Genomic DNA, 72,089 nt, shown 5'->3' with positions numbered 1-72,089 from the left:
AGCATGGATATATTTTTGTCTATTTTTCTATAAAATTTGAATATTGTTATTTTTAATATGAGATACATATGATTTGTTAAATACTGCTGATAGTAATAAATTTTATAAATGTGGAAGACCTTATGTTTTGAGGCTCACTTGGATAAAATATAATATCCATTGTTTTGTATAAACATTAAAAAGCAAAAATTGTTGACATAATCTGGAATTCAAAATGTGCATAGAAACTGTTTGACAGAAAAAAAATGTGCATAGAAACTTACAATTTGACGAAATTATTATAAATATATAGTTGTTATAAATCATTAAGTGGATGACCCATAACCAAGACCAGGACAAGGCCCAGCCGTAGCCAATGGAGGAGAGAGAGTCGGCGGCCAAGATCCTAGTCGGCCAAGACTTCAAGTTTCCTTTTCTATGTTTTAGTTGTTTTCCTATTTCCTATTAGATTAGGTTTTGGATAATTTCCTTTTTACTTATACTTTGTAATCCTTATAAAAGGAACCTCTATTGTTCATTAATAAGAGAGATCGAATTCCCCATTCTTTACAACACGTTATCAGCACGATACCCTCCAGAACCCTGAGACAAAATCGAAACCTAAAAGCCTAAACCGGCGACCACACTAAAACCCTAGACACGTTCTTCGTTCATCCTTGAACCCAGACGACTCCATCTCGAATCCTTGACGTCCTCAGCTCACGTCCCAGCTCAGACGAAACCCGTCCAGCTTAGGATCGCATCCGAGACACATCGCACCCGAGACAGACCCGCGTCCGTCCTCAGCTCGCGCCTGCCCCCGTCTGCGACCCGATAGGAGACAGCAAGCATCCGTTCGTCTCAGCTCGAAGTTTCATCCGTTCTCTCTCTCTCTAAAGGTGGTCCGGTTCTAAACCTCTACGAAACAAAGGTATACCGTGATCTGAGAACCTAGAAAGATCAAAACCCTAATCCATTATTATGAAAACTTTGTCCTTGATCAAAACCCTAAAATCTATAACCTAAAATCGACAAATCTCATAACTATTAATAGAAATCGATTCCTTAGAACATATTGATTGCTGTTATTGATTGTTCCTGATCTGAATTTAAGAAACCCTAATTCTAGAATCAAAACCCTAAACCTAAAAGAATGAATCCGATTTTAATTGTTCTTGATTGAGTGTTTGATGATCTTAGGTTTTAGGATTAATATATTGCTTGAATAATCTAAATCAATTTTAAACTCTAAAGGCGTTGAAACCTTGAAATCATATTGATTAAACCAGCAGCCTGTATTGTTTAAATTGAAACCCTAAATTCATAAATTGAATCCAATAGAAATCGGATTGCTTAGTTTGTTTACATTACATCTAAATCTGAAATTGAATTGCATTCGTATTGTTTAAAAACCGACCAGCATATAGAACATACGAATTTGAATCTGATTACATTTATAAAGCATATGGCCGTGTGGCTTTAAATCTCTCTGTCACATGTAGAATCATAATTAGGATTGTTCGCACCATGGTCAAATAGATTTACATAGCCGATCCTATTGTTTAAAAACATGGCCGAATAAGGCATGCTTGTAGCCGATTTGTTTTGAATGTCTAAAGGTCGAATGATCACATTGTGAATCTGAATTTTAAATGACAATGTGATCCAGATGTCGAAAATCTCAAATCTAGACTTCGCAGCCCTTAATCTCTCTGGAGATAACTATCTACAGTGGGCGCTAGATACAAAGATCAACCTGAGGTCAAAGGGACTCGGTGATACTATCATCGAGGGAAACAATGAGAATGATAAAAACAGATACAGGGCGATTAGTATTATACGCCATCACCTCATTGAAGGTTTAAAGGATCAGTACTTAACAATGGAAAATCCACTAGACCTTTGGACCGCTTAACAGCGTAGATATGATCACCAGAAAACAGTACTACTTCCAAAGGCTAGATATGAATGGAAGAATCTCAGATTCATGGACTATAAGTCTGTGGATGAATACAATTCTGTATTGTTCAAAATAGTTTCAATGATGAGACTGTGTGGTGAAGAAGTAACCGAGAAGGAGTTACTTGATAAGACCTTCTCTACATTCCATTCAACGAATGTGTTGCTGCAGCAGCAGTATAGAGAGAGATGATTCACCACATATACTGATCTGATCTCGTGCCTACTTCTGGCTGAGGCTAATAATGAACTCCTGATGAAGAACAGTGAGATGAGACCTCCAGGATCAGCACCATTACCAGAAGCTCACAAAGCTGAAAAGAAAGATCCCAAAGAAAGCAACCACGTTTATAATAAGAGAAGAACACATGGCAGAGGCCGTGGTGGGTACAAGGGACGTGGTGGCTGTGACAATTATGCTTATGGCCGTGGATATGGAAACCACAATAACTGTGGTCGTGGTTCCAACTATGGCCGTGGAAGAGCCAATTTTGGCCGCGGTTGAGGCGGTATATCTAAGCCGTCTTACTCGACCAAATATGTTTGTCACAAGTGCGGGATGAGTAACCATTGGGCCAAGAATTGTAGAACCCCTAAACATCTATGTGAACTATATCAAGAGAGTCTTAAGAACAAGAACCCAGAAGCTCATATGGTTCACGACAATGGGTATGATGCTGATGATGATTTCGACCGTGAAAAGGATGATCCAATGGATCATGAGACATCAGATTATCTTAAAGACTAAATTCGATTTTTATTTTTGATTGTTCTATGATTGCTTTGGTGTTTTTATTTTTGTTGTTTGAATTTATAAAATGAAAGCTTTAAAGTTTTATAAAGTCTCTGAGATTAGAAATCTTCTTATATAGAGTGAATGAGATGAGTATACTCGTGGTGGATAGTGGCTCAAGTCACACAATTCTTAGAGACAAAAGATACTTCGTCAATCTCATAATGCAAAGTGCAAACATACACACTATTGCGGGCGTGGCCGGCCTGATTGAGGGTCACAGCCAAGCTTATATATTGATGCCTAAAGGCACTCGTCTAGAGATTAAAAATGCCTTGTATTCCCCTAGCTCTAAAAGGAGCTTATTGAGTTTCAAAGATATAAGATTGAACGGTTTCCATCTTGAAACATGGGAAGAAGGAAATAACGAATTCCTTAACATATTTTCGATCACCCAAGGCAATAGGACGGTCCTAGAGACCGTACCCGCAATAGCTACTGGTCTATACTATGCAAAGATCAGTATGATCGAGGCTAATGCCTGCGACAATTTCACTCTATGGCATAACCGGCTTGGCCATCCCGGTACTAATATGATGCGAAAACTAATAATGAATTCACAAGGGCACACGATCAAAGGAGTTGTCCCAAACAATCTCACATGTGCAGCATGTGCACAAGGGAAACTCATAACTAGGCCATCACCAGCCAAAGTGGATAAAGAGATCCTAAATTTTCTGGAAAGGATTCAGGGAGACATATGTGGACCAATACACCCACCTAGTGGGACGTTTCGGTATTTCATGGTCCTGATTGATGCATCGACCAGATGGTCGCATGTTTGCCTTCTATCCACACGGAACTTGGCATTCGCACGCCTACTTGCTCAGATAATAAGACTTAGAGCACACTTTCCAGATTTCCCTTTAAAGACTATACGTCTAGACTATGCTGGTGAGTTTACGTCCCAGACGTTTAATGAATATTGTATGTCCATGGGGGTAAGTGTAGAACACTTCGTGGCACATGTACATACACAGAACGGCTTGGCCGAATCCTTCATTAAACGTATCTAGCTGATAGCTAGACCATTACTCATGAGGTCTAAACTACCGGTATCAGCGTGGGGACATGCCGTATTACATGCAGCAGAACTGATTCGTATCAGGCCATCTAGTGAGCATAGATATTTGCCATCCCAGTTACTCACGGGTCATGAGCCAGACGTGTCCCACATCAAAACATTTGGATGTGCCGTCTACGTTCCAATTGCTCCACCACAGAGAACTAAAATGGGACCACAAAGGAGGGTGAGAATATATGTTGGATATGACTCCACAACCATTATAAAGTATCTTGAGCCAACAACCGATGATTTGTTTAAGGCCAGATACGCAGACTCACAGTTTGATGAGTCCACATATCCGACCTTAGGGGGAGATAACGGCCGGTTGAGAAATGAAATCGAATGGTCTCGACCATCAATATCTTGGCAAGATCCTGACTAAAGAATGTGATATGGAAGTCCAAAAGATTATACATCTTCAAAAGCTAGCTAATCAGTTGCCAGATTCATTTGCTGACCCAAATAGAGTGACAAAGTCATACATACCGGCTTGTAATGCACCAATAAGAATATACGTCCAGAAGGGACAAGGTCAAGTGGCTACAGAGTCTAAACAACGTCTCAAACGTGGTAGACCTATTGGTTCCAAAGATAAACAGCCTCGGAAGTCCAAGAGAGGTGCTGGATCCGAGAGCATCAAGGAAACCGTCCAGAACATTAATGGACCGGCTGAGCCGACCCAGACGGTCGAGCTAAGTGAGCCGGCCATGCCAAATGATCCTACCATTCCGAATGATGGGGTTCGGGACGCTGAACTTCATGGGACACAAGGGCCGGACAATCAAGAGATCTTTATAAACTATATAATGTTTGGAACGAAATGGAACAGAAATGATATCGACGTCGATGATATTTTTGCTTATAAAGTAGCACTTGAGATCATGGAAAAAGATGAGGATCTAGAACCCACGTCCATATATGAATGCATTCAAAGATCAGATTGGATCAAATGGAAAGAAGCTATAAACGTGGAGTTAGAATCATTAAAGAAAAGAGACATTTTTGGCCCTATAACCGTGACACCTAGAGATGTCAAACCAATGGGATACAAATGGGTCTTTGTGAAAAAGAGAAATGAGAAAGGAGAAGTAGTGAGATACAAAGCACGGCTTGTAGCACAAGGATTCTCACAGAGACCAGGAATAGATTATGAGGAAACTTATTCCCCTGTGGTGGACGCAAAACCCTGAGACAAAACCTAACCCAAAATCCGTCACACATAAACCCTAAATTAGGCGCAACTTAAAATCAATCTATCTCTCAAACCCTAAGGAACCAGATGACGAGCCACATATCAAATTTAAGCTCTTGATGAGACAAATCCATCAGCGAAAACAGTTTGTCGATCCGATCTCAGACGCGCCCACACTCGCAGAAACAATACACGACGCCATCTTGGTCTTTTGGAAACCCTAATTCCGGAAAAACCCCAAATTGTTCTTGCTTGCGTTCCGCCTTACAAACACCCGATCAGCTCCAGCCCTAAGGTGTTCCTGATCCTAGACGACCTCAGTTTCCAGTTAACATCACAACCAGCTTGAGTTCCCAATCAACCCACTCGCGAACTCAAAAAGAAGACGCATCCGACGTCATCGGCGCACATCCGCGACTAGACGCCAAACCATCCGATCCCGATCAGACGCGTCTCGCCTCAGCACGCGACCGTTCCAGCTCTTCCCATCTCGTGTCCGTTCGAGGTTCTCTTGGTGGTCCGGGTTCTACAATCTGCAAAACAAAGGTAATCCTAATTCTGAGAACATGAATTGAACATGGTTGTTTTGTAAAGATTGAAACCCTAAAATAAGAACTCTAAAGATGAAAGCCATAGGAAAAATAGATCAAACCCTAAAGAGTAAATCGGAGCTCGAATAAGTCCGATCTCCTAAACCATAATTCGAGATTGATCCATTTATCAATTAAAATCAAAGTCTTTATGATTTTGAATCTCAAATCAAATCCCTTTGATCAAAGATCAAAGTTTTTCGAAATCCCCTAAAAACCCTAATTTTGGAAAATCAGTTTTAAATTGTTTGATTTGAACTTTGATTGTTTGATCACCTAGAGCTATTGATAGGAGTGTTTAAATTCGAATCTAAATCACTCAAACTGAAACCCTAAAAAGTTTAAATTCGGTTTTTAAAATGTCTTTGTTTGATGATTGATGATCTGAGATGTTAGGATTGATAGATTGATTAATAGAGCTAATCTCAAGATTCGAAATCCTTAAGGCCTTGAAACCCTTAACCTTGATTGATATTCCTAAAGGCCTTGAAACCTTAAATCTCTCATTACTTAAAGATTGAAAGATTGATTTAAAGAGTTTACATATTGACTGAGAGTTAGGTTGCTAGATCGTTTAATTCTAAAACTTAATAGATATACAACTAAGAAATAGAATTGAATCTAGATCCTGTTTAGTATATGGCCGTGTGGCCTAATGCATTGCTCACACTTGCGGCCTTGTGCCCTTGATTGATTAAAAGCCGTGAGGCTTAGTGAATATCAAAGTGACCGTGTGGCCTAGTATCTGGATGGTTATATAAACCGGATTGCATCATGATCTGATCCTTAAGATCGTTGTATCACATAATAGCCGTGTGGTCTAGAGAGACATCATATCTGAATGGTCATGCGACCTTGGTTACATATCTCATCAACCAATCTCTAGGATTGTTGTATCACATAATAATCGTGAAGTCTAAGCATCACATTGCAAAGCCGTGTGGCCTAAAGTATTTTAGATAGAATTATGAAATCATATGCACTGATTATTTGAATTGGTTGCAAGAGTTCTAAATCATAAATTGATTAAATGATTTCAGATGCCGAGATTTAAACCCATGGATTAAGCCATTCTAAATCTCTCTGGAGATAATTATCTAGAATTGGAAATGAACACTTCAAATTGCCCTGAAGTCTAAAGGACTCGGGAAATGTATCATTGAAAGAAATGATGAAATTGTAAGTGAAAAGTTAAGAGCCATAACTATTATGAGCCATCATCTCACTAAGGAACTGAGAAATCAGTATTTACATATTTAGAATCCTCGTGACTTTTGGACAGAATTAAAGTCCAGATACACTATGGTATTACTACCAAAGGTCAGACACAATTAAATGAGTCTCAGATACCAAGACTTTGAGTCTGTGGGCGAGTTTTTCACTTTGCTTTAAGCAGAGTTGTTTACCAACTGAGACTATGTGTGGTGAAGTGGTAACAGATGAGGATGTATTGTTCAAGACATACTCCACATTCCATCCAGGAAATCTGTTGTCAAAACATATCTACATAGAAAGAGGTTTCACCATCTACAATGACCTAATCTCTTGCCTAACGGTGATTGAGAATGACAAGGTACTAAAGAGGAGCAGTGAGATGAGATATCTTGATACAAATAAGACTGATATGGATCAGAATGAATCCAAGGGAGCCGTGTCCAATATAACTCAAGGAGTGGCCGGCATGTCTATTGACTAAGAGGGATCTCGACATTTTATTTTAAAGTCCTTGATTTGTGATTTGCTTTAACCTAATTGTCATTACCGATTTTGTATATACAATAGAATTGATTTTGAATTCATTGTCTTGCCTGATCTTACTTGAACATATGAATGATTCTATTTTTACCTTAAGGGCATAATACCAAGTAAGAAATCATGAAAGTAGTATAGTGAGCATAGTAAATAAACTATGGCTAAGGCATTGTCTAAAGGACATTAGATACACCCAATAATATGTGACCCATTGAGTTATGATAATATGGTTTCTAAATAGAAACAATGGGCAAACAAAAGGAAACAAGTTCCTTCAGATTCTGAAAGAAAAATCGCCTAAGAACTTATAAGAAAGTGGTCGAGACTATACCTAATGATCTCTACTGATTTAAACTATGCTATAAGATCAGTATGATGAGAGGCAAGAACCGTGGTGACCATATTGAGATACACCACGAAATTTTACACTATATGGCATGATAGGATTAGCCATCCTAAAGTCTTAACTCGATGCAAAGATTGAAAAGGCACAGAGTTATCCCGTAAAAGATCTCACGTTGTGAAACATGTACACAAAGGGAAACTCATTAGGCCTAATTGTCCCAAGCACCACGACCTTATAGTATGGTCATGAGGGGGAGAGAGGATAAACCCATGATCAATACTACAAGTTCGTGTACCACTATGGTCTAAAGACCATGTTATAAATGGCTCGGCCATAAAAGACCATTCCTCGGCCGTAGAGGCCATGTTTTAAAATGGCCAAACCATAAGGCCATTACTCGGCCAAAGAGACCATGTTATGAACAGGTTGGCCGCAAGGGCCATAACCGGCCAGAGAGGCCATTACCATAAAATGTTCGGCCAAGTAAGCCATTATCTATAAGACTAAGATTCTAAAGTCTATAAGCTTGGAACATTATGATTTTACATGTATAGAATGGTAATAAGATCATATGCATCAGGCCATATAAGTGAGCATAGATATTCCCATCTCAGATTAAATACGGGTCATAAAACCAGACATACACCATCTTAAGAGATTTTGAATAAACCACCACATACATACATGTGCCGTCTAAGATGGAACCTCAGAAGAAGATTGGAAATATATGTTGGATAGGAGTATTACTTTCTCCCACGATTTATAAAGAAAACTTGAGCCAAACATGGGTGATCAGATTGTGGCCAAGTACACGGATTGCATCCGCCTATCCAAACATTAAAGGAGAAAGATTATAAGCTGGATAAAGAATGATAAGAATGGTTTTAAACCATCATTGTCTTGGCAAGATCCTCGGACTAGAGATTATGATTTAAGACGTCCAAAGAAAGATTATACAAAGCTAGCCAATAGAGAAGCTAATTGAAAGGCCAAACACTGACCCAAAGAGAAAAGAAAAATGACTAACCAGCTTAGCACCAAATGAATGTCCTAAAAGAGACATAATCAAGTTGCTATAGAGTCTATACAAGATAGACCAAGTGTTCCATAAGATAAAGGAATCCCGGATAGAAAAGAATGGTGCATAGAATACAGATCCGAGATTATAAGAGAAACCATACCAGACATTGAGAAAAGGCTGCGCAACTACACATCTAAGGTACCAAACCATGTAGCTTGGGAGGTCAAGCTACTAGGTAATAAAGGTCCTGGATAATAAGATCTCAAATCTATAGATCATGTCTGGAACATAATGGAACCACATGAAAGTGTCGACACACATACACATTTGTATAAAGATACATAAAGTTATAGCACTTGAACATAAAGAGATAAGCGAGGATCATGAACCCACGAAAGAGTACTCATACAATCATAAAAGATCATAGAGATTAGAAAAGATAAAACGTGGAGGTTCAAAGTATCTAAAAGAGAGATGGACGTATTGGCCATATACATATACAGAAACGCCATCTGATAAACCAGTGAAATAGATGGATCTTGTGAGGTAAAGAAACCGTGAGAGAAGGCACATGATCACGAGGTCTAAGAGTGTTCATGTCTTCCTACTTAACAGCATTAGATCATAGCTTGTTACACAAGGTACTCACAGAAATCAAAGGAACAGATTATAAGGAGATAAACTCCTATGTGGTGGATGCTGCTACAGTTTTTCGAAATTGAAAATGGTCTGGTCATAAGAAAGAAATTAGATACAAAATGATGTAGTAAACAGCATATGGATCACTGGATAAATTAAAAGAACAGCTTTGTTCCAAAGCTGATTCATGGACTGAAACCTAAAGCAGTTGCATATAGTATGTAAAATAAAGTGATCACGCATGATCTTGGAGTTGTATAAAAGACAATCCAATACAGTCCATATATTTGAAATTCCTTGTGATTATACTAAACCTAAAAAAGGCATAAAATAAGTCTATATGGGTGCCCGGCTAAAAAAAACGTCCAGCCCATCGGCTAAAAGGCATCCGGTCCTTATCCCTTGATCACGGACTAGTAGAAACAAAAGATCAACCATCAGGTTGCAATCCGACATCAGATCCCCTAAGTAAGGATCCGGCATAGCAGAACGGTCTGCTGCCGTATAAACTCCACAATGCTTTGTAGTGAGATTAAGAGGAGATATCTAATCTGTCGGATACCAAAGTATTGTAGTCCATAAAGCCCGTTGAAGTCCATGACCTAATATATATTTCAGTGTGTGATATAATCCACAGAAACAGAGGCCATGAGACACCATCAAGAGATGGATAAAGGACTACAATGTCCGAGAAAGATATGGTACTGCCTAAAGCAAAGAAATCGATGTCCACATCCATGAGAGTGTTTCGGCCGCAGAGCCATAATAAGAGATTATAAACTCACAGCAATGATCATTGATCTTGAACACTCATGAGGCAAGTAGTGGACACTTATAGACAAAGTCTATGACCCGGTTATGATTCGGCCAGATTGATACATGGTCGATGGTAACCATAAATCGCCAAAGTAAAGAGCAGTTGATAGTAGACGATCACGTCTAGACTATGGACATATGCAAACACGATTTGTAAAGACCCAATAGTGATCTCCGAGGACAATGTGATTCACATTGCTTAGCACATATGCTTTACCGGGACACTCGATGTCAAAGGACATGAGAAACGACCTAAGAAGTCGAAATGGTCTAATTACGGTTCAGTAATGAAACTGGCCGATTACTCCCATCCTATACATACAGGAAATATCACGCACCAAGATGCGTAGAATGTAGAACCTACAGTGAGGTTCACATCAGGGGGAGTAGTGCGTGGTGTACTCTTTTTCCTTCATCATGGTTTTGTCCCACTGGGTTTTCCTGATAAGGTTTTAATGAGGCAACATGAAGCGTACTACGAATCATGTATGGTTATGGCATCCAAAAGGGAGTGTTATAAATCATGGAGTGGATTGCCATTAACCAGGCCCGGTCCAAGACCGGCCCAATACCTAGAAGATGGAGGAACGGCGAAGCCTAGAGAGAGACGGCTCAAACCCTAGAGAGAGGCGGCCACGACTTGGAGAGAGAGAGAGAGATTGGCGGCCAAGGAGTTTCCATTATTCTAGATTTCCTATTCCTTGTTGGGTTATGATTTGTAATCTTTCCATTTATGTATTTCCATTTATCTCTCATGTAATCCTTATATAAGTAACCCCCATTGTTCATTAATAATAACACAGAAATATTCAGTCTCCAAACTCTCAAATTACAACATGAAGGTCTCTAAAAGCCCTTATTTCGGTAGGTGAAGGTATGTAAATTAAATTGCGTAATCGTTGTAATTAGAGAGTTTAGAGACTCAATATTTATGTGTTATTATTAATGATCAAGGGGGTTCCTTTATATAAGGATTAGAAGATGAAAATAAATGGAATGTATCCAAAACCTAAACTCACTAGGATTAAGAAAACTACTATTACATAATAATGGAAAGATTACATCTACTAGGAAAAGGAAAGGGTTTCCTTTTCTCCAAGCTTTGTGGCCGCCTCTCTCTCCTGAAGTCGGCTCTCTCTCTCCTCTCTCTAGGGCTTCGGCTATCTCTCTATCTTCTAGGTATTGGGCCGGTCTTGGGCCGGACCTGGTTAATGGCAATCCACTCCATGATTTATAACAGTAATCCAATTTTTTGAAGTTGTTAGGTTAGTAAAAGTTGTTAGGTTTCGTAACGACATCAAATTATCAAAGCCTATATCAAAGTTTTTGTAATCCAATTTGGTCTAATCAATTTACGGTTTAGTTATGATACATGGTGTATAGAATGGGGATAAGAATAAACCTTATAATTAATAGGTTTTTTTTTCAGATATGACCTAAAATTTCAAGTCAAACAAAAAAATAACTCATATTTTTTTTTGAAATTTTTTTTTCTATTCACCCTAGAAGTTTGACTTATTCACAAAAAAAACATTACATATTTTTTATGAAAATGATTATTTTACCTTATCATCTTCATCTTCACCAATTATTTACAATATTGTCATTGCGATCAATACACTAACTACCATGAACAACCAATTTGAAGCTCTTAATGCACCAAAGTTTCAATTTTTGCCCTTCATATCTCATTACTTATGCACACAAATAACCTCTCTTTCACTCTCTCTTCAAATTCATCCAAAAAAACAAGATTTTGATTCCAAGCTTTGTAAGGTTCATAGAAACATTGAAGCTCATGATTCGTGGTCATCAACGACTTGGTACCTTTTGTAGTGAAGTTTTGGGTGCTTGGAGAATCTAAGCAAGTAATCTTACAGGCTCAAGGTATGAAATTATTTTTTTCTCAGATCTGTTTTGCGAAGACTTTCAGAAGACTTGGGAAGACTTTCACAAGACTTCGCTAGATATGTTTTCCAAAAAGAAGACTTCCCTAGAAGTCTTCTTACATTTCTTTATTAAGAAAAAAAAAACCGAAAATTCCAGAGAAGACTTCTCGAGAAGTCTTTTCGGATAAATATGTTAGTTTTGCAATTGAACGAAGTTTGTCAGAAATTTGACTTTTTATAGAAGACTTCGTGAGAAGTTTTCTCGGGAAAAACTTTTATAGAAGTCTTCTGGAAGTTTTCCCAAAGTCTTCTTACTGTCACAAGAAGTCTGCGTAGGTTACTTTTGCAATTGAAAAATAATAGTGAAACATTTAACATTTAATATTAATATTAATGAAAAAACTTGAGAAGTCTTCTCAAATTTTATTCCGGGTTTTGGTCAAACCTTTGGTTACGAAAGAAGACTTATAAAGAAGTCTTTTCTGGAAAAGACAAATATAGTCAATTGCAAAAGTATCTCAAGTAAACTTCTCGCGACATTGAGAAGACTTTCAGAAGAATTCTATAGAAGTCTTCCCGAGAAGTCTTCTAGAAAAAATCAAGTTTTTGACAAAATTCGGTCAATTGTAAATTACCCTAAGGAGTGATTTATACTTTCTCAAATAAGAGGAAAAAAATTCTTGGTATGTTGTACCAATAACTTCAATAATTGATATCACTCAAATTACCCTAAGGAGTGATTTATACTTTCTCAAATAAGAGGTCGAGTTGTAGTACTTAGGGATCGAATCCATAGAGAGTGCACATAAAAAATCTAATAGTTATATGATTAAGCTAGGCTAATAGGTATTAAAGTAGTAAATATAATAAATTGCAGGGCGAACAAGGTAGTTGTCTTTATGGGACTGAGAGTTGTTTGGTGGAAGGATGGTTGCTAGATCTAGGGTTTCTATTCAGGTAATCAGGATTATAATCCTACAGTTGCCTAATAAGTTGTATGCATGATATTATAGAGCTCAACACTTATAAACAAACTGATCGGCTCTCGCTTTCTAGGTTTGTCTACTGACCAGATATAAGTGTCGATCGATGATTCTATAGGAATATCGATCGATACACGTGTTGAATCGTCGATCGATCATTCAATTGGAATATCGATCGACGTGTTTAGTCAAGCTTTACGCGCAGGTTAAATGGTGCTCACTAGGCTTCCTAGATCAGCTCTCGCCTTACTCTAGCAATTCTAGCTCAATTAGGATGGATTCAGGGTGAGATGCAAGTGATGACTTGAGTCTACAACTCCTAGATCAAGTTATAGCTAGCTAAACTAGAAACATGCATTAATGACAATCCTAATGATGAATATCACAACTAGCAATCTATAGTTGGGGCTAATCCCTCACAACCTATCTGAACCCTAAACCTAACAGGTGGATCTATTCAAGCATGAAATTTGTCACAGAAACCATAGAAAGAATAAATATAAAATTGCAATAGATATAAAAACCAAAACCAATGGAGTTCGAGGAGGACTCTGAAGGAGTTCCCCCCTTCTCTCCTAACTAAGAGAAACAACGAATAGAAAGGTTAAGATAGCATAGATAGCGTAGCCGTCAACAATGACTTATAAATAATGTCAAGTAGTTTTGGAAAAACATCAACATATATACCAAATTCTTTTGATTAACATCTCTTCAAGTTTACAAAAAATCATAACTAAAATAGTACACATACAAATCATAAAACATACCATAAACAAAACTATTACACATAGACGTAGATATCATTCCTCAACATAGATAAGCTTGGACTCCATTTGACATCATTCAATAGTACCACTTTGGGCAGAAGACTTTAGAAGACTTCCCGAATACTTCAGAAAACTTCCAGAAGACTTCGTGGGAAGTCTTCTAGCATAAAAAATACTAGATCCCAAGAAGTCTTCCAAGAGTCTTCCGAGAATCTTTCAAGAGTTTTCTGAGAAGTCTTCCAAAGTCTGACTCAGATCTAAAAAAATCTGCATATTCAAAAACATTCAAATGGCTTCAAAATAGAGAAAACTTCAAAAATAAATTCTTTATGCTTAAATAGTAAACAAAACAATCAAATTAGGTTGAATATTTCAATCTACATTCACTTATCTATGTTAAAAAATAATTCAATTTTTGTAAAACTAAATTTTCATCATTTAGAAATATTTATTAATAAATGATTTTGATTTTTTCTCTTTCAAAATATTTTTTATAAAATTTATTAATTACTTTTAGGATCTAATACATGAGAAGACTTCCCCTAGAAGACTTATGGAAGACTTGATTTAGGCGGTAAACCTAAATTCTTCTAAAATTTATGCGGAAACCATAAATTCTACTAAAATTTAGGCGGGATATGTCAAAAGACTTCTTAGGAAGTCTTCTGTGAGCAGAGATGTCAAACAGGTTTACCCATCTTGTTCCGTCTCGTACCGTGGCGGGTTAGTCGTCGAGCGGGTCACAGCGGGCCTGTCCCGCACGGGCTGTGGTCTTCAAAATGTCGGCCCAAACCCGTACTGCAGAATATATAGGCCTTTGCGGGCCGTCCTGCGGGACGCCCCCTTATCAACCCGCCTGCTACAGCTTCTTTCATGAATATTCAAGTAGAAGAGTTGTGTAAGTGAGTTGAAAAGAGCTCATTAAGCTTCACTAAAGCCTTATCAAAATCAATGCCACAAAGCTCCGTTTGTGCTTGCGTTCTTGAGTTAAAAGCCTTCTTTTGTTATCAGCATAAGATTTTGTTAAGTTTGAATCTGATTGAGTTGTTGTCTTTGTAATAATTTGGCTCAATGTTGTATGTATTCATCAAACCATCTATCTTTTTAATTATTTGGACTGCAAAAAATTCGTGAATCACGTTGCCAAATTATACAAGTGACGTGATATACAACTAACTTTTCTCCTAAACAACACCATTGTAATCAAATTTAATTTAGGAAAAAAACACTTCACAGTACTGAAAAAAAAATAGTCAACTTAAACAAGAAATATCACATTGTAATAAAGCAATTATAGTTGTGTGTAATAAAAAAGATAAAACCAAATCAAATTACCACCAAAGCTCGAATCGTCATCGCTGGAGCTGGAGTCTTCATCGCTGGAGCTTGAATCATCATCACCGGAGCTCGAATCATCATCACCGGAACTCCTTATGTTTTATGGGGGAAAAGTCACAAGATTCGCTTTCTTCTCACTCTCTTTGTCATTTTTTTCCAGGTAAAATAAGAAATGATGAAAAAAATGCGGGTCCATGTAATCCCGCATGACCCGTTTCGGCCCATTCCTCAAAAGGCCAAGTCCCGAAAAGACCCATCCCGCGAGGCCCGTAAATTTACGGGCTTAGAAAACCTTGTCCCAATACCGTCCCGCGACAATCCTTTACGGGTCAGACCCGCGGTCCAGATCCATGATTGCTATCTTTGTCTGTGAGTTTTCCAGACCCTATAATCAAATAACGAAACAAAAAAACAATTCCTTATACTTTTAAGATACTTAGAAAGTATTTAAATCAAGTTATTCGATAGTCACTAAACATATATAGGTCAAAAAAAAAATTTAGAAAGATAAGATTTCAAAATCTAACCATAAATATACCAATAATATTATAACATATGTTACCAAACTCTATACCAAGAACTATCATGAGTTAATTGACTTTCACTCATCTATGTTGAAAATAATTTAATTTTAGTAAAACAAAATTTACATCATTTATAAATGTTTATTATTAAATGATTTCAACTTTTTCCCATCAAAATATTTTTTTTATAAGAAAATTAAATTATTTTAAAGATCTATTGAACGAGAAAACTTACAAAGAAGTATTTTCTACGAAGACTTCAAAAGAAGTCTTCTCATGCGAAGGGTTATAATGGTAAAACTTAATACATATTTTTTGTTTGGTTATAAGGAGATTGTTGTAATTCCACTAGTCTTTTGGGTTACTTTTGCATTTGATTGAATTTGGGGTATACTTTTGTATTTAAAATCAAGTTTTGAGTCATTTTTGACAATTTCCCCTAATTATGATGTAATCATAGCATTAAGTATTAATCTATCAGTGACGGAGCCAAAACTTTCTTTTACCAAAAAAAAAAAGAAAATATAAAAATGTATAAAGTACCAAAAAAACTTACAAATGTATTTTGCATACTAAAACTTAGTATTCTCTATAAGTTCACATTCAAAATTACAAAGGTAAAAAAATTTAATAAGAAATTCAGTTTTATCTCATCTTTAATATTATAATTATATTATAATATTTATTTATAGATAAGAAATTTCGAAAATGAATCTATTATTTATTTGATAAATTAAAATGATTCATTTTAGGAAATTTTAAAAATTGTAGTTAAAAATATTCAACTTTTATAATTAAAACAAATCATAAAATTTAGGAATTTAATTATAATTTTCAATTTCATCAAATATAAGTATAAAATATATAAGATTTAAAAGAATAAAAAAAACTAACTCAAAATATAAGAGACAAAGACAGATTTTTAAAGTCGTATTCTGAACTTTATGTTTTCTAAAATAAAAATAAACTAATTAATTTTTAATTAACCAACAATTGTTAGTGATTATTATTATATTTAAATTGGTCTTAAACTTATTATGAACTCAAATTTAGTTAGTTGGAATTTGTTTTCGTGATCCCATTGATCATTTAGTTATGTAATTAAGTTTTTATCATTTTGTTTTAAGTGTGTTTGAATTTTTGTGGGGTCAGAGATGATATTTTCATGGGGTCAGAAATAAAGTTTTGTATACAGGATGCAATTTCTCTATATTTTTCAAAATGAGGTGGGGTCAGTTGACCTCCCTAATCCCTTCTTACATTCCCTCCTGTAATCTATCATATGCTATATATATTCTTGCATTAAAAATTAGTAATGTGATTTATATATATAAAGATTGTATTGTTCTGAGGTGAAATTTATAAAAATATAATGGTAATCTGTATAAAGGATACCAAGCAAAATCATTTCAGAACAGAGCTTAATCTTATCAAAAACATGTAAGTTTATTTGTAGTAATTATTAAATGTTGAGATCTTAGGAATGGAACTGAGGTTTGATTGTTAACTAAAGATACCTCCTGTTTTTAGTGCTACTTATTATATTGTTGCGTAAAACATGAACAATAGGATGATATATCATTAGTTGTTATAAAAGGGTGTGGACTTTAGAAAAGTATAACTTATATGAATACTATTGATATTGTTTTTTTTTTTTGTAAATAATAATATTGATATTGTTGTCGTTGTTATTTTATTGATTAGGGACCTCATCGACTGAAATGCCGAACTGACTGAAGAGTTTATTTAACAACCCATTCAACAATTTATAATTTCCTTTCAAGGTTATTCACTTTTTATTCCAAACCCATTGGTTTTACAGCAACTGACAGAACGAAACAAGAAAACTTCGATTTTTTTATTCATAAATATTATATTGTCGTTGATCTCCCTCCCTGCTTCTCCTGTTACCAGAAAAATACAATTGAGAGCTTAGTACAAGGTGGTTAGATACATTACTACTCATGTATTAAGCAATTAACGTTATTTTATGCTCTTACATATATATAACAACGCCATATCATCAGTTGCATGAAAGTGTAGGGATGTTGCAGCGAGTGGGAAGCCTAGAGGCAATGCGAAATGTGTTGCAAATGCAGTCGCTCGGCACTGCTTCAAGAGCATTGCAACACTCGGCACTCGGGTTCGTCGTGTCTGCTCCTGGAACTACAAACTCACCACACACGTTCAGTCCACTCAAGTGCGTATTGCAGCTCTGTCCATCCACCTCCGTCGCCACCAAGACCACAGCCACCATCACAACCACCTTCATGATTATAGAAGATTTGGAAGAGCTGGAAATTGATACCATCTTCTTCTTCTTTATCTTTTATGTATTCTAAAAATATATGATTTTGGAAGTGAGACTTTTGTTTGTTGGATATAGTTAGGATTCTAGGGGTTTACATATGTTTATATAGAGTCGAGGACGGTTCGAACGGTATATGGCGAAGAGGTTTAGGATCATTATTCGTGAGTTACCAAACTAGAGGGATTACGTTAAGCTGAACTTTTTGCGTGAGCGTGTGTGCGCGCGCGCGGGGGAGTCTAGAAAATATGCATGCTTGTGATTCCTCAATGTATGATATATAAAATGATGCACGTACATAGAATAAATATATAGAGAAATTCCATAACCACAAATTTTGTTTTAATTACGAATGACTAAAATGTTTTGTTAAGGAAGTAAATAAACAATTATATCCATAGGACTAACTAATCTAAACTTATGGTTTAGATTGAAGGGGTGAGGTTTTGGGGAAGGGTGAGATTTAACATTATTAATAAATAAATAAATAAATACTAAAAAATTTTAAAAATAGTTTTACCAAAAAAAAATTGGATTTTAAAATAAAAAATTTGAAAAACCTATTTGAATGTTTTTAAAAAAAGTTCAAATTCAAAAACATAGTATTCAAAAATAATTTTTTAATTTTTATTATTATTTAAATATCTATAAAATAAGGTTAGAAAAATCTTTTCTCTTTAATGGAACTTCATTTGGTCTCTTTTCTCATTGTGGGCTCTTTTAGTGATCAAACCTATGTTATTGTCATTTGACAGAATTACCCAAATATATATATATGCTAATATGGTGACATATGTTCTCCCGGTCTAGGTTTTCCAAAGGTGTAACACCACATCAGTAATTATACTTCTACAACTTCTCGAACAAACCTGCAAAAAAGAGAAGGGAGTAACTATATTACTCAGAGAGGACGGATTTAAAAACTTACAAACTCATCTCAAACCAAGAAACATAGTAAGAACAAGTCATAGTCTAATATCACCCAGCATGCATCAGTCAGCCTAGACCTTTAGGACCTAATCACATGTGGCTCATTTGGCTAATTCCCCACTTTTTACCGCACGATTCCCTATGTGATTATCTGCTCCTGGTCCTTTGGCTCATCCGACATTCTCCCTGGTGCAGCCTGGGTATGGCTTCTGCTCCTGGATCACTTGAAGGGGAACGGATAGGGGTGTTCTAAGAGGCTACTAGCTCTCCTTTGAACTGTGGTCGTCTCCCTGAGCCTGTGGATTGGCGACAGAGATGGTTTGCTACTCAAAGACACAAGATCACCTTGTATTGTCTAAGATGGGATTCACAGGAATTCCTTCCTTTAAGTGAGATCAATGTTCTTGAGCTGAACAGAGAAAGCTAGAGACAAGACAACGAAGTTGACTGAATAATTCTTAGATTCAAAAGTTGAGAAAGCAAAGCTGCCTCCCTCATGTCTTAAAGAAATCGACAGAAAACCCTAGAAGTAAACCAAGATGGTTTAATTCTAATTCTAATTCTAATTCTAATCCTAAACCCACGAAATTGGTTTATTTAAAATCCTAATTGTCTTTGGTTTAAATTAAATGAAAGCCCAATAACCAAAGCCCTTACAAAGTAATTAAATTAAACCAACAGGCTGGTTTATCTTGATCTCCTTGTCTTGATCCAAGACCCACGATTTTGGCTATCTCCTGGAGCCTCTCCTCTTGTTCTCTCAGCCTTGATCTAGTAGTTGGTCCACTCCACACACTGGTTGGCTCACATGATGTCTCACTCTGGTTCTGGTTCTCTTCAGTATCCTCAGCTTCACATCTCTCTCTTACGGCAGTCTCATCACTTGGCTCATCCTCATCAGTCTCACTCAGCTCCTCTTCTATGTCTCTGGTCATGGCTACACCATCCCCTCCTCCTTTAAAAGGATTTGACCTCAAATCCGAATCATCTGCAATAAAAGGATCCAAGTCAGAAACATTGAAAGTAGAACTGACTGTGTATTTCCCTTCAAGATCGATCTGGTAGGCATTGTTGTTGATTCTCTTTAGCACTTTGAAGGGTCCATCTTTCCTTGGTAGCAACTTTGATTTCCTCTCCACCGGAAACCTCTCTTTTCTCATGTGAATCCACACAAGATCACCCGGTTCAAGTACTAGCTCCTTGCGCCCCTTGTTCTTCTGTCTCTCATACATCTTGGTCCTCTCCTCAATGTTATTCCTGACCTGTTCATGCAAAGACAAAACAAACTCGGCCTTTTGCTTGCCATCAAGGTTAGTTTGTTCTTTTAAAGGTAGAGCAAATAAATCAAGAGGAGACAATGGGTTAAAACTGTAAACAACTTGAAAAGGTGAGAGTTTAGTAGCTGAATGCACTGCTCTGTTATATGCAAACTCTACATGTGGTAAACAATCCTCCCATGTCCTAATGTTACTCTTAATGATGGCACGCAAAAGAGTAGACAATGTCCTATTGACTGATTTAGTTTGACCATCAGTTTGGGGATGACAAGTAGTTGAAAACAATAGCTTAGTTCCCAACTTTCCCCACAGAGTTTTCCAGAAGTAGCTAAGGAACTTAGTATCTCTATCAGAAACTATAGTCCTAGGCATACCATGCAATCTAACAACTTCTCTAAAGAATAGATCAGCTACCAAAGATGCATCATCAGTTTTATGACAAGGTATGAAGTGAGCCATCTTAGAAAATCTATCAACAACCACAAAGATACTATCTCTTCCTTTCCTAGTTCTAGGCAATCCTAAGACAAAGTCCATAGAGATATCAATCCATGGTGCAATAGGAATAGGGAGAGGTGTATACAAACCTGTTGGTTGGACCTTAGACTTGGCTTGTTTGCACACGACACACCTTGAGCACACACGCTCCACTTCTTTCTTCATACTCGGCCAGTAGAAGTGCTCTTGCAAGGTGGAGAGTGTTTTGGCGACTCCAAAGTGTCCCATCAGCCCTCCTGCGTGAGCTTCCCTAACATACAATTCTCTCAAAGAACCACTAGGAACACACAGGCGGTTATCATAGAAAAGAAATCCCTTTACTTGGTAGAATTTTCCACTAGCATGTTTCTCAGATTCTCTAAACACATCTTTAAACTCAGGATCATTAGCATAGCAAGATTTGATATGTTCAAATCCTAAGAGTTTAGTTTCCATTGAAGATAAAAGAGTATACCTTCTGGAGAGTGCATCAGCCACTACATTCTCCTTACCTTTCTTGTAGTGGATGACATAAGGAAAGGTCTCAATGAACTCCACCCACCTGGCATGTCTCTTGTTCAGCTTCTGTTGCCCTTTGAGATGTTTAAGGGATTCATGATCTGTATGGATCACAAACTCCTTAGGCCACAAGTAATGTTGCCACACTTGTAAAGCTCTCACCAAGGCATACAGCTCCTTGTCATAGGTAGGATAGTTCAAGGTGGCGCCTCCTAGTTTCTCACTGAAGTAAGCTATGGGTTTCTTATCCTGCATCAACACAGCTCCAATCCCAATACCAGATGCATCACATTCAATTTCAAAAGTTTTAGAAAAGTCAGGAAGTGCAAGTAAAGGAGCACTTGTTAACTTCTCTTTTAGCATTTGAAAGGCCTCTTCTTGGGTTGGTCCCCAAGTGAAACCTACACTCTTTTTGATCACTTCAGTCAGTGGTGCTGCAACCGTACTGAAATCTCTCACAAACCTCCTGTAGAAGCCAGCAAGTCCATGAAAACTGACCTCTCCAATAGATTTAGGAGTCGGCCACTCCCTGATAGCTTTCACTTTTTCCTCATCAACCTGTATGCCCTGTGAGGTCACAACAAAACCTAAAAAGACAAGGTTATCTGTGCCAAAAGAACACTTCTTATAGTTAGCATACAGATTTTATTTTCTAAGCACATCTAGAACTTGTTTCAAGTGGTTAACATGTTCTTTCATAGTCTTGCTGTAAATCAGGATATCATCAAAGTAAACAACTAAAAATCGTCCTATCAAAGCTCTCAAGACATGATTCATTAATCTCATGAAAGTACTAGGTGCATTAGTAAGCCCAAAAGGCATCACAAGCCATTCATACAATCCTAGCTTAGTTTTAAAAGCAGTTTTCCACTCATCTCCTTCTTTCATTCTAATCTGGTGGTAACCACTCTTTAAATCAATTTTAGAAAAGACACATGAACCATGTAACTCATCTAACATATCATCTAAGCGAGGAATAGGATGCCTGTACTTAACTGTTATGTTGTTGATGGCTCTGCAGTCCACACACATCCTCCAGCTCCCATCTTTTTTTGGTACCAAGAGGACAGGTACAGCACAAGGACTCATACCCTCCCTGATATGTCCCTTCTCCATTAGCTCATTGACTTGTTTCTGAAGCTCCTTGGTCTCCATAGGGTTGGTCCTGTATGCTGGACGGTTTGGCAAAGTAGCTCTTGGTACAAAATCAATCTGGTGCTCTATTCCCCTAATAGGCGGCAGACCTATTGGATTGTCCTCTGGGAACACATCTCTATACTCCTGCAAAAGGCACTCAATCTCCTCTAGAATCTCAGGAGCAGGGTTAGTAGTAGAGCTCAACAATTCTTTATAAACCACTAGTATCAAATTTGATTGTTCAATCATAACAGTTTTGACATCTTTAGCAGTAGCAAAGAGGTTGAGTTTACTTACCTGGCTGGTCTCTTCAAGAAGCAAGGACTTGCTGGCGGCCTTGGACTCTCCTCTCTTCTTTTTGAGATGCATCTGATCCTGGTGTACCTCCTGAGGGGTCATTGGCGCCAGGGTAACTTGTTTCTCCTTATGAATAAAAGTGTATCTGTTGGTAAAGCCATCATGTACTGATCTCTTATCATACTGCCATGGACGTCCCAGAAGGATGTGGCTAGCTTCAAGGGGTGCTACATCACAAGTGATCTCATCCTGGTACTTTCCCACTGATAGCAAGACCTTCACTTGCTTGGTGATCTGTAATCCACCCTCGTCATTGATCCATTGCAAGAGATATGGTTTAGGATGCTTGAACACTTGAAGACCCAACTTCTCCACCAACTCAGCACTTGCTACATTAGTACAGCTTCCTCCATCAATGATCAAGCTGCAAACCTTTTCTTGAACCAAGCATCTGGTGTGGAACAAGTTTTCCCTTTCCTCATCTTCTTTGGCTTTAGGTTGAGCATTGAGAAGTCTCCTGGTGACTAGTAGCTCTCCACGGACATGGTACTCCACGCCTTCCTCATCTGACTCTTGGCCGGCGTCCTCCTCTTCAGATATCACCTCCCGTTGGCTAAGATAGTCATCACCTTCTTGTTGGTGCACTCATTAGCATAGTGGCCAAAGCCATGACACTTGTAACACTTAATGTTCCTGGTCTTAGTAGATGTCTCCTTTACCCTTGTCATCTCTCTTGGTCTCTACTGAAGAAGAACCGTCCTTGGACTTATCCCCTGGCTTATCTTCCCTGGAGTAGGCCGGTTTTGAAGTAGGAGTGTATGAAGACCGGGTAGAGCTCTTCCTCTTGTTCTGCTGCTCAATCAAGATAGCTTTATGTAGCAGTTCATCCATGTCCTCATATTCTTGTAGCTCCAACCTATCTTATATATCTCTGCTAAGACCTCCTTTGAATCTTGCCATAGTAGCTTCTACACCTTCTTCTAAATCAGCTTTTAACATGAGTGTTTCCATCTCCTGGTGATAGTCCTCTACACTCTTAGACCCTTGAGAAAGCCTTCTCAACTTCTGGTGTAGATCTCTTCCATAGTGATTAGGAACAAATCTCTTCTTCATCACAGTTTTCATCTCAAACCAGGAAGCTACTTGAGGCTCTCCATTGCGTCTCCTGGTAGTAGCAATCTGATCCCACCAGCTAATAGCATATCCACAGAATTCAGTAGCTGCTAGTCTCACTTTTCTCTCCTCAGTGAGCTGCTGGCAATTGAAAACCAGTTCAATCTTCTTCTCCCACTCTAAGTAAGCATCAGGATCATTCTTCCCATGGAATGGAGGGATTCTAAGCTTGAGATTGCCTAGGTTATCAGTAGCTGGTCGCCTGCGGTTGTAGTTTCTACCACGCTGACTAGCCTGAGATCCATCATCACTGTCATCAGTTGAATCTTCTTGATAATGTTCTCCATAAACCCCACGACCCCCAATCTCCACTCGTGGCCCTCTTATAGGTCCAACGCGTGCTCTCTGAGCTCCAGCAGCAACCGCGTCCCTCTCTTGCCCTGCATTAACACCAGGTAAGTTTTCATTAGCTTGTTGAGCAAGGTTGTAAGTATTTTGCATTCTTCTGGTTATCTCAGCCATCATAGCCTCAAATTGAACTTGGTTGAGGTTGATTTGCTGGACAGCCGGTTCTCCTGAACCCTCTGGTTGCTTTCCATCTCGTCTCTCTTCACTCATTGTTCCTGAAATAGTTAGAGAAAACACAAAGCCAAGAACAAAAGTATCTCTCTCTCACTTAAGTTTTCAAGTCCCCAAGTCTCAGCTCTTCCCACAAGTTCAGTTGAAAAACAAGGTTCTACACTTAAGATCTAGAACTAAACCCCAATGAATCAGAAAGAAAGTATTAAGAGATTTAGGCACCAGCTGACTTTACCACCCTGAGCTGGATTTCTCTTCAGCTAGCTGGATTACTCCTCAGCTTTCTAATTTTTTTTTTTTTGATTTTTTGATTTGGATCAGAGATCTCTTTTTTTTTTTTTTTTTTTGATTTGCAGGGTTGGCTCAGCTGGCTTACAACAGATAGAAAGATAAGAGAAGTGTTTGATGGAATGAATGATCTGAGTAGTCAAAAATCGCAAACCCTAACCTTCAAGTGGCTCTGATACCACTTGGTGCAGCCTGGGTATGGCTTCTACTCCTGGATCACTTGAAGGGGAACGGATAGGGGTGTTCTAAGAGGCTACTAGCTCTCCTTTGAACTGTGGTCGTCTCCCTGAGCCTGTGGATTGGCGACAGAGATGGTTTGCTATTCAAAGACACAAGATCACCTTGTATTGTCTAAGATGGGATTCACAAGAATTCCTTCCTTTAAGTGAGATCAATGTTCTTGAGCTGAACAGAGAAAGCTAGAGACAAGACAACGAAGTTGACTGAATAATTCTTAGATTCAAAAGTTGAGAAAGCAAAGCTGCCTCCCTCATGTCTTAAAGAAATCGACAGAAAACCCTAGAAGTAAACCAAGATGGTTTAATTCTAATTCTAATTCTAATTCTAATCCTAAACCCACGAAATTGGTTTATTTAAAATCCTAATTGTCTTTGGTTTAAATTAAATGAAAGCCCAATAACCAAAGCCCTTACAAAGTAATTAAATTAAACCAACAGGCTGGTTTATCTTGATCTCCTTGTCTTGATCCAAGACCCACGATTTTGGCTATCTCCTGGAGCCTCTCCTCTTGTTCTCTCAGCCTTGATCTAGTAGTTGGTCCACTCCACACACTGGTTGGCTCACATGATGTCTCACTCTGGTTCTGGTTCTCTTCAGTATCCTCAGCTTCACATCTCTCTCTTACGGCAGTTTCATCACTTGGCTCATCCTCATCAGTCTCACTCAGCTCCTCTTCTATGTCTCTGGTCATGGCTACACCACTCCCCTTGCGGTCATCATAGTTTTGTGGTCCTCAAATTTGTGGCTCGGCCAGAGTCTTAAAAAACTGACAACCCCAACCATTTAGGTGATACCAGTGAGAGAGGTTCAGTCCAAGGAGAATATCTGGACAACCAGAAAGATTTTGCCAAGAAACCAATTTTCAGAGCAAGCAACTCATCAATGCATCACCGCAACTTGAAATTACCAAAAAAGATTCACGGACAGGAAGTTATGGAATTTACAAAATGGAATGCTTCTAGCATGTCCATCTACGAGTATCGGTCCTTAGAAGTGGATTTCAGCCCAACAAAAAGTGGCATGCACCAAAATAAATTATGGACTTCAAGAGCGATTTTTTACGGATCCATGAAGCCCCAAATAAGGATAAACACAGAGCGAAACTGAAGATGCAACCAATTTCCCAAAACTTTCAAGTTGATATCTTTTATGGAAAGTTTTTTTTTACGGATTTGGCAGAAAAGGGTATTTTTTACGGGTTTTAGCCGAAAAGTGTGTTTTACGATTTTAGTAGAAAAATGTGTTTTGTTGCAGTTTTAGCGGGAAAGTGTCTTTTACTGTTTTGGCGGAAAAGTTCGTTTTATGGTTTTGATGGGAAAGTACATTTTTTCAGTTTTGGCGGGAAAGTGCATTATTTTTGTTTTGATGGGAAAGTGCGTTTTCAGCTTTGATGGAAAGTGTGTTTTAAAAGTTTTGGCTAAAAAGTGCATTTTACGGTTTTGGGAAAATGCATTTTTACGCTTTTGGCTCTAAAAGTGCATTTTACAGTTTTAGTGGAAAAATATGTTTTACGGTTTTGACAGAAAGTGTGTTTTTTTTCTGTTTTGATAGCAAAGAGTATTTTTACGGTTTTGGCCGAAAAGTGTGTTTTTACAGTTTTGGCCAAAGATGTGTTTTACGGTTTTGGCGAAAATGTGTGTGTTTTACGGTTTTGACGGAAAGTATATTTTTGCATAAAATAGGATTTTTGGTGATGAAGTACATGAAAATTTTGTTCTCACATCTTTTTTAAATAGGCCCAGCTTATGTGGTGTAGTTTCCTCGACATTTGCGGCTCATATTTATTAGAGGTATTTTTGCCATTGATTTCGTGGTGGCCAATGTTGACCCCAATCATAATTTTTATTAGTTATGATTTTTATGATTTATATTATTAGATTTAGAATATTAACTTCTCTAACAAGTTAATATTGTATTTTAGGTTTGGACTTAACGGTCGTGTGTCACAAAGTATTTCCGACATGATCAAAGACAACTTCGTCTTACCATAAATATGAAAGTGATTGATGATAGAAAGGATTTCTCAGACCAAATCCCTAGGTTCCAGACATCCGAGTTGGACCCTGATACCAGAGCAAATTAGGACCATGCGGCTCAAATGTTTTGCGGTAACCTTCTATATATATTTAAAATTATTCTAATATTATTTTTTATTTTCTTTGTTTCAGAAAAATTGGAATTGGTCCATAGCGATCAACGAGAAGGTGAAGGCGTCTTTTGCTGCTGAGGCGAAGGTATGCTTAGCAAACACTGTCTCAAACTGGAAAGACCAGCCTCACAAAGGAAGTATGGTATTGGCTCATCTGGTATTGGACCAAACCCCACTCTGTCTGAGACGCAGAAAAGTGCTCCGCTTCCCGTATGATGAGAGATGAGCACAGTAATTTACCGATGCTTCACACTACCGAGAAAAAAATACCATGCTGGTATCCGTCTAGAGATAGTAAGTAATTTTGATTTAATTTTTTCGCTTTATTCTTTAGTTTTTCTGATTTTCATTCTATTTGTATTATTTGTAGGGCGAAAAGACATGAATAATACCATCTCTTTTGGAGATTTTCGAGAAGACACATAGAACACAGTGTGGGAGTTTTCTGGATCCTAGGTCAGAAAAGATCTACAATGACGTCACTGCTCGGATTGAGGAGCTCTAGACGCAGCTGATCTAGCAGTCTCCGGATGGGTTGCCCATCACACAGATGCAGAGGGTTTGTATCTTAAATGGTAGGAACTCTGGATTTTAGATCCACCAGCCCATTCCGCGGATGAAGAGGCGGAGGTAGGGAGAAGGAGCAGCCGGAGGTAGGGAGAAGGAGCAGCTCGGACTACTTCGGCGACGACCTCAACCACTAGCTTTATTTTTTATTTTTTATTTTTGTATTATAAACTTAAATATAATTTTAAATTATATTTCATAAAATTTTAATTATTTTTATTTTTTTGGTTCTTTTATCATTTTAGTTGTTTTATATTTTTAATTATTTTTCAAATTATTATTTTTAAAAACAAAAAATTAGAACAATGGAAGTAAATTTGTAGTTACATTTTCGATCACTTTACAAGTTACTACTTGTTAAATCCTAGTAAAATTTTTGACAAGTTTACATGAACGTTCACGTAAACTCATTATAAATTGTTACTAGAAGTTAACATCGACAACGATGTAAATTTTTCGTAATAGTTACATGTTTTGAGCGACGATTTAACTTTGATAATTCACGAGTAAGTCACAACAATTCTTACGAGTACTTTACAAAGAAGTATAACCTCATAACTTTATTAAGAATCTGCGACGAAATTGGTTTTTGTTTACAATGAACAATTTTTCTTGTAACGCTAACTAGTAGTTTACAATGAATTTTCTGTTAAGGCGGTCAATTTACGATGAATCATTCAACTTGGTTAATTCATCCTAAATCACCATTTACGATGAATTAACCACGATAACTGACCTCGTAAAGCTTATGCTCTATTGTAGTGTAAAGATTATTACACACTACTAAACATTAGTACTTATAAGAAATAGACCAGTAAATAAATTTGGAATTCCTGATCACATTTTTGAATACGAACTCTAGAGTAGTGATATCATGATAAGATACTTTTGTAGCTTCATACCATTTTTGACATCTCACTTGTAAGACCCGACCCTGATGCTTGTGTGGACCAATCTCACACAACACGAGCCGACAGGAGACCCGAGTCTGGTCAGTTCATGTCCCGTTAAAGTATATTATTCAAGTGAGATTCTAACCAATTTTCTAAATTAATTAAGCAACACATAACCAAATAAAACCATATGGCCGTTTTGTATAAATCAAAAAGGATTTGATATATTTTTGTTTAAATGTAGTTCTATCAATCCTAAATAATACTAAATCCAAATGAATCTAACACAACTCATTCCTATCGGCCGCCTGTCTTGCGTCAACCCATATCATCCTTAGAACATGCCACATTAAATGAGGCATAAGCAATTCTACAATTGCTTAGTGAGGAAAATCATTCCGCCTACATGGTTAGACCCGAAAACCTAATCTTAACATGTTATGATCCTAAGTCTTTTAAGTGACGATAGCCTCATAGTGCAACCGATTCATTCGACACTCGGCATCATGGTTTAGGTCCACTAAGTGGGATTCATTACGAAGGGAAAGCCTTGGCGAATTCCTCCCATCTGCCGGCTGCCTAGGCCAATCACCTTGAACCTTGTAAAACCGATCGGCCCATTGGCTTCACCAAAGCATACGACCATACTTAGTCTATAGGAATTATAGCAGGTTTGAATTATCTACATGAATGCACCAAACACAGGTAATACACTCTTCCTCAATTCCTTATGTATCAATCATGCAACACTCAATCAATCCAACCAAACAATCCTAGATCGACCTTAAGACCATAAACATGAACATGCCAGTCATAAACATTTGGTTCTAACTCTAATCACCTTAGTCAATTAGAGAGAATTAGAGAGAATAGAATCGCAAACAACAAAAGGCAACCTTTTGGTCTTTTTCTGAAAGCTGCCCAATCGCCTTGCCAGACTGTCTCACCAGACGGGTGGTCGACAAGACCGTCCGACCACCCGCCTGGTTGGGTCAACCACTCGGCCTTAACCCTTCCCCGGTTAAACATCTCTTTATCTCACGCCGCAATCTCTCTCTCTCTCTCTCCCTCTCTCTCTCTCTCTCTCTCTCTCTCTCTCTCTCTCTCTCTCTCTCTCTCTCTCTCTCTCTCTCTCTCTCTCTCTCTCTCTCTCTCTCTCTCTCTCTCTCTCTCTCTCTCTCTCTCTCTCTCTCTCTCTCTCTCTCTCTCTCTCTCTCTCTCTCTCTCTCTCACACGATTTTCTTTTATTTCTTTCTTAAGTGACTTATGCCAAATGTGGAAAATAAATGGGCTAATATAGAGAACGAGAAGTGTTTGATGGGGCACCAATGGCCAAGGGCTGAATTGGTGCGAGTTACACTCGTGACATTCACCATTTGCCTCATGTCCCTTCGCCCATCCACTCGCATCCTCTCGTCCATAACCACCCAAGCTTAACCTCAACCTCCCTAGGCTAAGACCACACTTAACCTAACATATTCTAACCTTAACACATAACCGCCTAATCACTCGACCCCACCGACTAGACCCACCGTTCATGGTCGAACCGACCCCAACTACCTCAGTACCAAACCTTACAGCCTCAGCTAGTTAAACTGGCCGAGCTGGTCGTCGATCTGGTCAAGCTAGCTACAAAATTGGTCGGACCTGACCAACTCTACACTGAGATAACCTCAGCTGTCTACACTAATCCCAAGATGACTACACTATAATGAACTAATACGAGACCTTCGTTTTGGTCGAGGAAACTATTCAAGCTTCTGATCCGACCTCTCAACTCTGCCTATAGAGTATTCAGGTTAATGGTTTATCTGAAACTCGACTACACTTGCCCTTACGACGTCTGTCTGGTCATATGCATAACCGAGGGAGTTTCGTCACACGTGTTATTGCTTCTTGTTGTGACTTCTTTGTAATGTCAACCCAACACAGTTCCTGATAGGCCATGGATTTTACCCACTTTTAGCAATGGTTTATAAGTGTTTTAATATATATTTACTACTATATAGAGTCTATTTAGAGTATTTACAGGTTCAGAGACGTTTAGGAGGAATGTGGTGATTTTGGTGTCTTTTGGAGGCTTTTGAGTGCAGAGCTGCACAGACGCGTCAGATGTTTAGCTATGTTTGGATACCTTCCCACCGTTAGATTGAGCCCATAGTTTGACACAAGATAGATATTTGAGTTAGGTTTCTAATTCTGCCGGTTTGAGGTCAATCAACATCATGTAGCATAAGTTATTCCCGTTTTACTGAAGAGTGGTCAGTCTGCCTCGCGAGAAGAAGCTGTCGAGGAGATGAAAGACTGTCGATCGTCTCCTCGACGGTGCACCCTTTCCATCGATCGATGGTGATGCCAGAACGTGGGCCAAGCATATTTCAAGACCGACTGAAGCCCAGAAGCCACACGAAGTTACCAAAATACCCATGGACGACCATAAACCCTATTTATGTATTTCTAAGCCATTGTTGATGGCTACACGCATTCTAAAAGATTTATTCATTTTTTCTCTTAGCTAGGAACTCCTTTGGTTTCTTAATTGCTTTTATATATTATATTCATCTATTCTTTCTATGAATTTATGTGACAAACTTCATGCTTGAATAGATCCACCTGTTAGATTTAGGGTTTAAATAGGTTATGAGGGAGTAGCCCCAACTATAAATTACTAAGTTTTGATATTCATCTTTAGGATTGTCATTAATGTCTACTTCTTGATTAGCTACATAGAACTTGCCCTAGGAGTTGTAGACATAAGCGATAGCTTGCATCTCACCTTGAATCCATCCTAACTGAGCTAAGATTGCTAGAGTAAGGCGAGAGCTGATCTAGGAAGCTTAGTGAGCACATTCAACCCGCGCATTAAAGCTTGACCAAACGCGTCGATCGATAATCCAATAGAATAATCGGGCGACGGTTCAACAAATGTATCGATCGATATTCCTATAGAATCATCGATCGACATTGGTCAATAGACAAACCTAGAAAGCGAGAGCCTAATGGTTTGTTTATAAGTTTTGAGCTCTATAATATCAAGCATACAACTTGTTAGACATCTGTAGGATTATAATCTTGATTACCTGAATAGAGACCCTAGATCTAGCAATCATCCTTCCATCAAACCTCAATCAATCAGTCGAGCAACTGCCTTGCTCACCATTGCAATTTACATTAAAACTATTAGCCTAGATTAATCATATAACTATTAGATATATTGTGTGCCCTAGCTCCCTGTGAATTCGATCCCTAAGTACTACAACTCGACCTCTTATTGGAGAGAATATAAATCACTCCTTAGGGTAATTTGAGTGATATCACATTTGGCGCCGTTGTCGGAGAGATTTGTTCGCCATTAGATCTTGTTTAGTTAGATTTAGTCTAGGTTTTACTATTGTTCGAAAAAAATGATATTTTTTTTTTCTGTTTTAGGGTACACATCCATCTCAATTCCAGAAAACAATGAAGATAAGATTTATGGGTTCTTCAAAGAAGGAACCTGTTGATTCACGCACGATCCGCATGTCTACGAGGGAAGAATCGATCGACACCCTCCAAGAAGCATCGATCGGCAACGTGAACCAAGCATCAAACGACACTATTCAACTTATGTCGGACAACACTGTTCACCACGGTACCGTTCACTCCAATACTGTTCATCACGGTACAGTTCATCCCGGTATTGTTCATTGAGGTACTATTCATCTCAACACTATTCATCCCGCGTCGATCGACACTGTTCATCCGCCGTCGATCGACACTGTTCATCCCCCGTCGATCGACACTGTTCATCATGCGTCGATCGACACTGTTCATCCTGCGTCGATCGACACTGTTCATCCAGGCACTGTTCATTCAGGCACTGTTCATCCAGGAACTGTTCATCCGAACACTGTTCATCCTGACATTGTCATTCAGTGAAAAACGACACCACTTGCGGGCAGATAGAGAAGATCGAAGTGCTAATACTTAAAGTTGGAAATAATGGGATGTTAACAGACGAATAAAGTCACACTCGCAACATCGCAGAACAATTGATTAATGCTCAGGGTGATGTGATCCCTGCTGTGATTGTTGTTGTTAGGTAGGTCAAGACCCCTTCCAAGGTCTTCGCCACCAAGATCCTAGAAACCACATAGAAGAGCTTGAGGATCTAGTGTCAAGGAGCGACCAGAATGAAGTGTCTGAATACCATATGCTCTGCAAGATCTTTCTCTATTCTATCTGTGGGGATGCATTCAGCTGGTTCAGTCAACTACAGCCAGGATCTCTAACCAGCTGGGAGGACATTGAAAGAGCGTTCCCTTACAAATTTCTTGATGATGCTGAAGCAACTCGAGAAAAGGAGAAGAATGATAAGTGGGACATGCTTGTTGAGAGTTGGCAGATAAAGAGGGAAAATCAGATTCCGAGACAGTTTCTCGACTACATTATGGTAGAGGGTGATGAACAACATGTATCTGGAGAGCTGACCAGAGTAGAGGAATCTGGTACTGAAGACTCGATCTTAACGTCGATCGACAGCACGACTTCACCGTCGACCGACGGCACGACCTCAACGTCGAACGACGACACGACCTCAACGTCGATCGACGGCACGACCTCAACGTCGATCGACGGCACGACCTCAACGTCGACCGACGGCACGACCTCAACGTCGACCGACGGCACGACCTCAACGTCGACCGACGGAACGACCTCAACGTCGACCGACGGAACGACCTCAACGTCGACCGACGGCACGACCTCAACGTCGACCGACGGCACGACCTCAACGTCGACCGACGGCACGACCTCAACGTCGATCGACGGCACGACCTCAACGTCGACCGACGGCACGACCTCAACGTCGACCGACGGCACGACCTCAACGTCGACCGACGGCATGACCTCAACGTCGACCGACGGCTTGACCTCAACGTCGACCGACGGCACGACCTCAACGTCGACCGACGGCACGGCCTCAACGTCGACCGACGGCACGGCCTCAACGTCGACCGACGGCACGACCTCAACGTCGACCTACGGCACGAACTCAACGTCGACTGACGGCACGAACTCAACGTCGACCGACGGCACGACCTCAACGTCGACCGACGGCACGACCTCAACGTCGACCGACGGCACGACCTCAATGTCGACCGACGGCACGACCTCAATGTCGACCGACGGCACGACCTCAACGTCGACCGACGGCACGACCTCAGAATCGATCACCCACACATTCCCAGCATCGATCGACGGAGACTCCTGTTTCCGATCGACACCACTCGAAATCCATGAAAGATCGAGTTGTCCTCATCACATTGCAGACTCGACCCATAAGAGCAATGATGTATCAGGTTGTTCTCCTTCCCCAGATGTAGAAAAAGAGATCACCATGGAAGATTTTCTGGAGCTATAAGAGTTCTTGGAGTTGGAGGATGGAGAAAAGCTTGAAGACTGGGATTCGAGCAGAGAAGTCACAATGGAAGACATCTTAGAGCTGGAAGAATGGCTTGAAGATATGTATCAGAATTCGAAGAAGAAGCTTGATGACGATCAGCATACTTCGAGAGGAGATCTGGAAACTTCACCAAAGGCTAGCATCGATCGGCACCAACCTGATGAGATCGATCGACAACCACCCCACATCATCGATCAACGCCCACCCTATATCATCGATCTACAATCAGCAGATAGCATCAATCTACACCCACACTCCATCATCAATCGGCACCCACTCGATTGCATGGATCGACACCCATGGTTGGCTGAACTGCCATGATACATAAACCAAGTTGTGGAAAGGATGTACATGTCTAAGGCCTCACACCATGCTGTCCACGAACATCACAGACCACCTATCTGTGCAGAAGAAGATGATGGGTTTCACAAAAGAGTGAAAAGGATACATGACCCTGTGACGATTGTGGTTCCTTGCGTGGTATTTGAAGTTGAATTTCCTATCCCACCAGATAAAGGTGCGCATCTGAGTTCTTACGTTGATGTGTTGGATGATCATCAGCACGTAGAAGCTTCTCAGAGAGGGTTGCGATTTAGAGATGAAGTCGATAAGGGTCCAACAGAAGCATCATCGATCGACACTGACCAGATACCATCAAACGACATCAACAAGATGGCATCGATCGACGCTACCACTTCTCCATCGATCGACACTGGGCGCATATCAGAGTAGAAGGAGTTTGATGTGTGTGAAAATCTTTTTAATGGAGAAACCACCACGCGATCAGACAAGTCTGGGGGAAAGAAGAGGAGGAATTGGAAGAAGAAGAAAAGGACCAAGGGAGGTTCTCAGTTATCATTGATTTCTGGCTTCTCAGATGGTGTTAGGAAATCCAGAGTGCGCAGCATATGCTTCTCACAGCCATTTGCAAAGTTTCGAGCACTCCTTATTGCTGAGATGATAGACAAGGGAGAAGAGTCTATGGAGGAAGCATTCACACAAGAATGATAAAGTTTCAGAGAGCAGACATTGAGAATTATTTTGGAGCATGTTCTCATTCTCATCTGGACTAAATCAGATCTCCAAAGTCAAGCTAAATGACTACAACAAAGCGCTGAGTGGGAGACAACCCACGATTAGGTAATTTTATTCAGTTTATGTTAGATTGTTACTGATTTTTGTTTTATTTTTATGCATGTCAAAAAAAAAAGGTGAATGGTAACGGCCGTACTGTAGCAGCGCCAAACGACACTATAGCAAGAAAATCGAGCGACACTGTAGCAAGAACATCGACCGACACTGTAGGAGAAAATCGGAAGTTACTGTAGCTGTGATACTGTAGCAGGGTTACTGTAGTAGTCACTGTTCATCGAAAAAAAATATTTAGATAATTTATTTTATTATTTATGTATTACTGACTTTTAGTATTTTATTTATATTAGGCAAAAGAAAATATATACGAGAAAGATGAGTTTGCACGATGATTGACGATGGCTGCGCAACACTGATCGACAGAGCATCACTAGCATCGATCATTCGCCACTTAACCGTGTCGATCGACAGAGCTTCAAGAGTATTGATCGCCACTTAACGGTGTTGGTCGACACTCACATCAAAGTCAGGTATACCGTTTTTCCTTGTTAAATATTGTCCTTATGATTTATTTTCCCACCAATCTTAGACTGTATAACACTGGTCACGGTGTTGTTTAATTCTGCGGGAGGTTCTACTAATATTATGTTTTATGATGAGTCTAAAAAAAAAAACATGCGGGAGGTTCTACTAATATTATGTTTTATGATGAGTCTAAAAAAAAAAACAAACCCGAGTAGACGATTCCTCAGCACATCGACCGATGAGACCAGCTCGATATTGATCGACAACACTTCAGATCCAACGATCGATTGTTTCTTCATTGTGTCTAATGATTGCTCTACCCATCGACCGATGAGACCATGTCGCTATCATTCGACATCACTTCAGCAACAACAATCGATTGTCACTTCATTGTGTCGATCGACACTGACATCAACGACCAGGTTATCGTTCTTGCTTGTTAAATTGTGTATTTATGTTTATGTTATTACTATAACTCCGACAGAATTTACACTGGGGACAGTGTAGACAGTGTAGTTTAAGTCTGTGGGGAAGTTCACTGATTTTAGTTTATTCCATGAGTCTTATTAAAATATTTTCAAAAAGAAGTTTTTATTGAGTCAAGAAGGGGACAATGAACTTATTAATTTTGCTTATTATCTAACCACACATTTCTAGACTTACTAGTTACAGATATCACTAAAGATACCAAAGTGGATCAACCTGTCAACTATGTTACACTTGCTGAGAATGTTTAAAGGAACAAAAGCTGACCTCCAACCTAATTGAGCTCAACTCTGCTCGTCTTGGGGTTTGGTATACATGAGATCGGATTCTTCAAAAAAGTCTAGAAGGTAAAACCTCGTGTAGATTTATCACCGTCTCTCTCTCTATTTTGAAATTTAGATTATAAAAAAATAAAATAATATATATATATATATATATAATTCGAACATGACTTGGTGGCTACAACCATTAAGGCTTGATTCATAAGAATTCTATAGGTAAAGGATTCGAACAGGACTTGGTGGCTACAACTATTAAGGCTTGATTCTTAAGAATTCTATAGGTAAAGGATTCGAACAGGACTTGGTGGCTACAACTATTAAGGCTTGATTCATAAGAATTATATAGGTAAAAGATTATAACAAGACTTGGTGGCTACAACCATTAAGGCTTGATTCACAAATAATCCTAGGATACATGTCAAGACGAAGTGAGCATGATATGATTTGATGGCCAAAACCATTAAAGCTTGATTCATGGAAGTTTGTCCAATCTTGGTCAATGATCTTGCAATATAAGCAAACTTTGACTGAGAGAGAAATTAGTAGAGAGAGAGGAAAGAAACTCTTATTTACCTTCAGGTCCAGATACTTGTTTGAGCATCTTTGCATCATGTGATCGATACTCCCAAGGTAAAACCTACATTTTTATTTATGCAAGAATTGAGGTTGGTAGAGGGGATTGTGAGACATGATTTGCTAAGTTGTTGACTTGGATATGGTATAATGTGCTTATGAGATTAGGATTTCCTAAGGTGATGATTCTGAGTTTTAAATCTGTGAATCTATGCTGTTTTCAAACCTGTTTCATAAAACTGCATGTATGTTTTGCTTGAGGATAAGTATGAGGGTAAGTCTGGGAGAGTTGATAGGCCTTGGATTTTACGCACTTTTAGCCATGGTTTATAAGTTTTTTAATATATATTTACTACTATATAGAGTTTATCCCCTAGACTATATTTACGAAGTGATTTATACACATGTCGTCACTACAATCATTCTCGCTGAAAAAAATATGACATGTCACTTAAAATAGATGACATGGTTTTAGAAAATAGTAACATGACATCATAATAATTGTGAGATGTAAAATTTCCTTATAAAAATTTAAATTTTCTTGCAGGAATTTTAAATATGGTAATAAAAATAACTCATATATCATCATTGATGTCAATTTTACATATAAATATTTATTTATAGTAAACTATTAAATATATTAATAATTCATATATCACAATTAAAATAATAATATATATGTATATATGTATCTCACATTAATAAAAATAAAATAAATAAAGTAACACTAATCCAAAAAAAAATTGATAGTTAAATATTTAAACATTATTTAAATTTATCTGTTCATCTTCATCGTTTAAATTAACAAAAAGATTTTTCAGTTTAACTAAAACAAACAAAGTCTCAAATTTATTAGAATTTATATTTATATGTAAATATTATATGTATATATATATATATAAAATAAATAATCATTAAACACAATAATATAATTAAAACTATTTTTATAAAATCTAATTTTATCTTTATTAAAATTTAAATAAAATCAAATTTAAATAGTTATACCAAATCAAAGGAAATAAGATTACAAAAATACGTTTATGATTTTTTATATCAATTGAAGTTAAAATATAAATTAATAATGTTGAAATATAAATCAAAATTTTCTTTTGAAATAAAAAATGTTATGTTAAAAATTACTATTTCTGCGCATGGCGCAGGAAAAATCCTAGTTTTTAGTATTTACAGGTTCATGGACGTTTTGGAGGAATTCGATGATTTTGGTGTCTTTTGGAGCCTTTTGAGTGAAGAGCTGCACAGACGCGTTTGATATTTAGCTATGGATGGAGACCTTCCCACCGTTAGATAGAGCCCATATTTTGACACAAGATAGATCTTTGGGTTAGCTTTCCAATGCCGCCATTTTTCGGTCAATCAGTATCCTGTAGCAGAAGTTATGTCCGTTTTATTGAGGAGTGGTCAGTCTGCTTCGTTAGAGAAGCTGCCCGTTTTACGGTGCACCCTTGCCATCGATCGACGGTGATGCCAGAACGTGGGCCAAGCATATTTCAAGACCGACTAAAGCACATAAGCCACACAAAGTCACCAAAATACCCATGGACGACCAGAAACCCTATTTATGTATTTCTAAGCCATTGTTGACGGCTACACGCATTCTAAAAGCTTTATTCATTATTTCTCTTAGCTAGGAGAGAAGGGAGGAACTCCTTCAGAGTCCTCCTGGAACTCCTTTGGTTTCTTTATTGCTTTTATCTATTCTATTCATCTATTCTTTCTATGAATTTCTGTGACAAACTTCAGGCTTGAATAGATCCACCTGTTAGATTTAGGGTTTTAATAGGTTATGAGGAATTAGCCCCAACTATAGATTTCTAAGTTGTGATATTCATGTTTTGGATTGTCATTATTGTCTGCTTCTAGATTAGCTACCTAGAACTTGCCCTAAGAGTTGTAGACAGAAGCGATAGCTTGCATCTCAGCCTGAATCCATCCTAACTGAGCTAAGATTGCTAGAGTAAGGCGAGAGCTGATCTAGGAAGCTTAGTGAGCACATTCAACCCGCGCATTAAAGCAAAAACGCGTCGATCGATATTCCAATAGAATAATCGGTCGATGGTTCAACAAGTATATCGATCGATATTCCTATAGAATCATCGATCGACACTGGTCAATAGACAAACCTAGAAAGCGAGAGCCTAATGGTTTGTTTATAAGTGTTGAGCTCTATAATATCATGCATACAACTTGTTAGGCATCTGTAGGATTATAATCCTGATTACCTGAATAGAAACCCTAGATCTAGCAACCATCCTTCCATTAAACCTCAATCAATCAGCCGAGCAACTGTCTTGCTCACCATTGCAATTTACATTAAGACTACTAGCCTACCTTAATCATATAACTATTAGATCTATTATGTGTCATACCTCCCTGTAAATTCAATCCTTAAGTACTACAACTCGACCTCTTATTTGAGAGAGTATAAATCACTCTTTAGGGTAATTTGAATAATATCAGTTCCCATGTTTGAGATCGCCTCCATAAGCTAAATCTGGAAGGCATATGAGAATCTATCTAAAACGTAAATGTATTGGTTTCAATGTGTCCCTTGCTTTCATTACAGACTCCACAAGTTCATCATATGCATGAAGACCCAATGTATACTTCCTCATCTTACTAAAATCCATCACCAATTGTATCTATGCATGAGGGATATGGACCTTCTAATTCTTAACAGTTACCAACCCGATGGATAACACAAAGGTAAACTAGCCTCACCCTGTCCACACCGGACCAATTCTTACAAACTTTAAAGTGAACTCCTTAACTGTCTTGATACTTATATTTCCATTGCGCTGTATCAACTTACTACAGAACTCCTTATATCCCTTCTAGTCTTTCTGAGCATTGAAATCAGTGTCGTCTTCTTCTTTGCATTTGAGATTGGTCATCACGTAGAATTATTTCATATAAAATCAAAGGTAACAAAAATTTGATTCCAGCGTTAATACATTCCTAAAATTTTTAGCTAAGCACGTCCGTAACTGGTTGCCCTTTGAAGGACCTCCAATTTAGATTTTTAGTTCATGTAATAAAAGTTAATCTATTATATATTAATAGAAAAACATTATAACAGTTTATTTATGACACGGTCATCAATATAATGATTTTTAGAATCATCAGAGAATTAAGATTGTTTATCTAAACAAATACTATATTTTTATTAAACTAATTATAAATTAAGTATTAATGTACAAAAGGATATTTTCCTTATTTCCTTAAATAAAAGCTACAGAATTACCTAATATGATTAAAATATATATTGCAGTTAATGATTTTGAATAATACAGATTTGGTAAAAAAAATTATACCATTCATCATTATTGTTTAACTGATATTTTAAAATAAATTAAATAATCATATTCATCATATAATAAAAATACATTTTTCGTATATGTTATATTCTGATTTTTTTTTAAAAATGAATATAAATTACTAAAATTATTAAAAATCTCACATTTATAAGTTTGTGATTAATGGTTTAATTTTTTTTATAACAAGATACAAATGATCATAAAACTATATGAATAGAAATTCTCATTTAATAGATATTCATATTAAAAGTATATATTTTAATTTAAATTAAATAACCATATAAAAGTAAATATTTAGTTCTTAAATTTGCATTGAAGAAGTAGAACTTAAAATTTTAATTTTGTAATTTACATTAATTTTTTAAATACAATTATAAATTAATAAATTACTAAAAGTACACTTCGAAATTTTAGTTTTCAGCAGTTTAAAATTTTTGTTATAAAAAATACAAATGATCATAAAATCATATGAGTATGAAGTCTTATTTAATAGCTAACCATTTCTTAAAATATACTACATATGTATGTTAATATCATTTAAATTTAACTATATACAATAGAAAATGGGTAAATTTGATTGTTTTGATTTATTTTTTATAAAAAGATTGTTAATAAAACAAGTGATTATTTTGATTACGCATTTGTGCCAATTAAATTATATGTAATAGTTATCTGCTTCTCTATTATTCAAAATATATTTATTATTTTATAATATGTAAAAAATGCAAAATAAATAATAGTGTACGTAAAATGATTTATATTCCGAAAACAACGAATAATGTGTTGAAGCCAAGGAAGGATTCATACTTTGACAGTTTTCACATCCAATCGTCCATATCTAATTTGGAAAATTAGATCACACAAATTCCATTGTTTTTTTTTGTGAACGATAGATAGTACAACTTTGAAGAGAACTAAGAAACTAAGAAAAATGATTATGGGGCATTCATTTATTTCTTTTATTTTGGAGTAATTTATCTTTAATTTAGTAAAATTAAAAACTGTATATATCACTATATTCTTTCAAAGTATGTCATTAATTTTTGTAATAGTATGTCATTAATTAAGTTATTTAAATAAATATAAATAAATTATAGTAAAAAGATTTGAAAAATGAAAATGTTATCTTCGAAACATTATTTCTTCAGGGATAGTTTACTATTTTAAATGTAGTGATCTAGTTTTTTAAAAGTAATATAATTCAACAAATTAGAAAGAAACATATATATCATACTATGGGAAATAAATCTCAAAGTTTGATTATCATTTTACAATTTTAAATTTTTAAAGAAAAAGTAGATTTCTTGGAGCCAAAATTTTTAAATACACTTAATCAAATAAATGCCACAGGCGCACAAAGAAACTTTTCAAATTGATACAATCTTCCGGTGCAACCTTAATTTACCATAATATCTCACAACAAAGACCTTCTTTCAAGTGTTTATTTAAATAACTGAGAGATAGGTAATGGTATGCTTTTGTGTTCAAAGAAAAAAAAAGAAAGGGTAATGGTGTGATTGACTGAGAGAAGTTATAGATCTCATTCATTGTCAAAAGCACCATTGTTCTCTTTGAAAACTCGACAAATTAACTATGCCTCGACTTGTAAACCAGTCATCTGTCGATGAGAATATTGCAATGTTCTTACAATTTGGGTTATCAGAAGATTCAGACCTGACGGTTAATGATGATGTTATTGCTCGCGAAATTCAACAACAATATCAAAATAACTCGACATTTGAAGATGCTGCTATTGCTTATGAGATTCAGCACCAAGAAGGTACTTAAATATATATTGATATAATTAGTTTAAATAGTTTTTTGTGCCTTTTTATGCCCATAGTTTTCAGCTATCACTTTGTTTCTTATAAAATAGTATTTGTACTAAAAACATCTTGTGTTTACTGATTTTTAACAAAACCAAATAAGTAATGATATTTAATTAAATTAATGTTATTCTTTTCATATAACTAAACATTACTGTTGTATTGAAATATTTTCAAAAACTTATTTACATGATGATGAAGGGTTTGCAAGAACATTGCAAGCCTTAGAGGGTAATTTTTTTTCTTGATGATAGAGTCTTGTCATTCTTCTATATACTATACACTTAGTAAAATAGTGATTTAACTTTTTTGAAGTAATAAATCTAGTGATCTAGTTTTTTTACAACTTATCCTTTCCATAGGAACTACGGGTAAACATAACGCATCTAGTGGGATAAAATGATGTCACCATTCATCTTTATATTTTAACTATTAACTTTTAAAATAAATACTTACAAATAGGAATATAAGGTATATCAGGATAAACTTCTTTCAGTACCGTACTTTTAAATAAGAAGCAAGTAATAACATGTGATTTTATACACTATTGTTAACTAGTCTATTAATAATTATTTTTTTTCTTTTTGACAACATTTATTGTTATTTATTAATTAAAATGCACAGAAAACATATACAATCAACCTTCTATATTTTTATATTTCATCGTTTAGAAAATATGGAAAATCTAATCTTATATAATTTTTATCCTTAAAACCGAAACCAAAATTATATATCTTTAAACTATAATAGATATTATAATTTATTCATTTTGTTTAAACGACAATTGACGCAACTTTGACAGTCTTTAGGCCAAAAAAATCATAAAGTATAATTTAAAAATTACATAATAGAGATACAATAGTAAAATTTGATATTGGTTTAACTACTTTTTTATTTTTAAATATCAAATTTAAATTACTATTTTTAAACAACTATTGCAATTATTATTCTTAAAACTAAAATAAGATATTGGCTATAAAATCTTATTAAATGCATATTAAATTTCATATTTCAGATATTTAAAATAATATATATATATATATATATATTTATTTATAAAATTATATTAGTATCACTGATTTTTTTAGTTTGTAAAATATAAGTATATTATATGTATCTCACAGTTATACTATTCATTATATATGTTATCATTCGTATTTTGTTTTAAACTGATTATTTTAGACGAACTGTAATTGTTCCGCATTGTGCGTTTTTTTTATACAAGCAGCAGTTAAACCACACTGCAGTATGCAATTCACTTATCATGCACCGTTTAATCTGAATCAGAGCCTTAGAAAGAAACATATCATACTATGGGAAAGAAATCTAAAAGTTGGATTATTATTTACAATTTTGAATTTTTTTTAAAAAAAATAGATTTCTGGAGGCAAAAATATTTAAATATATAAATGCAACGGATACACAAAGAAACTTTTCAAATTGATACAGTCTTCTGGTGCCATATAAATGTACCCATAATATCTCACAACAAAAACCTTCTTTCAAGTGTTTATTTAAATAATTGAGAGATAGGTAATGGTATGAATACTTTGTGTTGGTTGAGAGAAATTATAGATCTCATTAATTGTCAAAAGCAACATTTTTTTCTTTGAAAACTCGAGAAAATAACTATGCCTCGACTTGTAAACCAGTCATCTATAGATGAGAATTTAGCAATGTTCTTACAATTTGGTTTATCAGAAGATTCAGACCTGACGGTTAATGATGATGTTATTGCTCGGGAAATTCAACAACAATATCCAAATAATTCTGACCTGACGGCTAATGATGATGTGATTGCTCGGGAAATTCAACAACAGTATCAAAATAATTGGACATATGACGATACTGCTATTGCTTTGGAGATTCAGAAACAAGAAGGTACATAAATTGTATATTGAGGTTAAACTATTTTTTTACGTCTAGAATTTTAAGTTCATACGTTCTCTAGATGATAAAAAAACATGTAATATACATTTAATTAACATAGTTAAGGAAAGATGATTCACAAAACTGTAAATGAATAAATTAGTCATATATGCTTTTTGCAAAAAAGAGTCAGTTCACCAGGTACCTCCATTTTTTTGTAAAAAGTATTATTGCAGAAAATCCATTTTTGTTTGTTTTTCAGGTAATCTACCTACTTCTCTAAGCGATGATGAAAAACTTGCTAGATATTTGCAGCAACAAGACGAATGTAAGTATATGTTTTCCACCTGACGTTTTTTAATTTTTTTTCATACTTGACGAATCTTTTTTTCATTTACCAACTGAAATTAATTTACCACGTTTTATTGTTTTGTTTTCCCCGGACTCTAGCGGCAAATAGCACGGATGAAGATATACACGGTACGTAAATCATGATAGACTGTTTTTTTTTTTTAGTAAAAACATGATAGACTGTTTTAAATCTATGTATGTATTAAGATAAAATACTCCAACTAAGTTGGAATTTGAAGTTTGTAATTATTTTCCTATCTAAAAATAGTATTTAAGTTACTTCCAATTTTTAAAAGCATAAACGTGAACAGAAGCATTATTTAGGAATTTTTCACGACTTTGTTCTAACTTATGATTTTTTATCTATTTCAACCTACAGGGAACAATTCATACATACCTGAACGTGATGCTCCCTCGGTAATAATGATTTTTTCAATTTTCAAATTTATTAATCATAAATTTTTATACGTTTCATAAATCTAGATAAATCAAGTTGCATGTCTTTCTCTCATAAAATTTATGGTTACCAATAAAGTTACGTACACCTAGTTTTATTTATTTTCATAATTCTACAAACTAACAAACATATTACTGACGTAAAATTACTTACATGTATTGTAATTTTTTGCTCTGGATTATATTTTAGACTAGTAGAACAATTATTCAACATGATGATGATGATCACTTCTCGGGTCATCATACACATACTAGCACCCGGTCAAATAGCTCATCAATTAGCTCCCTTGATCTTTCTACTAATGAGAACACTGATCCCGCAAATATGACGTATGAGGTATGTACCGTGTCAGCTCAATGTTTTCATCCAAATACTATTATATATGTGGTTTATGATCTTGAAAGGAAAACTCATATATCAATATTCTGTTTCTTTATATTTGGGTGAAAAGGAATTGAATGAGTTAGAAGACTCCATGGGAAATGTTGATAGAGGTTTATCGCAAAGAAGGATTTTAAAATTACCGACATATAAATATGGTGCGGAAACCAAAACTTGCTGCTGGCAAATCAAGAAAAAGAAGTTCATCGCAACTGATACTCAGTAAGATCATATCTATATATCTTTTAGTTTGTTTATAGCTTCTTTCCTCAATCCTCACTCCTCATTTGGATCTTTGCTTTATTACAAACCACATTAACATATAACAGATGGTTTATTACTATTAAATAGAAATTTACGTTTAAACCATGATTCTAATTTTGATCTGGATATTATGGTAGGTGTTCGATATGTCTAGTTGACTATGTGATGGGGGATAAAATAACAACATTGCCATGTAAACATATCTACCACAAGGATTGCATTTCACAATGGTTGAAACAAAGCAAGGTATGAACAAAAACTAGTTTTTTTTTTAAAGATGGATGCATGCATATTATGTTATACTCCCTCCGTTTTTTTATATTTGACGTTTTCGAGAAATATTTGTGTTCCAAATTATTTGATGTTTTCCAAATTATTTGATGTTTTCAATTTTCTAGGTAAAATTTATTAATAATTTATACAAGATGACCAATGCTATTATAGTTTCTATTTTATTATTGGTTGAATAGTGGTTAGGTAAACAATTAACGATGTTTTTGTTTAGAAAATTAATTGTTTCTTAATCTATGTGCATAATTCTAAAACGTCAAATATAAAAAAACGGAGAGGATATTTTTGTTGCATGTGAATTTTTTTTTTTTTGCTAAAATTTGGTGCATGCCAAAGCTATTCTCTGTTAATTAATAGTAATAATATTATGTATGCAGGTATGTTGCGTTTGCAAAGCCGAGGTTTAATCCCTAATGTTGGTTTCAGTAAAAATTTAATCCCTAATTTTAGTTCTTGTTGGACTATAATGTTGATCAATCAATATTGTTTAGATTTAAAATTTATTTGTCGTGCAATCACCTCCCCTATGTATAATTTTCAATTGTTAATTTAGATAAATACTTATGCATGCGTGAGTTTATATATACATGTCAAACAAGTATTTAAGTTTAATGGCTTCTTTTTTTTTGGCATTTTGTATTGTTGATATGAAATATTAAAATGTAAAAATTAAAACATAATTACTCTAACATAAAGGTCAAACAATAAACACTACAAAAAGTCCACATTGATAGCATATTTGTCATAGCTCGTTTTACTGAACTGCTATCGTAGATGATTTAGGAATTTTAGTATCATATAATAGCGTTAGATAAACATTATGATAGAGTTTCAGTAAACAGAAACCTAAAATTAGGTTCTTCGCGACACACTTAGTGAAAATTACCAAAATAATCACTTTCCCTGTCATCTCAACTCTCATTCCCTCTCTCACCTCTAATTTTTTCCTCTTTGTCTTAGAACCATAAGAAAAAGGGGGCTCAATTCTACATCTCTAGACCACAAAATCGCTTCTCCCATCCACCAATTAAGGTAGAGACGCATAGCCATTGATCGACTTTTCCACTGCTGAAGGTATCGCCGGTCGTAATTGCGACATCCTTCTCAATAGTGAGCTCAAATCGAAGACATGTATTTTTGCTTTGATTTCCCGTTTTCTTTATGTTTGCCTTTTATCTATACTATTTCTTCGACTGTCCTAGCTTTGTAGTTATATCTTTTTTGATTTAGAGTTTTGAGATTTATTTCTTAAAATTTTGTTTGCTTTTTGTCTTCATTTTTGTTGTAGTTATATGTTTGGTATCATGCTTTACATGCTTATATGTGTTTGACAGGGTGATTGACATTGTTGATTTCTAGTGATATTTAGTCTCAGAATGAATTATCGAGACTAAATATATTGAGTTACCATCTAGGACAAGTTTTCTGTTATTTTGTCTGAATTTGTGTGAATTTACTATGAATTTGAGTGTTGTGTGGTCTGAATCTGAGGACAAGTTTTCCAAAAATCTTTATTTAACTATGAAATGGTTATTTATTTAACTAAAGGTTTCAATTAAGGTTATAACATAGAATGGTTGACAAAGCATGTGTGCATCTTAGCAGGTAATGAATTTAATGGTATAAGTTAGGTTTCAGTAGGTGTTTAGGGACTTAAATTGTTTTTTTTTTTTCCTTTTCATTCTGAATCGAAAAGTTGATCCTTATGAGAGAGAGGCTTCAAAGTTTGTACAAGATGTGGCTGCATCTTTGTGAGGGATTGATATGATTGCATGTCCTTGTATTAATTGTCGTAATATTGATCGTCACTCAGGAAGTGTGGAAGTTGACCATCTGGTTACTAGGGGAATGAAGGAGGCTTATAAGATGCGGCATGATTGTTATCTACATGGAGAATTAAACTCAGGGGTTGCAGGTGAAAGCAGAGGAAGTCACTGGAATGAAGAGATCTTTGGGTTATACAGAGCTGCTGAATGTTTTGATGAAGCGTTAGTTGGTACGGGGAATTTTTCTAAGATGGCAGAGGGAGAGGACAAGAAATAAAATGAGTTATTGCCAAAGCTAGCTGATACTGAAACACCTTTGTATCCGAGCTGTGCAAACCATAGCAAATTATCTGAATTTTTTTTATTATTTAGATTGAAGGAGTTGACGATGAGGAGAGAGGAAGAGGAGCAAGGCGATGTAAACAGCGATGTCGTGAGGCGATGTGAAACAGCGATGTGGTGAGGGCAATGAGAGCAAGTGGTAGAAGCTAATGGGCTATGAAAAAGTGAGAGGGCTGATGGGTGATGAAATGGAGAGAGTGTGAGAAGAGGGAGTGAAAGAGGCTAATGAGAAGAGGAGAGAGGAGAGAGGAGAGAGAATTGTGATGATTGATATCTTGCATATTTACATGTTTTTAGCCATCATATCTTGTACATTCTGATCATAAAGATTAGGAATTAGGCATCTTTAGAATCCATAGTGCATGCATTGTCTTTATTAGGTGTTGGAGAGTGCTATGGAGTTATTGGAGATGTTTGGGAGCATTGTGATTCAAAAAGAAGTAGAAAATGATCATTGGGAGAGTAGAGGAGCTGGAGCGACCTACTGGAGCGAGGTGAGCAACCCGCTCTAACCTGGAGCGACCTCTCGCAGCGACATCATCAACCCGCTCGGCATCCCGTCGACAACTTTCGAGAACCGGAGTGACCAAGACGGAGCGAGGTGGGTACATCGCGCGCCAAATCCATGAAGTGTGAAGGAAGCCGGAGCGACGTCCCAGAGCGAGGTGGTGAACCCGCTATGAAGCTGAAGCGACCCACTGGAGCGGGGTCACGAACCTGCGCGCAAGATCTATATTTGGTCGATTTTTCATGTTTTGCTAGACCTTCTCAGACTTGTTTTTGAGGCCCACTAGGTATTTAGAAGTCCTATAAATACTCTCTAAACCTAAAATTAGGACTAATCTTGTTTTCTATCTAATCAAAAGCCATTTTTGGGAAAAAGATCTAATCTTGATCATAATTTCTTATCTTTGCTTGATTATCTTACTCTCTAATCATGTTTAACCTTGAATCATCCATGGTTTTGGGGTTATTCATGTCTATTAGTGAGTAGACTAATCTTGGATTCATGGGCTAGGGTGATTAAGGGTGATTAGAGAAGATCTAGGGTGTTTAGTGTTAGATCTACTTGTTTCCATGCTTGTTGAGGGTTCTCAATGCTATTTTAGTCTTGATCATACTAAAATAGATCTCTAGGAATTTCCTGCCCACAAGGTGTATGATGAAATGCCTTAACCAGCTCTTCAATGTTTTTAGCTTGCTTTACCTAAGAGATTAGTTGCTAAAGGAGTTAAGATTGCTTTCAGACTTGTTTTCCATGTTTGCTTTAGTAACATTCAACCTAAGAGATTAGATGCTTGAGTTGCTTTACCAAAAGAACATTCATCTAGAGATAGAGCTTGTTTAGCTTAGTGTCTAGGCATAAGGAAAGTGTTTGATTGATAGCTTGCCAACCTTAGATTGGATCTACATCACTCAAAATCAAATGCCTAGCCCCATGAATCCTCTTGCTTCATATTGAGAAAGAATGATCATTACTTTATTGCATTAGCTTATTAGTTCTTAGTTCATGTCATCTTTAACACCGGATTACATTTAGCTTAAGCATGAACTTGCATTCCCTTTGCTTTAGAATCACCTAGGATTGGTTCGACAATCTTTTATACTACAACATTTGATTAGGAGCCTTGAAAACTCCTAACACCAAATTGGCGCCGTTGCCAAGTTCTAGGTTGATTGTGACATTGGGATTTAGTCACTTGCTTGAGACTAAGTCGTTTTTATTTTATTTTGTTACTGCTTCTCCTTCGTCCTCTCCCTTTGCATTTCAGGTGTATGAACTTGAGGAGCAGAGGTTCATCAAGCCTAGTTCCAAGAGTTGAAAACATAGTTGCACTTGAGAGGGAGGTAGCAAGAAAGAGAAGAGAAGAAGAGCAACAGACTCACTTTCAGAGATTGGGGTTTGAAATGGAGAACAATCAGAATCAGCCTCATGATGGAGTGGCCCAAGGAGCTGCAAACCTTAGGCCACAGCATCCACAACGCCAAGCTAGAGCCATTGGAGCCTATGATCAACCTCATATTCATGGTCATAGGTTGGGAATCAGAGCACCAGCTGTGGAGAACAACAACTTTGAGATCAAGTCAGGGCTGCTTAACACCATAGAGAACAACAAGTATCATGGCCTTGCTGCTGAAGACCCTTTTGATCACTTGTACAAGTTTGATAAATATTGTGGCTTGTCCAAGACCAATGGTGTTTCTGAAGATGCATTCAAGTTGAAGTTGTTCCCTTTTTCTTTGGGAGACAAAGCACATCAATAGGAGAAGGCTCTTCTAAGTGACTCTATCATAACTTGGAATGAGTGCAAGAGGGCATTCCTAGAGAAGTTTTTCTCTACCTCAAGGACAACCAAAATCAGGAATGAGATCTCTAGCTTTCAGCAGAAGAACCTAGAGGGATTTAGTGAAGCATGGGAGAGGTTCAAGGGCTATTGGTCTCAATGCCCACATCATGGCTTCACCAAGGAGAGTTTGCTTAGCACCTTCTATAGAGGAGCTCTACCACAGTGCAGAAACATGCTTGATACTGCCAGCAATGGTTTCTTTTTGGGAAGAACTGAGGAAGAGGCAGAGGAACTAGTAGAGAACATGGCCAAGAGTGACTCAGTCTACAGTGAGGAGCATGATAGGGTCAACAGAGGTGATGATCAGCAGACAAAGAAAGAGATCAAGTCCTTACAAGACAAGATGGATTTGCTTCTTTCCAACCAAGCTAAACAGGAGCAGATGAACTTTGTGGGTGGTCCTAGTGAAGAGGTACCTCCTAAGGTCAATGAGGTTAATGGTTTAGAAGGCCAAGAGGAGCTGTGCTTAATCAATGCTAATGGCACATAGTACAGGAAAGAGCCCAATTTTCAGTACCAAAACAACTATCATCAAAGGCCTTACTACAACAATCAACAAGGAGGTTACCAAGCCAAGCAGAACTATCCTCAAGCCAACCAGTCTCCTCAGACTCAAGGAAGCTCTTCTAAAGCTCAAGCTCCAGATTCAAGTGTGGATTCTATGTTCAAGCAACTCTTGGAATTTCAGGCCAGAAATGAGAAGACCATGATTTATGAGTTCAAGAACATCCATGCAAAGATTGATGGAAACTATTCTGACCTCAACAACAAGTACATGCAGCTTGCCTCTCATCTCAAGGTTTTGGAGAGTCAAGTTGCTTCTATGCCTTCATCCTCCAAGCAGCCAATGGGGTCTCTACCAGGGAAACTAGAAAAGAACCCCAAGGAGTCTTGCAATGTTGTCTTCTCCACTACTTCTCCAGAGATCGAGCTGAGTGATCATGAGAAAGAGGAGGATGAGATTGAAAGACTGGTATTTGGAACTGAGTTTGGGGAAGTTGAGAGATTTGTTGTGGCCACAGCTGAAGCACATATTGTGAAGGACGCTTCCAGGAAGGTTGAAGCAACGAATCTGCAAAGAGCTGAGCACAAGGATGAGAAACAAGTTGAGAAGAGAGCTGACAACAAGCTGAAAAAGGTTAAGCTAAAGGAAGCCACTGAGGTTGAGCTATCACCCTATGATAAGCTCCCTTTCCCCCAAAGAGTTCTCACCAAAGCTCAGAAGAAGGTGCTCTCCAAGTTCAGGAAAGATCTTAGTGATGTTGGGGTCAGGCTTCCAGAAATCTCGGGTATGCGTGAAGCTCATGTCCAGATGATGCTCATCAACGAAATTCTAGACCACCAAGCTGAAGTGGTCGAGCTTTTGGACATCTCCATTCTGAAGATTGATCCACCAATCCCTCCAAAGTCCCTCCCTAAGCTTGAGTCTCAAGGGATGTTCACCTTGCCTTGCTACCTTGGTAAGCTCACTTTTGATGATGCTCTTGTTGATTCTGGTGCAAGTGTGAATGTGATCTCAATGGAGATGATGAAGAGTCTAGGGATTGAGAGCATGGAGCCAAACACATCTTTCCTACAGTTTGGAGACTCCTCTTCTACAACCCCTATTGGTCTCATCAAGGACTTCCCTTTGAAGATTGGAGCATGCACCATTCCTATAGACCGCACTGTTCTGAAGATGGCAACTGAGAAGAGAGTCCCATTGATCCTTGGCACTCCATTCCTCACAACAGTGGGAGCTTGCATAGACTTTGCCAACAAGAAGGTCACACTCCTAAATGTGAACAAAACTGTCTCCTATCCACTACAATCCCCAAAGATGAATACTGAGTATTGTGGAACAATCACTTGTGGAGCATCCTCCATTGAGAAGACAAAGGCTGAAGGGGTTGGTATTGAGAAAGAAGGTCTTTCTGGAGAGTCCTCTAAAGAGTTGTGTGCTGAACACTTGGAAATTGCTAAAAAGGAGAAGGTGAGTAGAGCCACAAAGGCTGCTCATGACAAGAAGAAGATTGTGAAAGAACCTCATCCTCCACCTCTTGATAAGATTCCTCACACTCTCACTCTCCACCCAATGAAGCTTAAGGATGGGGCCATTGAGTATAAAATCAAGTGCAAGGGAAGGTCTAAGCCATTCTCAAGTGCAAGGGCCATCATCACTCCTCAGCTCCAAAATGATCCAATCAAGCTTCAAGAGCTTCTCTCTCACGTCCTCACCATCACTCTTAAAGGTGGGAAGGACCCTCCTTATCACTAGCCAAAGGAAGAAAAGTCAAGGTAGAGACTTAAAACAAGCTCACTTGGGAGGAAGTCCCATGGCTATCCCTGTACATATCAGTAGGATCTCCGTTTTTAAGACCCTTGGGCTGAGGAGGAAAGCGGCCAGACATTGCTCCCTAGACACCACTCCCTTTTTCCAACACTCCATCAGAGGTATTCATTCACCTTAATCTTATACATACCAGTTTATCTTTGCATATTGCTTTCATTTAGGTATCTCTCCTTTACTCACACAGAGACTGTGTGATTTAAGTGTGGGGGAGGTACCAAGTATTTGATCATGTTTGCTTTGATGATTTTGAGTCTCATGCATTGCATTGTACATACATATATGCATAGAAAAACCAAAAAAAAAATCAAATTTTTGAATCATGTAGTTGCATCACTTGCATTCTTAAGATTGAGTCTAGAACATATAGGATGCATTCACTTGCATATGGAGCAGCTGATTGATATTGCCTTGTATAGAACATTGGTTTGCACTGAATTTGACACCCTAGTTAAACATATCAAGTAGCTTAAGAATCTTTTGAAAGACTCGCATGCTTCGAGCATTGAAAACTCTTCTTGAAACTTGTTTGCTTGCTTGATATTGGCATTGTTCTTAAGATCAGCTCCAATCTGAACTTGGCTTGATTGAACTTAATCTCTCTTGCATATGGGCACTTGCATACTTGATCATGAATCTCATACACATTTGGGTTATCTTATTTCATTATACCAATCTTTGTTAACCCAAATGGCACTCCATACCCTACAACCCTAGCCATTCTTTGAGACCAAACATTGAATTGCATGAGTGAGGCCTCTTTTGATAGCTTGTCATGTGCAAAATCTTGAGAGTATTGGAGGCGACATAGATTGGTTCTCATCTCTTGCTAGCATAATGAGCTAGCATTTGGGGATGGTGAGAGGGGTTTGTGTATTCTAAATGTTAATACTTTGGGTTTGGGGAGTGAGAAAGATGAGAAAGATGAACAAAAGAGTGTCATTAGAAAAGAAAACTTTAGGGACAAAAGGAAAGTATGAAGCTCAAAAAAAGAGAGAAAAGAATCAAAGAGAAGGTGGAGAGGGAAATGAGAAAGAGTTAGAGCTAAGTGTTGTAAAAAGTGAATTAAAGTCCCTAGTTGGTTGAGTCAAAAGAAAAAGAGAGTTGTTCATTGGGTGAGTGATGTGAGTGGGTGTTATTTTGGTTTTGAGATGATGATAAAAGGGTAAAACTTGTAATCACTTATAAAAAGGGGTAGAATGATGAGAATGAATCTATGTATGCATGAGTTGCTTCTAGTCTTAGATAAATTTTGCATAATGATCAAGCTTTTTGTTCTTGAGTGATAACCACCTTGAAATGACAACATTTGAATCCTTCTTTTCATTCATATTAGACCATTGCTTACCTAGCCAAATGATTGAGATCATGTGCCCATTTGTGAGAATTCACCTTGTATGTGCGTGTGAATCAATGTGAGAGCTGATTTAAAGAACTTGTTAGTTGATGAGTATTACAACTTGTGTAGAGACATGAAAGTATTTATAGGCCTAGACAAGCTAGAGTATAATAAGAGAGTGTATTCATGCTATTTGCTATGTTTCTTTAGGATGTCAAGTTGAGTGCATTGAGTGTTTCTTTTGGCTAAGCTCCCCTCTTTGTATCTCTCCTCCTTGTGTTTTGAAAAGTTTACTTGATGACAAGTAAAGGACTAGTGTGGAGGAGTTGATATCTTGTATATTTACATGTGTTTAGACTTCATATCTTGTACATTATGATCATAAAGATTAGGAATTAGGCATCTGTAGAATCCATAGTGCATGCATTGTCTTTATTAGGTGTTGGAGAGTGCTATGGAGTGATTGGAGATGTTTGGGAGCATTGTGATTCAAAAAGAAGTAGAAAATGATTATTGGCCGAGTAGAGGAGCTGGAGAGACCTACTGGAGCGAGGTGAGCAACCCGCTCTAACCTGGAGCGACCTCTAGCTGCGACATCATCAACCCACTCGGCATTTCGTCGCGATACGAGCATGATCTGGAGCGGGCGAGCGCAGCGGGGTCAAGTAGCCGCTGTGACCTGGAGCGACCTTGTGGAGCGACGTAGCGTACCCGCTCTGGCCCCAATATCCTGTCGATAGCTTTCGAGAACCAGAGCGACCAAGACGGACCGAGTTGGGTACATCGCGCACCAAATCCATGAAGTGCGAGGGAAGCCAGAGCGACGTCCCGGAGCGATGGCGAACCCGCTGTGAAGTTGGAGCGACCCACTGGAGCGGGGTCACGAACCCGCGCGCAAGATCTATATTTGGTCGATTTTTCATGTTTTGCTGGACCTTCTCAGACTTGTTTTTGAGGTCCACTAGGTTTTTAGGAGTCCTATAAATACTCTCTAAACCTAAAATTAGGACTAACCTTGTTTTCTATCTAATCAAAAGCAATTTTTGGGAAAAAGATCTAATCTTGATCATAATCTCTTATCTTTGCTTGATTATCTTGCTCTCTAATCATGTTTAACCTTGAATCATCCATGGTTTTGGGGTTATTCATGTCTATTAGTGAGTAGACTAATCTTGGATTCATGGGCTAGGGTGATTAAGGGTGATTAGAGAAGATCTAGGGTGTTTACTGTTAGATCCACTTGTTTTCATGCTTGTTGAGGGTTCTCAATGCTATTTTAGTCTTGATCATACTAAAATAGATCTCTAGGCATTTCCTGCCCACAAGGTGTAGATGAAATGCCTTAACCAGCTCTTCAATGCTTTTTGCTTGCTTTACCTAAGAGATTAGTTGCTAAAGGAGTTAAGATTGCTTTTAGACTTGTTATCCATGTTTGCTTTAGTAACATTCAATCTAAGAGATTAGATGCTTGAGTTGCTTTACCAAAAGAACATTCATCTAGAGATAGAGCTTGTTTAGCTTAGTGTCTAGGCATAAGGAAAGTGTTTGATTGATAGCTTGCCAACCTTAGATTGGATCTACATCACCCAATATCAAATGCCTAGCCCCATGAATCCTCTTGCTTCATATTGAGAAAGAAAGATCATTACTTGATTGCATTAGCTTATTAGCTCTTAGTTCATACCATCTTTAAAACCGGATTGCACTTAGCTTAAGCATGAACTTGCATTCTCTTTGCTTTAGAATCACCTAGGAATGGTTCGACAATCTTTTATACTACAACATTTGATTAGGAGCCTTGAAAACTCCTAACACCAATGATGCCATTCCCTTGTCTTGTCTCGTCTCTTTTTCTCTTCGTTTATGGCTACAAATGCTTTCGATAATGTTTTGCTAGTATTACAAAGTTTCTCCGTATAAACTTTTTGAAAGTTTATTTTACAAAAGATTGTTTTGTAAACTTTTTTTCCATAGAAACTCTCTGAAGTTTGTTTTACGTATGATTGTTTTGTGAAACCGTGATGTTTCTTTGGAAACCCTACCGAAAGAACGTTTTTCCGAATAATTCTTGTTTGGGCGAAAATCTATTCTTATATCCTTTAATGGGTTTTATATGTTCTTCTTCTGGGGGTTAACATGTTCAGTAATCCGGGTCGATTTAAAGATGACGACAGGATTGTGAACTTGGGTAGTTGCAGGTTGATGACATGTGATATCACTCAAATTATCCTAAGGAGTGACTTACTCTTTCAAATAAGAGGTTCAAATGTAGTCCTTAGGGATCAAATCCATAGAGACTCTAGGATTACACAATAGATTTGTAGTTTTCGAAGTAATACTAGACGGTTATGATTAAAGAAATAAACGAAGCTAAGGTTTGGTGAACAAGGTAGTTGTTGATGATTGGTTTTAGGTTTTAAACTATTAAAGATGAAATAACTAGATTCAGGTGATTTCTTAGGTATGAAAAGTATGCCTTCTATGAATTATTAGGAGTTTATAATTATTAATTGTTCTTGAACTCAAACTATAATCATCATTTCTTCAACCCCACATCACATAATCATCATTTCTTCAAATTTCTCTAGCGCTCTGTGGATTTTTTTCACTATTGGATATCCCTTCTACGATTTCACCACCACCAAACATACCTGGGTACTTGTTTAGCCTCGGATCTCCATGTGAATTTTACTATGCTCTTGTCTATGGATTTTTATCCAAAATTTTTTTGGACACATGAGATGAGTCATGAGATGTTAGTATTAGCTAATGGTGAAAAAGACAAGGGATATTGGAAAGGGACATGTTTTAGTGAAATGGGAAGACGAAACATTCGAGCAGGCTTTTTGACAAGGTTTGGTTTGAACTTACCATGGGGAAAATTCAAAACTCGCCTTGAACATCTACGAAGGCAGTATGACATATATAAACGTCACAAAGAATGCGACTGGGTTAGGCTTCACTAAATTTGGTGAGATTGATATGAGTGCAGATTGGTGGGATCAGCAAATTAAGGTACTTTTTAATAAGCTAATAGTTACTGAAATTTCTTTTCACTTACAATTTTTAATCAATTTATAAATTTTATATGTTCATTGTAGGCCTGTCCAGAATCCACAAAACTCCGTGTCCATCCGTTGCGTGATATTCCACTCCTTTATTCTTTATACCTTAAAGTTACAATCTTGGTCAGCGAAGGTTGGCAACATCAACAAGGACCGAGCCAACTGCCTCAGCGTATAGAATCTGAAGAAGAAGAATACGATGACATATCATCTCCAATCAATATGCCTGAAGATAGTCAAAAGACTCACCAAATGCATAGTACCAAAGGAGCACATCAAGAAAAACCCTCCAGAACAAAATCTTCTCGGAAAAGGCCCAATTTAGATCATTGGGACCGTATCACAAATACTTTAGAAAATCAAGAGAGATTTTGGTCAGCAGGTCGACAAACATTTGACTCCTTTAACCCATTTAATACTGCTATATGCACAGAGGAATTGTTGAAGCTGTCTACGCTAGATCAAGAAATCGAGTTGTACTGGGCATCTCTTGATTACCTAGCTAGCAACGAGAATGGGCGTCAAATCTTTATGACGTTACCGGATGAGAAACAAAAAGTAAAGTATCTAGAAAGGGCTACTGGAAAAATGAACTAGATACTTTATATTTTCTGTGTTTTGAGCTTTGGGAGTTTGCTTTGGATTTTTGAATTTAAACATGTATCACATGACGTGGTGTTTTCTGAATTTATATGAGGTTTAGCTTTAATTTGGATGTTTGCTTTGGATATTATGTACGCTTCTTCTTTCTTTGCTGCCGTGTCTTAAACATATAATGTTTACGTAACGTTGTTATATACCTTGTCGCATGCTAATTCTTTGTTTTGTTTATTATATTTGTTTCACAGGAAGTTGTCATGGTATGTGATCAAAACATACTTATGGTAATTCGATTGTTGGTTGAAAGCGAGCATCCTAATCCATATGGTGATAGACAGTTGATGAGAATACCGAGGCCGTGGTTTGCGTCATACAATGCAGATGATTAATGGTTCTGGTAGAGAATGCTATGAAATGGTACGAATGAATCAAACAACTTTTATATAGTTATGTGATACTTTAAGGAACAATTATAACCTTAAAGAGTCACGTGAGTGCTCATTAGAAGAGGCTGTGGCAATGTTTCTGTAAACACTTGGACATGATGAAGTACAACGAGAAATTGCTAAAAACTTTCAGCGTAGCCAGTAGACGGTGAACAGAAAATTTATGGAGGTGTTAGATGCTGTTCTTCTTCTCTCCAAGGATATATTAAAGCCTCGTCATGATGAGTTTGATCAGACAAGCAATCGTCTATACTCTAATAAAAGGTACTGGCCTTATTTTCGTGATTGTATTGGAGCTCTTGATGGTACTCATGTGTCAGTAAGGGTTAGAAGTGATCAAAAAGAAAGATTTTGGAATGTGAGAAAGCAATATGCCTCAATGAACGTACTTGCTATTTGCAATTTAGATATGAAATTCATATATGCATACGTTGGGACTCCAGGCAGAGCACATGATACAAAAGTTCTCACTTATTGTGCGCAGAGTGACACATTTTTTCTGACACCTCCAGAAGGAAAATATTTTGTTGTTGATTCTAGATATCCGAACAGAAAAGGTTATTTAATCGTAGAACAAAATACCACGCACATCAGTGGGGTGATGGACCACCTAGTAGTGCAAGTGAATGGTTTAATAAACGTCATTCGTCTTTACGTTCAGTGATTGAACGTACGTTTGGTGTGTGGAAGGCGAAGTGGCGGATTCTGAAAAATGAGGCACTGTATGATCTACCGACGCAATGTAAAATAGTTGTTGCAACTATGGCTCTTCATAATTTTATGTGGTTCAACCACAAAAGATGATGATTTTGATGAGTACGAAAGAATGGAAGAACAAGAACTGAACCGTTCAAATATAGAAGATGCACCAGAAGTTGAAGTCACACGTTATGAACCTACGGGAGATACTTACATGACAGAAGTTCGTAACCATATTGCAGAAAGTATTTGGAATGCTCACTATTAGTTATTTTGTTTAGCTCACTTTGTTTTTCATAAGATTCTTTTAGTTGTTGGAAAATTTGTGTACGTGAATCATTTGTTTTTTTTTTCTTTAATTCTTTAGTTATAATTATGTCTATCTTGGTCATTTACTATTTTAAATACTACAGCTTTGCCAATCATATAATTAGATTATAATTAATATAGCATACAACTTCTGCTGCATACTGCTTATGCTGTTTACTGCTACTGCTTCAGCTAATGCTCTACCAATCAAGGCTTTGGTAGAACAGTTTGTTCGAGTTGAGATAAATAGTGGAACTTCTTCTTCCTTTTGGTTTGATGACCGGGTGCCTCTTGGACGGTTAATAAATTTGACAGGACTAGGGGATTGTATTGATATTGGTATTCCCATTAACGCTACTGTGGAATATGATGTGCAAAACTATCAGAGAAGGAGGTATAGAGTTGATCACTTGATTATAATAGAGCATGAGGTATACATATGACGAGAAGCGCAAGCACAACTGTATAAGACCACCAACAATCCATATACAAGGCACATGATCACCACCCTTTGAAGTGTGATTCACCTGGTCAGCATCTTTTTCCAAAATTTGAAAAACATATATGAATGTGAGTCTCATGATTTAAAATAGTAACTTGAGATTCAGATCAAAAAGATTTAAATCAAAACCTGAGATGTTGATGTTGGTAAACGTGGGAGAAGGAGAAGGATCAGGAGGGGTTGTCTTCTTTGCTTCATAAGGAGGGGGTTGTCTTCTTTGCTTCACTGGATCTTTTCACTGAACCCTTTCATAATAGAAATACGCAACCTTTTATGCATACAAAAATAAAATCTTCAAACATATTAACCAAAAAGTGCTGGTGCAACTGTCTGTAGATAATCTCAAAACAAGATAGAGTTGTGTTTTATTGAAACATAAACTAGATAGCTCAATGGCTTTATTGAACTACAAAGAACAAGAAAAGAGAAAAGGGAAAGACTTTAGATTTGTCACCAAGATAAATAAAGTTTGGATTGATTCATATGAATGATAAAGAGAGGGCTGCACAAACGCAACCAAAGTTACCTCTTCATTACATAACACAACTCTATTTATACTACTACTAACTCACTTGCAAGAAACACTAACACACATGGGTTTACATCATAGTATTGGGCTTGTTGGTATTGTCTTGGGCTTGGTCTTGATATTATGTCTTGTGTTATTACTCCCCCACAAATTTGGCAGCGGGTGAACACAAAGCTGACAAGTTTGAATCCACATGAATTTGGCTTTGGAGGAGGCATCAGTCGAAGCATAACATGACGATGTATCATACAGTAGACTTCTGAACCAGATGTGAGATTTTGATGTATACTTGTAGATCTATCATGACTCCCTCAGAGGTATCTTTGACTTGGAGAGTTTAGTATAGTTTCTCAGAGGTATTCTTTCACCATTCTTCATCACACAATTCTTGGTTCCTCTGTATCCATCACCAAGCAAATGAGGAAGTTCCCACAAGCTATCCTTATAACTTGCTAACTCCTATCCATTAGCCAACTATATAAACTGCTGCTGAACCATTCTAACTTTCTTTGTGGCATTTTATCAAGCACCTTGTGTGCCTTCTTGAAAATCAGGAACTTGCCGCTACAATTTAATTGTTATCAACACAAAACTAGCATATTTAGTTCAGCGTTCCTGTTCCCAACCTATCTTAACCTCACAATCTAAACTAGCCAGCAACTCAACCCAACACACAAATTTCCATTTTTTTTTTATCCTTTGTTCTGTCTCATGAGAAAAGAACATAGAAAATACCGTGGATAAGTGATGAAGAAGCTGACTATGTCTTTATTCTTCTCTATCCCTTCTGAAATCGTGTAGACAGCTTTCGAAGTTCTTCTCTGTCCCTTCTGGTTTTGTTTTGTCGTTGAAGAGAAACAAAACCTTCTTTTTATTCTTCAGACACGGACTTTGAACCATAAAAGGAGCAGAGGCTTGACTGAAAAGACAAACCTTTTCTTCTGTTGTTTCAGACAGTAGGAGGAAGCTCTAGAAAAAGATATAAGACCCATAAATCGACTGAAGCTTTGATACCATGCATGTAGATAATCTCAAAACAAGATAGAGTTGTGTTTTATTGAAACATAAACTAGATAGCTCAATGGCTTTATTGAAGTACAAAGAACAAGAAAAGAGAAAAGGGAAAGACTTTAGATTTGTCACCAAGATAAATAAAGTTTGGATTGATTCATATGAATGATAAAGAGAGGGCTTCACAAACGCAACCAAAGTTACCTCTTCATTACATAACACAACACTATTTATACTACTACTAACTCACTTGCAAGAAACCCTAACACACATGGGTTTACATCATAGTATTGGGTTTGTTGCTATTGTCTTGGCTTGGTCTTTATACGATGTCTTGTGTTAATACTGTCCATATAATTATTCTCTCGTGATTTTGCGACATCTTTAATGATTTTTTTAAGTTATTATTTTACATGTTTTACCACAACAAAAAAACACATCCGTAATATCACTACCTTTGAAGAATCTAGTTACGTGAATCAATATACAAACTTTCATTATGCAGAAGTACTCTATATTATTATTTTTATGCACATGGGTTTGGTTGGTCTTCTTTTCAACTTTAACCAAACAAATACTAATCCTTAGTGCTTCTTTCAAGTTTGTTGAATTTCCCACAAACAGAACATGTAAGTACCTGTTGATTATAATGTGTACACATGTCAACAAATTTTTTGTCGATATATAAAGTAAAGGCACTTAACCATTCATGTACACTTTCGTTTACGTGTTTATGAGATTAAAACAAAATTTCAGAGTATCGGTTTAAATAAATGCCGTATGTTTAAAAATATTTACAGTTTAAGTTAAGCTTGGTTTTTTAAAAACATTTAGGGATTTAAAAAAAAAGATTACATTCAACTATTCAAAGGGAAGGTATACCAAATTCAGTTACTTAAAAAATTCAACGAGTCAATGTGTCTAACCATCAGACCAGCGGTTGCGTCGTTAGCGAATAATTACAATGCTTCGGATATTATTTAAGTAATTACCCTTCCACATCTTTCTTCCACTTATAATTTAAAACAACGGTAACCTCCTTCAAAACAGCGGTAACCTTTGACAGTTTTTTGAATTTTGTCTTCTTCACTACACTTAAAATATAATTCTATTCAAAAAATTTCGATCCAAAACGTCAACGAGAGCACATTGTAGGCACGAAATAAATAGTTTGCTTATATCGAAAAAAAAAAAAAAAAAGAAAATAGGAAACAAAAAATAGAAGAAGGGGGAGATTTTTCCTAAGATAGGAATTGGTTCTTTTGAATGAAACTGTAAGACTTCTAATAGTTACTACAAATTTTGTTTGTGTTTCATTTAGTTATTCATAATTAATACACTTCCGTCAAAGGAGAACTTATAAAAGCTTCAATTAATAAGCGGCTCATGCCTTATTATAAGGACTTTCTGAAAGAAGAATCTATCTACCATCTCGTTACATGTATAAAAGGTCGACTTGCCTTTCGAACAATACATCATTTTACACGTCTCTTTTAAATTTTGAAAAATGTTTAAAACATCCTAAATTGACTTTTATTTCTAAAAAAATACACTCATTCAAAAATATCATAACATTTAGATTTAGGATTTAGGAATTATTATTTAAAGTTTACAATTTATGGGGTGGGATTAGCTTTATAAATAATTTAGAAGAGTTTATTTATTTATTTATAATTACAAATTTAAGGTATTATGAAAATAATTATCTTTCAAAGGTAAATTTGAAAAGTGGTATCAAACTTGCTGTAAAATTGAAATTCCACATTCGAATTTAAAGATTATCTACAGTTAGTTACTTTCATTACTAAAATTTTAAATAAATTTTAAATTTTTAAGATTGTTTATAAATTTTGAAGATCTTAAACTTTTTCTTGAAACATTAATATTATTGATTTAAATATAGTTTGAATACTAAAATGAACACATTTAAAAAATAAATGTATTAAAAACAGCAAAATAATTAGTTTGAATAATATAAACTTGGTAGCAAAAACTTTTGCGTATTAAAAAGCTTAACGAAATTTGGTTGGAGTATTATTAACTACTAGGGGTTTAGCCCCCGCGTAAGCGCGGGGTACGTTGTCGATGCATTGTGTTGTTTTGTGCATGTAATTGTATTGTTTATTTTTTGATAAAAGTTAATTTTGTCATGTTGTCTATAATTGTCTACGAATGGAGGATTGAAAGTTATACATGTTGATTAGGTAGATCTTACAATGACAATAGTATTAATTTCGCTGTTAGTTTTTTTAATCTTATATTGGTATAGATTTAATTGACCTCTAGCGTAAAAATGATCAAAGATAACCGAACTTTTGTAGTTGTTAATTTACGGTTAAAATAGTGTAAGGAAAAGGGTTTAAATTTTGATTTTAAAATTCTTAAATGTATATGTGCAGTAAATAAAATAGTTTTCTTAGTTTACACGGATTTTATTGTGAAACTTCTCAAATGTAGTCTTTTTTGTAAAATTAAAGTAAAAAATGAAGATATTTATATATTTATATTGTTATATAACTATTTAGTATAGAGGTTTAGCGATTTTTTATAATAAAAATGGTTTTGTGGTTTTAAAAAAAAAATTCAATCGCAGACCAAAAAAAAAGAAATTGGTATAACTTTATGTTTCAAGAAAATAAACTGGGTTTAAAATGTTTAGGTTTGAAATTTGGTGGGCGTTGGAACATTAGTTTTTTATGCTTCTAACTCAACCGTTAGGTTGTTTTATTTTTCATCATCGGGAGAGCTTCTAGGTTTCCAGTTATTAGCAATGATCGTCCACCCCGCCATAGGCATCTTGGAGCGTAGTCCCGCGCTTCCGGAAATATATTTTTTTCAGTATGGAACATTAACGTATCAAACATGAGTAAATGTATATAAACTGACCAAGGCTTTCGACTTGTGGTTCCTTGCTGCAATTGTTTTAAGTGACTTTGCGCAATGGGTAATATGGTGTGAAATTATTGAAATACTTTAGATTTTGTATGAATGGTCATTAAAGCCAATTTTGTTTAATTAAATTAAACCCTACAATTCACACAATTTATGTAAAATCAAATTTTATTAACACAATCATATATAGATCACAAGATTTTCTCATAATATTAACAAAAGTCTTAAGACTCCAAAAAGATTGACAAAAGTCTTAAGACTCAATTGACCAAAAGCAAGGCCAAGTCAAATCTCTGAATAAAAAACATTGAAAAAATCTCTGAATAAAAAACATTGAAAAAGCTCAAGAAACCTCTGCATCTGTAAGTAAACTTACTTCGCCTTTGTCTTAGATTTCTTGAGAAGACTGGAAGTTCTGAACTCAGCATCGTCTCTAATAAAGCTCCACCAGAGAATGGTTAGAGGAACTGTGGCGAGGTGCCAAATAGAGTGAGCATCGAAGTAGCCTCCATACGGAGGGAAGTCATATATCTCTAAAGCATAGCTAAACCTGAAGCTATCACAACCACCCACAGTTTCCAATTAGAAGGATGCCTAGAAACAGCTGCCAATCTTGCCAATAGGAAAGGCTGAGCGACTCCCATGGCCACACACACAATCATGTTCCAACATGTAAACAACATTGAACTCACAGAGAATGTGGAGGAAACAAAATGGAACTGGTTTCAGATAGGGGAAAGAGTTCTCTGTATACCATAGTCAAGTTTGTAGAAGTTAATGTACAGTACGTGGGTGGTGACTAAAGCTAGTACTGGAGCGGATACCATGACTCTTGCAGCCTCCACCCGAACATCAAAGGTTCTTAGGATGGATACGATGAGTGAGAATCCAAGAACGTCTATTGCAGATGAGTAGTCCAACATCTTTGTGATGTCAACATCCCTGAGAAACCATAGAGACAGATCACCAGAAGATTGTGGATGATAAAAGTAATGTTTAGATGATTACCGAGTGTGGAAAACTGCACTCCAGAACCAAGAGTTCACGGACAGAAACCAACATATTCATAGTAACCCGTCCTATCTTGTTTGAGAGGCAACTTGTAGTATAGTGTAATGAAGAAGGAGAGCCAGCCATGGAAATGCATCGCTAGGCTTAGCACAGAGAAAGTAACAGAAGCAGGGTCCTGACAATGACCATGGGCTCTTCTCATCATGGCTACCATGTCCGTTTCCTGAACAAATTCATTAATTATTCCAGTTCTCTAAACATAACATCTAAATGTTGTAGCTTCTCAATCTTACCATGGTATTCTCCATTGAGCCAGCCATGCAATGTGTGGCCAACGTTAGAAACTCTAACAGTAGGCTTGCCTCCTTTATTCTTAAGGTCACTAACATCTATCTTGAACCTATAATATAGAATATTAATCAGATAAAATTCTTATGTTTCTTTTTGATGTTTTCTTCTTGAAATTCTAATTCATAAAAAGAAATCAGACTTGTACGCTTATTTTGTTGTGTACCATCCGTAATCAGACTTGTTTTTGGACCGGTCTTGGTGAACACCTTGAAATTAAACTTCTTATTTGCCTTCTTTGACTTCATATAATTCCCTGCAGTGTGATGAGAGACAATCTGAAACATATAGCAAAAAAAAAAAGAAAGTAAATAATCTCTTAATTTTTTATCCATACAATACCTTAGTAGAGTGGTTCCCATGAATTCACCATGCTTCTTGATGTTTTTCGAGTTCCATAAACGGGGAAGTCGAGCAACAATGAATGCTTGATAAAGAACATTAACTAACAGAGGTTCTGAAGATTCATCTATAATTTATAGGTTTGGCGTGAAGGAAACGGAGAGGTCGACATCGCTTCTGAATTAAATGACGAAAATATTAATTGGTAAATCAAGAGACATACGTTAAACAATAAGGAATATTAATGTTTGGTGTTTGCAGAAAAGCTGAACGGAGACGGCAAAGGTAAAGAGACGAAGAACAATTAAAAAAACCCTAATCGACAAAACGATGTGTTTAATAACATAATAAAACATTAATTGAACGGGAAAACTCAAATCATACCATATAATTTAAAAACAAAACGCGAGAACAAAATTACTAAACCAAACCGATAATCATGGACCCCACAGTCTTTATAAAATGCATATGTGTACACCTTAAAGAGAGAGTAAACTCTCATATCATAAATATATATTACTTTCGGTCATCACTGTACAAAGTATCCTTTAGTTTAATGGTATAAATGTTTGTGTTTATATCACAGTAATCCGGGTTCAAGCCACAGATTTGCAATTTTTTCACATTTCTTAAAAGTGAGGCCCACTTACCAGCTGACGTGTCGCATCAGGAGTGATGAAACTGGCTCATTATAACGTAGATTTTTTTTCTTTTCTTAAAAGATACACCCTTTTCAGACATCATTTAAATATCTGAATGACACACCCTTTCCCACTTTTTTTTAATATCTAAATGATGTTGTGAACGAAGGGTTTGAGACTGAATATTTCGTGTGTATTATTAATCATCAAAAGGGGTTCCTTATATAAGGATTACAAGATAGAGATAAATGGAAAGAGTACTTATCCTAATCCTACATGAAATAGGAAATCTATTAAATACATTAAAAGAAAGATAACATCTAATAGGAAAAAGGAAAGATGGTTTTCTTTTCTCTCTAAGCCGCCTCTCTCTCTCCTGTAGTCGGCTCTCTCTCTCTCTCTCCTCTTGGACACGGCTGTGGTTGGGCCTGGTCGTGGCCTGATAGGCCATCTCTTCTTGTCTTGGTTAATGGCAATCCACATTGTTCATAACACTCCCCCTTGGATGCCATAACCATACAGAATTTGTAGTACGCTTAATGTTGCCTCATTAAAACTTTATCAGGAAAACCCAATGGGACAAAACCATGATGAAGGAAAAAGAGTACCACACGCACTACTCCCCCTGATGTGAACCTCGGTGTAGGTTCTAAATACTACGCATCTTGATGCGTGATCTATCCTGTCTGTGTAGGAAGGGAGTAATCGGCCAGTTTCATTACTGCACCGTAATTAAGACCTCTTAGGTCGTTTCTCATGTCCTTTGACACTGAGTGTCCCGTTTAAAGCATGTGTGTTAAGCAGTGTGAACCACATTGTCCTCGGGAATCACATGTTGGTCTTTGAAAAACGTGTTTGCATGTATTCATGATTCAGACGTGATCATCTACTTTTATTTACTTTTGGTTAACTATGATAACCATTCTGCCATGTTTCAATCTGGTCGATCAATGTCCAGTCCATAGACCCCGTCCATACATGTCCACTTATTAATCTTATGAGTGTTCAATGATTATTGCTTTGAGGTTTTATAATCTCTTATCATGGCTCTTCGGCCGAACACACTCTCATGTATCTCACATGTGGACATCAATTTCTTTGCTTTAAGTAATGTCTTATTCCTTGCGTTCATATCTTAATGACGCCTAATGACCTTAGGTCATAGATCTCATAAGCTTTATGGGCTACAATACTTCTTTGGTATCCGACAGATTAGATGTCTCCTTTTAATCTTATGACAAAGCTTTATGGAGTTCATACAGCAGCAGACCATTCTGCTATGCTGGATCCTTAAGGGATCTAATGTCTGATTGCAACCTGATGGTTGATCTTTAGTTTCTATTAGCCTGTGACCAAGAAGAAGGGTCAGATGCCTTTTAGGTCTAAAGCCGGACGTGTCTAGAAAATCTGGACGCTCTTTGCTGAAGAGCTGGACGCCCTTGGAAGGACAGAGTCGGACGTCTCTAGTTTGAAGGACCAGACGCTCTCAGCCAATGTGCTGGACGCCTACAGATATGTTTTGTATCATTCTTCTAACCTCTTTTAGGTTTATTATAAGCACAAGGAATTTCTTTATAAATTCTCATATGTATATGGACTGTTATTGGATTGTCTTTTACACAACTCCAAGATCAATAATCATGTGTGATCAATTTCTTTTATATACTTTATGCAGCTGCTTTTGCTTCAGTCCATGAATCAGCTTAGGAACAAAGCTGTTCTCTTATCTTATCTTATCCAGTGATCCATATGCTGCTTACTACATTTAGTGTATCTATTTTCTTTCTTATGACCAGACTTGGTTTAATATCAAAAATCTGTAGCAGCAATCACCACATAGGAGTTCATCTCCTTATAATCTGTTCCTTTGATCTCTGTGAGTACCTTGTGTAAACAAGCTATGATCTAATGCTGTTAATATGAAGACATAGACACTCTAGGCCACATGATCATGTGTCCTCTCTCACGGTTTCTTTATCTCACAAGATCCATCTATTTCACTGGTTTATCAGATGGCGTTTCTGTATATGTACATGGCCAATACGCTCATCTCTCTTTAGATACTTTGAACCTCCACGTTTATCTTTCTATTATTTATAATCTTTATGATTCTATGATTGTATGATGAGTACTCATTCGTGGGTACATGATCCTCGCTTATGTTCAAGTGCTATTCTCTTATGTATCTTTATACAAATGTGTGTGTCGACACTTTCATGTGATTCCACTATGTTCCAGACATGATCTGATCACTTTGAGATTTCATTATCCAGGACCTTTGTTACCTAGCAGCTTGGCGTCCCAAGACTACTTGGTTTGGTACCTTAGATGTGTAGCTGGCCAGCCTTTATCTCTATGTCTGGTATGGTTTCTCTTATAATGACTTCGGATCTGTCTATGCACCTTTTCTTTCTATCTGAGTTTCTTTACTCTTATGGAACACTTGGTCTATCTTGCATAGACTCTATAGCAACTTGATTATGTCTCTTCTAGGACTTTAAATTTCGTTTGGTGCTAAGCTGGTTAGTCATTCTTTTTCGGGTCAGTGTCTGGCATTTCGATTAGCTTCTCAATTGGCTATCTTTATATTATCTTTCTTTGGACGTCTTATATCATAATGTATAGTCCGAGGATCTTGCCAAGACAATGATGGTTAAAACCATTCTTATCATTCCTTTACTCTTTCTTTATCCAGCTTATAATCTTTCTCCTTTAATGTTTGGATAGTCGGATCCATTTGATCATGCAATCCGTACTTGGCCACTATTTTAATCACCCATGTTTTGGCTCAAGCTTTCTTTGAATTCGGGGAGAAAGTAATACTCCTATCGAACATATATTTCCAATCCTCTTCTGAGGTTCCATCTTATACGGCACATATATGTATGTGGTGGTTTTATCTCAGAATCTCTTAAGATGGTTTGTCTGGTTTTAATGACCCGTATTCATTCTTTAGATGGGAATATCTATGCTCACTTATATGGCCTGATGCTTATTATCATTCTGTACATGTATATTCATAATGTCCCCAAGCATATAGGTAATGGCCGAACCTTTTATAGGTAATGGCCTTTCCGGCCGGTTATGGCCTTTGCGGCCAGACCGTTGTCTCTCATGGTCTCTTCGGCTTCTATGGCCGAGTCATGGACTGTGTGCTGACAAGCCTGCACTATTCAGACAAGTCACGGCCAAGTCATGGCCAAGTCGTGGCTAAGCTGTTTATAGGTGATGGCCTCTTTGGTTTGGCTGTTTGTATCATGGCCTCTCTTTGGACGGGTAATGGCCCTTTATGGTTTAGTAATGGCCGAGCCATATATCATGGTGTTTAGACCATAGTACACGAACTTGTAGTATTGATCATGGGTTTATCCTCTCTCCCCCTCATGACCATACTATAAGGTCGTGGTGCTTTGGGATAATTAAGCCTAATGAGTTTCCCTATGTGTACATGTTTCACAACGTGAGATCTTTACGGGATAACTCTGTGCCTTTTCAATATTGATCTTTTGCATCAAGTTCTATACTAGGATGGCTAATCCTATCATGCCATGTAAAATTTCGCGGTGTTTCTCAATATGGTCACCACATTTCTTGCCTCTTATCATACTGATTCTTAGCATAGTATAAATCAGTAGAGATCATCGGTATAGTCTCGACCACTTTCTTTCAAAGGTCTTAGGCGTTTTTATTCTTAAAGATCTGAAGGAACTTTGTTACCTTTCTTGCCCATTGTTTCTTATTTGGAAACCATTCATTATAACTTCAATGGACCACATTTCTTTGGGTGTATATAATGCCTTAGCCATAGTTTCCTACTAGGCTTTCTATACCATTCATGATTTCTTACTTGGTTTTTTTTGAAAAATTAAATTTGACATATATGTGTTTAATTTTGTGTATACTAAATACGTCAAAGTTGATTTTAAGTTTAATGAAGTGTTTGTTTATGTTTAGTTAGTTATTTGATTTTATAGTTTAGGTTAATTAAGTTTTCTAACAAATAATGCATTAGAAGAGCTCTGGGAAAGTATTATGGGCGAATAGTAAATTTAGGGTTTAGAAAACTTCTAAGAAGTGCTTTGTTAGAAGATTTCTACGAAAGTCTTCTCGATCAAAAATATATAACCGAATTGAAAACTTTTGTCTCACTATATAAGAAAATTTACTCTGCAATTCTCCAACCTCTCTCTAACCTTTTTGAACTTGAAAACACCAAACTTTATATCAATTTTTCATTTTTTTTGTCTCATGTATTTCTCACTAGTTTATCTTGTTTTTGTGGGTTTTTAATTATATGTTTCTCATTTTCTACTCCTTTAAAGGTATATCTATAAATTTTTATATTTATGTATTTTTGTGTGTTCAATAAAGGTAGATCTATCTCATTTTCTCTGTTTTGAAGCCATTTAAACGTTTTTGGATTTGCAAGTTTTTCAGATATGAGTCAAATTTGGAAGACTTTTGGGAAGTCTTCTCGGATGTCTTCTAACATATAATGCGCTGGAAGACTTCTTCTGGCGGAGTCTTCTTTCATGTTTCCTCTTTCATAACAGATCTTAGTGTTTTGGTAAGTTTTTACGTCTGATTTTTTTTGATATGGTAACCTCTGGTTGCTTAAAGCTCTTACCGTTTTCCAAACTAAAACTCTTCAACCTCTCACTAATTTTGTAAAACTTAAAAACACCAAACTTTATATCAATTTATCATTTTTTGTCTCATGTCTTTCTCACAAATTCACCTTGTTTTGCAGGTTTTTATTTCATGGTTCTCATCTTATACTTCTTTAAGAGTAGATCCAAAATTTTTGGATATGTATTTTTGTGTGTTATTTAAAGTTAGATCTATCTCATCTTCCACCCAATTTTTCTGTTTTGAAACTGTTGGGGTCGAAAACGGTTGCGACGAAGTTAGCGTCCAAATCCTCGAAGAAGAAAACGAAAAACCTTCTTCGACAAACACTTTTTCGAAATAGATTCTTCTTTACGAAAAGCTTTACGGAGGAAACACGAGTCATCGGACAAGAGCTAGAAAAGGGTCGCTACGCGGCGACCAAACGCGTGCTCCGCTTGGTGGCTACGTAGCGACCGAGCTCGAGCTGAAACTCGGTCGCTACGTGGCAACCGAGCTCGAGCCAAAGCTCGGTCGCTACGTAGCGACCGAGCACTTCCAAAACGTCGATACGACATTAGTCCATGTATTCTCGTCTACCTTTCGATGCTATCTCCCGAAGACCGTAGTGAACGCATTTCACGTTTCCCGCCATTCTAAGTTATCGATCAAACTTTACCGTAAAAACCGCGGAAAGTTCGTTCTTTATCGAAAGAAGCCGTAATAAACGCTTCGAGTCAGAAGACGGCCCAAAAGGACCTAAGACATGACTCAAGGCCCGACTTACGATTTCTTAACCAACAGCCCGTGAGCCGCATAGCGGTTTACTCTTGGTTCGCAAGGAAAGATAAATGTCAAGTTTCCGCGGATAAATACGAAATTTTGAAGATAACTACGAAGATCGGAAAAAAATGGAATATCTCCATTTTTATGCTATGGTGGCTTAAGGGCAGAAGAGGAAAAGCGTAAACCGACCTTGGAGCCAGTATATAAGGAGCCCTTGGCGAGAGGCATGAGGGGAAGACTTTTTCAGAGCAAACTTAGCACTTAGAGTAATTAGGCAACTTTCCGTTTTGTGTTATTTCGAGCTGCGACTCAACTAGGTTTTGCAGTCTTAGGTTGTTAGAACTAGGAATCTCGCCGACAGCTCTCGTAGCCAAGGCTTCTACCTTGTTGTAACGCTCTTACGCGAATACGGAATAAAACTCCTTTTGCTCTCTTTTACGATTTCTTATTTCTTTTCGTCTTTAATTGCGTGTCCTGATTGCTTGGCGTGTGGTTTAACCAATATCCGAGACCTCTGGGAAATTAGGATTTTTCCAAACTTTCCTAATTTAATCGGAAATCGACAGTGCAAATT

General features: G+C 36.8%; 3 protein-coding genes, 1 long non-coding RNA gene and 1 other non-coding gene across 5 annotated transcripts; 3 read left to right on the top strand and 2 right to left on the bottom strand.

Annotated features, from left to right (window-relative positions):
- The first annotated feature begins 2,194 nt into the window (after window positions 1-2,194).
- On the top strand, window positions 2,195-2,686 carry LOC106350365. The gene is made up of 2 exons (XM_013790260.2): window positions 2,195-2,438; window positions 2,559-2,686. Exons 1-2 carry the CDS (start codon window positions 2,195-2,197, stop codon window positions 2,684-2,686), a joined length of 372 nt encoding a protein of 123 aa, XP_013645714.2.
- Window positions 2,687-40,651: 37,965 nt separating this feature from the next.
- On the top strand, window positions 40,652-48,622 carry LOC106436840 (E3 ubiquitin ligase BIG BROTHER-related-like). Its single transcript, XM_048768929.1, has 8 exons — window positions 40,652-41,943; window positions 43,691-43,870; window positions 44,121-44,186; window positions 44,309-44,338; window positions 44,589-44,626; window positions 44,856-45,002; window positions 45,118-45,269; window positions 45,449-48,622. Exons 1-8 carry the CDS (start codon window positions 41,757-41,759, stop codon window positions 45,561-45,563), a joined length of 915 nt encoding a protein of 304 aa, XP_048624886.1. The 5' UTR covers window positions 40,652-41,756; the 3' UTR covers window positions 45,564-48,622.
- A 1,443-nt stretch (window positions 48,623-50,065) lies between these two features.
- Window positions 50,066-50,172, bottom strand: LOC125593503. Its single transcript, XR_007329407.1, has one exon. It is a non-coding gene; the product is annotated as a small nucleolar RNA R71 (small nucleolar RNA).
- Window positions 50,173-55,419: 5,247 nt separating this feature from the next.
- LOC125593025 lies at window positions 55,420-57,500 on the top strand. Its single transcript, XM_048768928.1, has 2 exons — window positions 55,420-56,741; window positions 56,828-57,500. Exons 1-2 carry the CDS (start codon window positions 56,643-56,645, stop codon window positions 57,386-57,388), a joined length of 660 nt encoding a protein of 219 aa, XP_048624885.1. The 5' UTR covers window positions 55,420-56,642; the 3' UTR covers window positions 57,389-57,500.
- A 2,271-nt stretch (window positions 57,501-59,771) lies between these two features.
- LOC106347807 lies at window positions 59,772-62,799 on the bottom strand. Its single transcript, XR_001270836.3, has 2 exons — window positions 60,612-62,799; window positions 59,772-60,440 (listed from the first exon to the last, which is right to left on the bottom strand). It is a non-coding gene; the product is annotated as an uncharacterized LOC106347807 (long non-coding RNA).
- Window positions 62,800-72,089: the final 9,290 nt, after the last annotated feature.

The sequence above is a fragment of the Brassica napus genome, chromosome C9, assembly GCF_020379485.1.
Source record: "Brassica napus cultivar Da-Ae chromosome C9, Da-Ae, whole genome shotgun sequence".
Lineage (NCBI taxonomy): Eukaryota > Viridiplantae > Streptophyta > Magnoliopsida > Brassicales > Brassicaceae > Brassica > Brassica napus.
The sequence above is the reverse complement of the archived record's forward strand: the minus strand, read 5'-3'. Positions and strand labels throughout refer to the sequence as shown.

Bases quoted from the DNA above. Each gene is read 5' to 3' on its own strand.
- LOC106350365 (XM_013790260.2), top strand. From the start codon at position 2,195: ATGAAGAACAGTGAGATGAGACCTCCAGGATCAGCACCATTACCAGAA. The intron at 2,439-2,558 runs GTTGAGGCGGTA...AACTATATCAAG, and splicing joins AAGAGCCAATTTTGGCCGCG to AGAGTCTTAAGAACAAGAAC.
- LOC125593025 (XM_048768928.1), top strand. From the start codon at position 56,643: ATGACATATATAAACGTCACAAAGAATGCGACTGGGTTAGGCTTCACT. The intron at 56,742-56,827 runs GTACTTTTTAAT...TGTTCATTGTAG, and splicing joins GGTGGGATCAGCAAATTAAG to GCCTGTCCAGAATCCACAAA.
- LOC106436840 (XM_048768929.1), top strand. From the start codon at position 41,757: ATGCCTCGACTTGTAAACCAGTCATCTGTCGATGAGAATATTGCAATG. The intron at 44,187-44,308 runs GTAAGTATATGT...CCCGGACTCTAG, and splicing joins TTTGCAGCAACAAGACGAAT to CGGCAAATAGCACGGATGAA. The intron at 45,270-45,448 runs GTAAGATCATAT...ATATTATGGTAG, and splicing joins TTCATCGCAACTGATACTCA to GTGTTCGATATGTCTAGTTG.